Genomic DNA, 72089 nt, shown 5'->3' with positions numbered 1-72089 from the left:
CCGCTTATCCCGTTAATCATAATTAACGCTTCCCAATTCCTGCTAATCTCAATATCCTCAAATACCAATAATTCATATCCCGTTACCCTAAAATCCCCGGTAACGCTATAGTCATTAATATCACCCCGAGACTCACCCCGAGCCCCGAGCTCAAACCTGTTATGACCAAACCGATAAATCATGTTTAAAGATCGTCTCATGTCGAGATACTCGGACCAATCCACATTATAATGTGGTCTCACAATATACCACTAACACGCAAACAAATATCCATTTATACCCTCAACGGGCCAAATTACTGAAACACCCCTGTAAACAAATGTGGACTCACATGCATGCATTTAACATCATATTATAATATAATTCTCATAAACATGCATAAACACATTTAATGGCGTAATTAAACAGTTATGGCCCTCCCGGCCTACTAATCCAACCATTAACCATAATAGGGAATCCGGGGCATTACAATTCTACTATCTAAAGCAAACTTTGCATAACAGAAATGCATATCTAAAACCTGCAAACTGAGCAACACGTCTAGGATATTCACATAAGTCAAAGTGTTGCATAACATACTGAAATCATATAACTGAGCCATCTTGTTGTCTGTGGGGTTTTAATCCCAGTGTGGCCTCTGTGACGCCCCACATCACTATGGCTGCTTTCTGGAATGACGACTGGCCCTACAAACCAAGACAAGTCTTTCCAGCGTGTTTTGTCCTCACTCGCACACTTCCTAGGAAAACTTCCCAGGAGGTCACCCATCCCTAGATTACTCCAGGCCAAGCACGCTTAACTTTGGAGTTCTCAAGAAATGGGCTACCGATAAGAAGATGCATCTTCCTGATATAGGCAGTACCCATCAATCCATTTAAGCCCTCTTCAACTGTGTAGTCCTATACCTACACAGTCTTAGAATCATCACACTTGACTTCCCCAGGCAATGTGGGATTGCACAGCTTACCCGATCTTTCCCTTTACGGATCACAGGATTTTGACTGTCACAATCACCCTCCCTTATGGGCCCGACGTCCCCGTCGGCCACACTTCCGGCTGGGTCAAGGCTCTGATACCATTATGTGACGCTCCACATCACTATGGCTGCTTTCTGGAATGACGACTGACCCTACAAACCAAGACAAGTCTTTCCAGCGTGCTTTGTCCTCACTCGCACACTTCCTGGGAAAACTTCCCAAGAGGTCACCCATCCCTAGATTACTCCAGGCCAAGCACGCTTAACTTTGGAGTTCTCAAGAGATGGGCTACCGAAAAGAAGATGCATCTTCCTGATATAGGTAGTATCCATCAATCCATTTAAGCCCTCTTCAACTGTGTAGTCTCATACCTACACAGTCTTAGAATCATCAAACTTGACCTTCCCCAGGCGGTGTGGGATTGCACAGCTTACCCGATCTTTCCCCTTATGGATCACAGGATTCTGACTGTCATAGCCTCCACGACCAAGAGAATACTCACCTCCCGTACCAAAGGGGTACACTCCGCTAATTCACGATGACTTTACTAACTTGGCGAATAACCCCACTGTACGGCTGCATGGGGAACCCGCCCTCACAAGGCCTTATACTGAGCCATCGAGTTATCTATGGGGTCATGATCCCCGGGTGGCCTCCGCGACCCAGAGAATACTCACCTCCCGTGCCAAAGGGGTATACTCCGCTAAAACCCGATGACTTTACTGACTGGACGGCTAACCCCACTACACGGCTGCATGGGGTCCACCCCCACAAAGGTTTCCCTTGACAGTCACAAACATTGCACATGCATTCATGATAACTTTACTGCACTAAGTACATTCAAACCCAATAGATGGGTACTATCATGCGCATCCAGCCATATAATCACACATATATATAATACTAGAATTTACCTAACAGTATACAAACATGCAAACAATTCAGTAAGATCACAACAAGCTAAGTTACTCTTGGTGTATACTTCCTTACCTCTTGTGAATTATGTCTTTGTGAGTATTTCCAATCACGTTTAGACCCTATAATCATATTGGGACAATATGTCTTAGTTTATGCTTACTAAGATTCTAAAATATATAAGGGAATTTAAAGAAAAAATGAAACTGAAATTCCCGACCTTGGTCCAAACCCGAGCCCTTGGGGTAAAATGACCATGATACCCCTCTCAAAATCCCAAACTCAACTTAGAAAATTATTATTTCCAATAATAATTTTATCTTAGACCATGTCGGAAATTTCAAGTCAAAACTACAATTACTTCTTAAAATTCCACTTTCCGATGCCCGAGTCCAAAATACGAGCCGCGAGCCCACTTCTTGATTTTGAGACTTAAATTGGTAATATTGTACTTCCTAAAATATTCTCTAAGTCCTTAAAAATATTTCATAAGTTCTAAGTTATCAAATCTAAACTTTGAAACTAACTCCCAAACTTAAAATTTTTCTTGAAACTTACATAACAATTCTCGAGCCTAGCTTGTAAATTATTATACTTAGACAATTAACTAGAGAATTTTTATCCTTAATTCTCAATAATCAGATTTTGATTTTAGAATACCAAATCCCAAGCATTGCAGTAACTTCCTAAAGTTTCGGGACCAAATACCACTTTTTGTCCTTTAGGTTACAAATTTGTAACCATTTGTAACAAGCTGGGTCATGCACACATGCATGCACGTGAACACATTCTCATCAACCTCATCACATATTCAGCCATGGCCATCCGGTTTCTCACCATGGCAGCCACGATCTCACTCCCTAGACCACCGTGCTCATCACTTCGGTCACCACTAGCACCACCATCACCACCACCGGCCTCCACGGGTGACCACCCAAAGTAGTATCCCAACGCACGGCCAGCCATCACCACCCATCTTCAACCACCACCAAATTATCTCAAACTTCAAAAACACATATATTAAACTATTCCTAGCACCTTAAGGATGTTCAATAGTCCTAAAACGCTGATTAAAACCATACATATCAGCCCATAAATTCATCACCATCCTAAAAAACGAAAATGAAAAATCGGAAACTTAAAACTTCGAAGGAAATCTATGAATATATACCTCTTAATGTGGCCGGTTCTGGGTGTGTTATTTCTTCTCTTCAACTTAGTCCAAAACACTATGAACACAACAAAACCATTCGACATTAATTTGGTACTCGGAATCTAAGAGAAAAATCAACGGAAAGTAAGTTCGTACTTACGTTTTTCCTTCGAACTGTTCTTGTACCGAAACCTTCAAGAATACTTTCCTTTCCTTTGCTTTCTTCTACAATGGATTAAGAGGTTCTATGAACGTGTTGAGGGTCTGTAACTTCAATGAAAAACCCAAAGAAAATAACTCACCTTGTTCTTATCCCCTTGGACCCGAACGTACAACACCACAAGCATTGTGCACTTCTTCTTCTTCTTCCTCTCTCTCGGTCCTTCTTTCCAATATCGCCAATGGCTGATGCAAATGAGGGACAGTGTCTCTAACTTCCTCTCAACCTCTAATAACCACCCTTAGATTTTCAAAAATTTCCCACCCATTTAGAGTGCTTGGCCGAGACTTAATGAAGAATCACAATGCATATGTGCTGAAAGTTACATATATTTATCCAAAATAATGCATTAAACCATAGCTTAAAATAATTAAAATCAATTATGTTCTAAGCACTAAATAATACAATTTTGGTATAAATTTATGTCTGATTTTATGTGAATTCTTTCACCATAAAATCATAATTTTAATTTTATAAAATTTCTTGAATTATTCAGAGTCTTGGTGAATAAATCACAAAATCATAGTTTAAAATGATTCTAATATGATTTTACGTGGATTCCAAATATATAAAATCATATACTAAAGCTCTTTGAACAAGATGTCCATCTTAGATTTATTTCACATCTAAGTTCCCACACTACGATCTAAAACGATCAAGTCCAACTTCATTAATTAAAATAATATTCATCAAATATTATTTTAATTATTATTCCTACTCTTAATAAAAAAATAAATTCACATAACACAATAAATAAATAAATAATCCGAGTTATTACAACGTTAAAGATGATTAACATGTATAGTTTATACTCGGTAACGCAATTTTGAAATTTGAAACTTCAAACTAAATTTCAATCATTATTTTTCTTCACTTTCTAGAAAAAAGCATGGAATAGGAGAAAAGTGACTATTTGTTTCCTAGTTAGGTGAGACTGAATATTTCGTATATATAGAAAACGTTTATACATGTCACTGAATTTATATATTAACTGACACAGATGTGATGATTTGGAAGAGCCGTCTTTAAATTATATATATATATGGAAGACTTTTTAATACGAAACAGAGAGAGTGGAAAAATGTGGAAAGATTGAATATGGTAAAATGTAGCTCAACTAGAATTGTTGAGACTAAGGAGCTTATATAGAACAAGTGAGAACAAGTTTGTTACAACAGAAAAGAAACTAGATCGGTCAAGAACCGATATTACAAGACAAGTTAGTTAAATAACTAACTGTGTAACTAATTAAGCTCCAAGATAAGACTGTTAAGTAACAGCCGAGCTGAGGTGTTCAATACCCCCCCTCAAGTTAAACGGAGTCTGATGAAGTGCCAACTTGTTGCAAAAAACAGTAAACGGATGATGAGGCAGAGGCTTTGTCAAAATGTCTGCAATTTGAGAAGCTGATTCCACATATCGAACATCCAGCTGCTTAGACAACACTCTATCTCGGACAAAATGGAGATCTATCTCTATATGTTTTGTCCTTGCATGGAAAACAGGATTACTAGCTAAGGAACCAGCTCCCATATTATCACACCAAAGAACAGGACAATTATGCAGAGGAAAGCCAATTTCAGAGAGCAAGGATTGAATCCAGATGATTTCGGCAGTGGCAAGGGCCAATGATCGATACTCAGCTTCTGTGCTTGATCTAGCCACCACATTTTGCTTTATGGAAGACCAACTAAGAAGATTGGGGCCAAGGAAAACACAATATCCAGAAGTGGACTTTCTGTCATCGATGTTGCCGGCCCAGTCAGCATCTGAGTAAGCCTGGACAGTAAATGAAGAAGCAGGAGTGAAATGCAAGCCAGAAGTAGTAGTGCCAACTAAGTATCTCAGAACCCTCTTGCAAGCAGCCCAGTGGATCGAAGTAGGAGCCTTTAGATATTGACTAAGGCGATTGACAACAAACGAGATATCAGGTCGTGTCATTGTGAGGTATTGCAAAGCACCAACTACACTCCTGTACACCTTTGAATCAGCAAGAGGAATACCTGAATCAGAGGCCAACTTTACACTAGAACACATAGGAGTAGGTTGCGGTTTGGCACTTAACATGTTGGTTTTGTGTAGTAAGTCAAGAGTATACTTTCTCTGATTGAGATGAAGCCCAGTAGAATCTCGAATAACCTCAAAGCCTAAGAAGTAATTAACAGACCCGAGAGTTTTTAAAGCAAACTCTAAATGCAGATCAGTGATCACTTTGTGAATCAAAGCAGCATCTTCACCAGTAAGGAGTATGTCTTCGACATAGACAAGCAAAAGAACCAACTTGCCATTTTTCCTTGTATAAAATAGACTAGAATCTGCCTTGGAGTTAATGAAACCATACCTCAATAATGATCCTTTGAGTTTATCAAACCAGGCTCGAGGAGCCTGTCTCAAGCCATAAATTGCCTTGTTAAGCTTGCATACATGCTGTGGAAAATTGGGATCAACAAAACCTTTGGGCTGCTGCATAAAGACTGTCTCCTGGAGAATGCCATTCAAAAAGGCATTGTTTATATCTATTTGCTGTATATCCCATCCAAAAGTAACAGCTAATGTAAATATGAGTCGAATTGTACAAGGCTTTACAACTGGGCTATATGTTTCGAAAAAATCAAGGCCTGCAACTTGTTGAAACCCTCTGGCAACTAGACGGGCTTTATATCTGTCCACTGTGCCATCCTGCTTTGATTTTACTCTATAAACCCACTTGTTGCTTATTACTTTCATCTCAGGCTCAGCAGGCACCAAAGTCCAAGTTTGATTGTTTTGAAGAGCTTGTATTTCCTGCTTCATAGCGAGCTGCCAAGAGGGGTTAGTAATAGCATGTTTAAATGATATAGGCTCTAAATCATGCAATGCAGTACTTAAAAAAACTTTAAGTTGAGAATGGCCAGTTTTGGACCTGGTTAGCATCGAGTGAGTGTTTGTTGGCACAGGTGGAATGGGCAAATCGATTTGTATATCAGAAATGGGAATATATGGTGGTGAACTAGCAGAGGGTGACCGAGATGATTGTAATGATGTGTTTAACTGAGGTGAGCTATCAGCTGCGAACATATGAGAAGAAGTGGAAGTGTTGGACTGAGTTAATGATGCTGGAGAGGATCCTGGAACAGTTGGGGTAGGAGAACTATGCGGATCAACATGAGCAGAAGGAAATTTAGGCAAATGAGGTATCTGATGATCACTAATATTGATGTAAGTAGTATGAGGAACATGTTGTGAATCAGGTTGTGAAAAAAGAGATGTATAGGGGAATTCATTTTCATTGAATGTTACACTACGGGCAATGTAAATTCTACCAGATGGATGCATACATTTATACCCCTTATGCAGTAAGCTATAACCAAGAAACAGACATTTGGAACTTCTAAATGAGACTTTGTGACTCTGATATGGCCTTAATAAAGGAAAGTAAGAACAACCAAAAGACTTTAAAAGATTATAATCTGGTTCATGGTGAAACAATGCTTGATATGGTGAGATGAGTTTAAGGGTGGGAGTTGGGAGCCTATTAATGAGAAAGGTTGCTGATAAAAAAGCTTCCCACCAAAACTGTAATGGCATATTGGCTTGAGCTAATAATGTAAGGCCTACATCTACCACATGCCTATGTTTTCGTTCAACCCGACCCTGCTGTTGGTGGGTGTGAGGGCATGAATGCCTTCTAATGATGCCTAATTTGGTGAACAGATTATAAAGAGGTTTATACTCAGCACCTAAATCAGTTTGTACAGATTTGATTTTGACATCAAAGACTCTTTCAACATAAGAATTAAAATTTTGAAAGATGTTTGAAACTTCAAATTTTACTTGCATAGGAAATATCCATGTGTAATTAGTGTATGCATCTACAAAACTCACATAATACCTATAGCCATCCATTGAACTGTAAAATGAGGGACCCCATACATCAGAATATACAAGCTCAAAAGGAAATGATGTTTTATTTATTGTTGATTTAAAGGTAAATTGATGAAGCTTGCCAACTTGACATGCATCACAGAATGGTAACGATGTACATTTGGTATTGGCTGCACTATAGACAAGACCTTTTGCAAAATTGGTTTGGAAGGATGACCAAGTCGACAGTGCCAAATTTTGGCTACTTGTGACTTGTCATTTACAGGGTTAGAAGTAGTATTACAATTGTAAATGTGAACTACAGAATCTGGTGTATTGGTGGACTGGACAGGAGTGGAACAGGAACGAACAGGACGTGGAAGCTGGAGTTTGTAGAGACCATCAATGAGTGATCCCCGTAGAAGTACTTGGCCCATGGTCTTGTCCTTGATAAGACAACAAAGAGAGTCAAATTCTAACACAACATTATTATCCTTAGTAAATTGGGAGATGCTAAGCAGATTTTTCGTGGCATGTGGAACATGTAAAATGTCCCTAAGTTCTAAAGATTTTGAATTATGTAATGCATGAATGAAATTAGAGCCTATATGTGAAATAGACATGGAATTACCATTACAAACTAAGACTTTGGACTTTCCTTTATAGTCTATCTTCGAGGAGAGATTTTGAGCATCAGGGGTGATGTGATTGGTAGCACCCGAGTCCAAGAAGCAAGAACCAGCTGCATCATCACGAAGGAAAGACTCAGATAGATATGCCTGCGCACTGTCTATACCAGAACTTGAAGAGGAGGACTCAGAAGAAGGAGTGTTGGTTCCTGTGGTTCCTGTAAAGTTGACATCGAACCTGTGGTAACATTTCTGAACAATGTGACCTGTCCTCCCACAAAGTTGGCATACTGGCCTATTAGATCGACCACCTCTGTTGGAAAAAGAACCGCGATAGCTCGGACGACCACCCCTGTTGTTGAACCTGTTATTGCCTCTTAGGGAAAGATTGGCAAAATTAGCCTGAATGGTATCAAGAGAACCTGTGGACTGTTGATTCAACCTCATTTCCTGGGTATGCAAGCTAAACTGAAGATCTTGAACAGTAAGCGACTCAGTACGGTTGGTTAGATTCACAACAGTAGCCTCATATTTAGCACCAAGACCACCTAAAATATAGAGACATAAACTTTCATCAGAGAGAGGTTCACCAGCGGCTGAAAGAGCATCAGCGTACCCTTTCATCTTGAGGATGTATTCATCGATCGATGAGGATCCTTTCTTGGTCGACTGGAGGAGTCTTTTGACTTGGAGAAGACGAGCTTTTGACTTTGTAGCAAAGATGCGCGCCAAAACGGACCAGATTTCAGAGGAGGATCGACATTGAATGATGTGTCCGAGCATTGATTCCGATACCGAGTTGAGCAGCCCATGCATCAAAAATTGATCGGATCTGAGCCACGCCAGGTACGCCGGATTGTGATCATTGTTGAGGAGAAGAGGAGGTGGTGAGGGAGTAGTGCCGAGTAGATAACCATCAAGACTGTAAGCACGCGCCGCCGCCAATACAAGAACTCGCCAGTAGGAGTAGTTGGATCTGTCAAGACGTAATTGAAGCGGAAGGAGATGATTACTGGGAAGAGGAACTGGATCGACCGCCATGGGAGCTACGGGAGGGAGAACACCGGTGGAGGGAGACGAAGAGTTAGAATTGTTGTTGTTGTTTTCATTTGCCATGGCGATAATGGCTCTGGTACCATAACACGAAACAGAGAGAGTGGAAAAATGTGGAAAGATTGAACATGGTAAAATGTAGCTCAACTAGAATTGTTGAGACTAAGGAGCTTATATAGAATAAGTGAGAACAAGTTTGTTACAACAGAAAAGAAACTAGATCGGTCAAGAACCGATATTACAAGACAAGTTAGTTAAATAACTAACTGTGTAACTAATTAAGCTCTAAGATAAGACTGTTAAGTAACAGCCGAGCTGAGGTGTTCAATACTTTTCAATGGTTACTACCTATACATGGGTACTAACAATTATGATGATGTGACAACATAGTGACTTGGTATAGCAAGTTACCAACAAGTAAATATTTTTTTCTATATTAATTTCGAATTTAGTTATTTTTTTTGCCATAATTAATGGTGTTTTCAACCAATGAGAAACACTAGTTATATTTAGAAATTGACATACATTTGAAAAATAAAAAAGTTTACAATATTATATTTTCATAATAAATACACATTTTTCATCAGGTAACCCTTCTAAAAATTTGAAAAAAAATCAAAATTTATTATTAGAAATATTAATTAACAACTATAAATATGAACCATTGACCTTAATCTAATGGTTAATATTAAAGTAACTATCCATGGGTAGTAACCATTAAGAGTGCACTCATATATATATATATATATATATGTATGGGTGCACTCTTAATGGTTACTACCCATGGATGGCTACTTTAATATTAACCATTGAATTAATATCAATGGTCCATATTTATAGTTGTTTCTTAATATTTCTAAAATAAATTTTGATTTTTTAAAATTTTTTGAAGGGTTACCTGATGAAAAATGTGTACTTATTATGAAAATATAATATTGTAAACTTTTAATTTTTAAAATGCATGTCAATTTCTAAATATAGCTAGTGCCTCTCATTGGTTGAAAACAACATTAATTATGACAAAAAAATAATAACTAAATTCAAAATTAACGTGAAAAAAAATATTTACCTGTTGTTGACTTACTATACCAAGTCACTATGTTGTCACATCATCATAATTGTTAGTACCCATCTATGGGTAGTAACCATTGAGAAATCTTCCATATATGTATATATGTATATATGGATGGAAACTGAGTATTATTAGTATTCAAGCTGAGGGTATTGTGTCCCTGGCAATCTCTGTGGTCCAGCGGTTGGATGCAAGTGGTGCCCCACAACCATTGCCATTGCTACTACAACCATTCCTCTGAAACAAAAAAAAACTCAAAACCCATTTCCTCTGATTTCTCTCTCAAAAAACCCCCCACTCTCTCACTATAAAACCCATTTATCCCCAATTTAGATTAACATATTCCAAAACTTTATGAAAAAATAAATAATAATCAATGTAGAAATAACACCATCGAAATGCAATCTTTAGATAACGACTCAAATGTCATTTCTTTTGGAAGTAAGAAAATAAACGAAACATCTCTATTATCTAAACAAAATTTGAGTTTACAAACCCAAACATCTCGTACAAACTACTACTTATAACTATAACATGGCATATCATTAGCTATAATTGTACAAACTTGTTCGGTCCATCCAAAGAGGTTGTCAATATCACCAGACATCTTGTGTGGATATGATATCCATACAACTTGTTAGGATACCCAAACAATCAACTTCTTGAGATATCCATAAACATGTTTTGGAATGTATAAATTCCTTGTTGGGTTGACCAAACAGCATTTCTAGATCTTCAGACAGACCTTTCTAAATATCCCCACAAGTTGTCTGGTGAATTAAAAAGGTTGCCAGGTTATTCGATTATCATTTATTTTTACAGTAAAGATGTGAATTAGTTCAGAATTTTAAAATGACTGTTTAAAATGTAGGATGTACTTTGAATTGGATCCACAAGTCATCGGATGATTACCTTAACTACTCTCATAAGAGGTATAATTAGTTTTTTAAAGGATGTTTATATGAAATATCGAATAGTGACAGATCCATAAAGCAATACATAAAAAATTTGGGTCCTTTACTAAAATATTATTAAAATTAAAAGTAGGCTAAAATACTAAAGTTACCCCAAAAAGGGTCTACTTTAAATACAAATAAAGGTAACATTTAGTGACAATTTTTTAGTCACAACATATATTTTGTGTGACTAAATGTCATTTTTAGTAACAAAAAAACAATTACTTATGACTAAAAAATTACACTTAATCATAAGTTGTCACTGAAGTAGTTTTAGTCACAACCTATTATTTTTAGTGATAAAGTTTGTTGTGACTAAAAATACATTTAATAACAACAAATTGTGATTTTTGTAACTAATACTTTTAGTCACGGACTTTTTAGTAATAACATAGGTAAGATAATTTTTATTTAGTCACAAATTTTTTAATTTTAGTCACAAAATTTATTGTAACTAAAACTAAGATTTTTTGTATTGTATCACCACCAAGAGAGTACATCTCTATCTATATACACATGGAGATGAGCACTGATTGAATGAAGAAATAGTGGTAACTTTTTGACATATTATTTAATACAATGGAGGAGATAATTTTCTTGATATAACCACGCACTTGAAGAATATAAAATATGTTTGGTAACTCTATTTTTTTTTATTATTTTTTTAAATTTTAATTAAAATTTATTAAATTTTGAAAATAAACTTTTTTTCACTTTCAAAATTTTTTTAAACCGTTTTCGACTTTTTTTTTTCTTCTCTTCTTCAAATCAACACTTCATATTGTTAAACAAAAAATAAAAATAAAAGTTATCAAATGCATTTATTATTTTTTTGATTTTCAAAACAAAAAACAAAAATAATTACCAAACATATTTTTATTTTTTAAAAATAAAGAAACAAAAATAAAATTATATTTCTATTTTTGTGTTTAAAAAATTCAAAAACAAAAATTTTACCAAACACAACCTTAGCTTTTAAAGAGATGTTTAAGATTTACATAATACAATGTGAATTCACTAGCTACAAAAATTGTTATTTGCTTACAAAAATGTACAACTATACTCCACTACTAAGTTTATCCCATATTATTTATCAAGATTTTATTTTATATTTTTTACAAGGACACCCATCACTATTTACCAAATGTGGTCTTATTTGAAAAACAAGACATATCTAATTTTTTAAACACTTTAATTATCTTTGCATTAGATGTTTCTATCATTGATGAAATTTTAAATTGTTGCTCAATTGATGAATAATTTCTAGGGTTGAAATATGCTCAGTTTTAAGATTTTTTTTTTTAATTCATAAACATATTAGAGATTGGGTAAGTGGGGTATGTTTATAAAAGTTAAATTTCAAAAATAAATAACATATCTTTTATTGGAAATCAATCTAACAAAACATCATTAAGAAAAAGTGGCATTTACATAAGAAAGTAGTATTTCTGTAAATAAAAGTTGACATACTTCATCGGACTGAAGTACATGTAATAATTGAGTTGTGAACATCTTTAAATGCTTTCTCTATTTAAAAATATGATTAAATTAGGCTAAACTTGGGAGACTTGGGAGACTAATCTAACTATTTTCGTAACACAACAAGTAAGTCATGTAACTAAAACTCAATCTTAATTTAGATGATTAAAATATGTTAAACACTATTTAAAACAAAAAAAAAAGTTTTTAGACGTCTTAAAATTGACTTCATAAAGTTTTTTTTTTATGTTTAAATAGCATTACTTTTATTGTATGTCATTTTAGTTGACATGAATAAGAAAAAGTTGTATTTTTGTAACAAGAAAGTGTTATTTTTGTAAATCAAAATTATAATACTTTAGTAGATTGACCTTCATGAAAAGGCCAATCGACGTGCATTTTTCACTACTTATGTATTTAGAAATATGATTATTGGTACGAAGAATTTACATGAAATATGAGAAAATTTTCTAAACTTTGATAAATATGGCATTTGTGTGCATTTTTTAATGGTATTTTATGTTTTTTTTTTTTACTTTTTCATGAGATTTGTTTTCCCATATTTGTGTAATAATTTATTAGTTTTATCATATTTAATTATATAGAATTATTTTGGCTAATTTTGAATTTTTTTGAGGGTATTTTAGTAATTGTAGGTATTATTTTTAATTTATATTTTTGTTCAGACATTGAAAAACATTTTTGTTCCTTACCATGCTCTCTATTTCTAATTCTTCTTCTTTTCTTCAATTTTTTATCTTTTTTTTTTTGGTAAGTAAAACAATTTCATATCAACAAACACAACTTCTCAAAAAGGAACCAGTACAGGCAAAAAACAAACAACATATACAAGTAACTGGTCAAACCACTCTCTATCTACTGACTTAATTCTATCAGTGAGAAAAGTACTCACTCTCATTATAATATCATGTTTAATAAGCAAAATTGTACAATCAATATGCCTCACTTTGGAATCCCACAATGCCTCATTGCGCACCCTCCAAATATGATAAGTCACGGCATCCAAAGCACTGACAAACACACCACCCCTGACACCGTGGATCATGATGCTTGGTTTGTCGACAGTGGTGCTAGTAATCACCTCACTGCTGACATTGGAAATCTGACCCAACACTATTCGTATGGTGGTAAGGATAGGTTGACTATTGGGGATGGTAATACACTCTCCATTTCTAATATTGGATCTGGCTGTTTGTCTACTAAATTTGCTAACCCATTGGTGCTTAAAGATCTATTACATGTCCCTAAAATAGCAAAAAATCTCATTAGTTTATCAAGACTCACTGCCGATAATAATGTACTAATGGAATTTCATGTTGATTGTTGTTTTGTGAAGGACAAAATCACAAGGAAGGTGTTGCTACAAGGGACACTTAAGGATGGCTTTTATCAGCTAAACACAACTCCACTCTCATCGCCTACATCTGTCATCACTTCTTCCACTAGTGGTTGTTTTGAGTCAAAATGATATTCTGGAATTTCTCAGGTGTCTACATCAAATGTAAATCGATCTGTGATCGATGAGTCAGTAGATTCTAAATATTTTTCTTCCAAACCTAATGTATGGCATCGTCATTTAGGCCATCCGTCATCTAGAGTTTTAACGAAAATTTTAAACTCTGTCAATGTAAAACATTCTCTTAATGAAACTGAGCTTTTTTGTGATGCTTGTCAATTAGGCAAATCTCATGCTCTTCCATATACACTTTCACATAACAAAGCCAAATCGGTTCTTGTACTAATTCATACAAACCTCTGGGGTCCTGCTCCCATTCTGTCCAATACTGGATATCGGTTTTATATACACTTTATAGACGATTTCAGCAGATATACTTGGGTATATCCTCTCAAAACCAAATCTGAAGCACTAGGAGCTTTTCTCCAATTTAAATCTCTTGTTGAGAACGAATTTGACAAGAAAATCAAGATCCTTAGGTCTGATTGGGGGGGGGGGGGGGGTGAATAATTGTCATTTGCCAATACAGTCCACGAAAATGGGATTTCTTTTCAACACTCATGTCCCCATACCTCGGCTCAAAATGGGAGAGCTGAACGTAAACATCGACACATTGTCAAAATGGGCTTAACCCTCCTTACACAAGCATCTATGCCACTCAAATATTGGGTAGATGCTTTCCAAAGCTCTATTTATCTTATAAACAGATTGCCCACTGATGTTCTTAATCACAAGTCTCCCTTTGAAGTGTTGTTTCACAAAAAGCCAGCCTATGCCTCTCTTAAGACCTTTGGTGTAGCCTGCTTTCCATGCCTTCGATCATATCAATCACACAAGTTCATTTTTCGCTCTCTCAAGTGTGTGCATCTAGGCTTTAGTGACTCCTTCAAAGGTTATAAATGTCTTAGCTCTACTGGCCGTGTTTATATCTCACGAGATGTGACCTTTAATGAATTAGATTTTCCATTTCAGCATGGTGTTCTTAACATTTATGCCTCAGAAATATCAGAGTTTGCTCCCTCCACTTGGGTTCAATTCCCTCTAGTTTCCACTATTCCTGTTGTACCACTGACTCCAGCTACTGGCACCATAAACTCTGCACCTCCGAGCACTTCTCCATTGTCCTAAGTAGCAGCATCGACCACCTCTCCTTCACCAGCAGTCTGTACTTATGAGGTAACTCCTAGCACTCCTCTTTCCATTGCTACTGATCTGGTTGATTATGTCTCAGTTCCTGGTGCTAGTGCCTCTTATGTCAATCCTCCTACTATCTCAAAGTGCCCAGCTGCTCCCTCAAAGAAGCCCTCGGCTCAACCATCTCATCCAATGATTACCCGTGCCAAAGATGGCATTCACAAACCGAAAGTGTACCTTGGCCAATCTCAATAGCATCCTTCTCATGTTGAACCCACTTCGGTCTTGGATGCCCTTGCTATTGAGGGGTGGAAAAATGCTATGCAAGATGAAATTCAGGCTCTTCAAGCAAATGGTACTTGGTCACTTGTACCTGTTGCCAGTCACTATAATCTCGTTGGGAACAAGTGGGTGTTCAAAGTAAAAACCAACTCTGATGGATCTTTTCAACGATTCAAAGCACGTTTAGTTGCTAAAGGGTTTCACCAAAGACCCGGAATTGATTTCGGAGAGACTTTTAGCCCCGTTGTAAAGGCTTCCACAGTACGGATTGTCCTTACTATTGTTGTCTCAAAACAGTGGCAAGTACGTCAATTGGATGTGAACAATGTCTTTCTAAATGAGCACCTTGAAGAAGATGTTTACATGTCACAACCGGAGGGATTCATTGACAGAGACAAGCCAAACCATGTGTGTAAGTTACACAAGTCCTTATACGGCCTCAAACAAGCTCTAAGAGCATGGTTTGACAGATTAAAACACATATTACAGCAGTGGAAATTTCAAAACTCAAGGGCGGACAACTCGTTGTTTTTCTTTAATCAAGACAAGGTGATTATCTTGGTGCTCATCTATGTAAATGACATCATTTTTACGGGGAACAATGCAACACGGCTAAATCAGTTCATTGCAGCTCTAAACAAAAATTTCACCTTGAAAGACTTGGGTTCACTCAACTATTTCTTGGGGATAGAAGTCCATAGAGATGAGACAGGTATATACTTATCCCAATCTAAATATGATGAGGAATTGTGCAGCGTTTTAAAATGACTACTCTGAAGCCATGTCCTACACCTATGGCTGCGGGTAAACCTATTTCATCAATGAATGGTGAAAGACTCACTAATCCTACAGTGTTCAGAAGTTTTCTTGAGGCACTACAATACCTATGTCATACACGACTGGACATAGCATATACAATGAATAAACTAAGCCAATTTATTCAAGAGCCAACAACCAAGCACTGGAGCGGAGCAAAAAGAGTCCTAAGGTATCTAAAAGGTACCATCACTCATGGAATTCACATCGCCCTGAATGATAGATTGAGTATAGTTGGGTACTTTGATGCGGACTGGGCTTGTTGTCCAGGTGATAGAAAATCAGTGGCAGGGTATTGTGTGTTCCTAGGAGATGCTCTTGTGTCGTGGTCATCTAAGAAGCAAGCAGTGGTTACACGGTCCAGTACAGAGTCTGAGTATAGGGCTCTTGCACAAGTAGCAGCTGAGATATCATGGATTGAATCATTGCTCAAAGAACTGAAGTTCCCACTGTCATCAAAATCTGTGACCTGGTGTGATAATGTGAGTGCAGCTGCTCTTGCTTCAAACCCCGTTTACCATGCTTGAACAAAGCACATCGAACTGGATGTGCATTTTGTAAGAGACAAAGTACTTAAGAAAGAATAACTCGAAGTGAGGTACATACCTTCAGCAGATCATATAGCAGATTGTCTAACTAAAGGGCAGCCATTTGAGCGGTTTCAAGCTTTGGATTCCAAACTCAATGTGAGACCCTCTCCCTTTCGTTTGAGGGGTGGTGAAAAGATATCAATCAGCAATGTGAGCACTCCCACATCAGCATTCCTGACAGCTCATCATTGAGCAGTACACGGTGATGATTGCAGAATAATATCAGCCTCAATGTCTGTGCATTATGTTATAAGTTGTTAGAAGTTTCTCTCTCTATTTTGTTATTGCAGCAACGTGTAAAGCAATGTGTAGCTCATTTCAATCCTTTGTATATTCTGGAATGTTCATTCTTAATCTATATAAAGCAATTAAGATCTCAGCATCAATTTGAGCTGATTTTTCATCATTCTTTTACTGTCTATATTCTATATTTTATCTGCATAATAGGTACAATAAGAAATAAGAGTACTTGTGATTAATATGCTGATGAAGTTGAGACCATTTCTGCAGCTTCTAACGCCATTCCATTACCAGCGACACAATGTCCCACCACGCCATCGCAATGCAACCCATAGCAACAAGGCGCAACAGGGCAGGAAGAACATGCTTGACCAGCTTGGAAACACTGTGGATTATGGACACATCTTTTACTCTCACCTATAATAGGACCTTCACAATGCAGTCCAGGATAGCAATCCTTGAATTCGAAAGCACTACAATATTCACTAGGCACCATACACCAATTTTCAGCATTATTCAGATTCAGATCAATTTCATCAGGGTTTGTTCGACCAAAGCACCCCATAACCATCGCCATTGCTACTACAAACACTATTGTAGTTATAAACTTCTTCATTCTTCCTTCCTTTTTTAGAAATAAAAACCTTATATGTTTGTTCTATATTCTTATAATTTTCTCTTCTTGTCCACTACTGCTATTTATAGCCATCAGAAGACAAGCATTTATTTGTGTGATTAATTTGCATACTTTGGCGTACGTGTGAACTTTACAACCAATATTAATTGTAACAATCTTCTGGGTCCACATAAAGAGTCCAATTCAATGTGTGTTTATGTTGTTATTTTATAAAGGAAAATAATAATACAGTTGTTTGATTAAAAAAGTGTTACAAATTATTTGTTTCAAATATATGATTGACACATGTGATGATGGGAGAGAGGGAATAATAATGAGAAATCACCAATTTCTTTCAATTATATATGGAAACTGAGTATGATATTATTAAAGCAGAGGCAATGGTGTCCCCACATAATCTCTTCATGACCACTGCTATTTATATATAGTCGAGAAGCATTTATTCTTGTAATTAATTGCATATATATCCACCAATTTTAATTGTAACAATCTTGTGGGTCCACTCCAATTTAATGTATGCCTATGTTATGATATTTTGATAAATAATACAAATTTTATTAAAAAGAGAAATAATAATACTGTAGTGTGATTAAATAAGTGTTACAAGTTACTTTTTTCAATATGAGAAATTTAAATGTTTTCACTTTAGTTTGTACATGTTCATCTAAAAATTAATTAGTGATTAGTTGAGTTACTTATATTTTTATTAATGACTCAATATTTTTATATTTATTTTATGTGGGACATCATACTTTAATAAGATAGATTTACGTTTGTGTTATTCTTAATTTTAGATAATACGAAATGAAATAAAAATAAAGTTAACATATAAAAAACGATGAATATAATGGATTTAGTATTGCGTATGGAGTTTCAAGATATTATGAGTAGAAAATACAACATTAAATATATATTATTTTGTACATGTGTATATATATATTATTGATTTTTTTGTGTGTTCATCAATTTCAATGAAAGGAAAAACTTAGGTCTGTATTTACCGATTAAGATGTCTCTCTTTTCTTGTTAATTGCAAGAGGTATGTCTCTTATTTGTTGATTTAATATTATTATACAATACAATTGTTAGAGGAGTTTGAATATCCTAAATATTCATCCATAGAAAAGTAGGTTCTAAGATACATATTGTGTGTTGTAATAATAACAGAATTAGTGAAGTAGGGTTCTAGATAATTTTTGTGTGTTACGGAGATATAATGAATTCTTTTTTTTTAACTAGGTCATTAGTATATGGGAGATGCTGCCCAATTTTTTTTTGTAGATTTATGTATTAATTTAAAATATTTAAATTTTCGGGGGTCGGGGTCAGGGTCGTGGGTCGAGATAGGGTCACGGGTCGGATATAGGGTCATGGTTGGAATAGGTTTGGAATAGGGTCGAGAGTCGGAATAGGGTCAAGGGTCGAAATAGAGTCGGGATAGGGTCGAGGCTCGAAATAGGGTCAAGAAAGTTTTAACTTCGTAAATTATCATAAGAAATCATAAAACGACATAATATTAGACTTTTATATTTTTTTGTTTGGTACTAATCATATGTTTTTATATTTACCATAGATGACGATCGATCAGAGTTGTACGAAATTGAGAAATTGTGCCAGTGATGCTTATTAGATTGGTCTCTCTAAAACTGTAGGCACCAGAAGGGGACGATACATACATCGCTGCGGATTTGAGAGATTAGATGTTTATGAATATTAGTTGTGTAATCTGACAAATTATTGTTTTTATGAATATTTAGTTTGGATATTATTGTTTTTATGAATTAAAAAATATTTATATTTTATTTTAATAAATATTTTTTTTATTTATATAAAACTATTAGAGGTAACTTTCTTGTAATTTTTAATTTTAGTTTGTGCAGATTTATGTTTGTGTTATTCTTGTTTCTTGATACTATAAAGTAAAATGAGAAGAAATATGTCAAAAACGGTGAGTAGGATGGATTTAGTTTTGAATATGGAGTTTCAAGATAAGTAAAAAATACATCGTTAAAGATGATTACCACGTATAATAGTATAATACCACGTCAAATTCTCGGAACGCAAATTTGAAAATTCAAACCAAATTTCAATCATTATTTCTTCACTTTCTCGAAAAAAGCATGGAATATAGGAGAGACTGAATATTTGATATTGAAAACGATTATACATGTCACCGAATTTATATATTAACTGACACACACAGAAAGGGTATTAAAGCTGAGGCTGTGGTGTCCCTGGCAATCTCTGTGGTCCATTGCTACTGCAAACATTGCAATTGTTTTATATATAGTCGAGAAGTAGCTAGGGATTACTATTCCTTTCAGAAGAAAAAAACAAAGAATATAAGCATTTATTCTTGTATTTAATTGCATATATATATATATATATATTGACGTCAACCAGCAAATATAAGCAATATTAATTGTAATAAACTTTTTCATCAACATTATCCTTTAACACTCTTCTGGGTCATAGAAAGGGTCCAATTTAATCTGTTTATACATTTTTTTTTAAAGATAAATAGTAATACGGTGGTAGTTTGATTAAATAAGTGTGACAAATTATTTGTTTCAATATATGTGACAATTAGGTTGATTTTATATAGTAATTTAAGATGTTATTTACGTTTGTACACTACAAAAATCAGGGCCTATACCGAGAACAAATGTCCTCGGTATAAGCCGAAATGTCCTCGGTATATCTTCTACCGAGACAATGTCGTCGGTATAAAGTTGTCGGTACAGCCGCGTCGGTAAAACAAAACGTCTACCGACGACATTCAAAATTTTCTCGGTATACGTTTTACCGAGGATAATGTCCTCGGTAGAAAGTGACAAATGTCATCGGTACAACAAACCCCAATTTCTCATTGTACTGGTATATACCGACATCTTGGTGGTATATACCGAGGACAATGTCCTTGGTATAGACTTGTCCCCAATTTTTTTTTATATTTGTTATTCCCTTATTTATTTATTTATTTTGAATTAAATATAAGAAAATAGAATAAAATTAAAACACTTATATTAAAGATATAAATAAAAACATAAGAGTGTATTCGTTGAATTAAAATAAAGACTTGTCTTAAACATGATAATGTAATAGTCAATTGTAATAAAATTCATACATAAGTCCTACTGAGTCGGTGCTCCAACATCAGGATCATCGGGTGGTGGTGGTGGGGCAGATTGAGATCCCGGGGTGATACAATGAGTCCGGACATGCTCCTCTAACTGTCGAAGACGCTCTCTCATCTCAGACAACTCTTCATCTCTAGTTTGTGAAGGACGAAAATCAAATGGAGTTCGGTCCCTTATGTTAAGGATACGTCCATATCCTTTCTGGTGGCCCCGTCGTTTTCCGAAGACATTTTGTACCAAAGATATGTCTTCATCTTCAGGCGCACTCGAAACTGGTGTGGAACTCTCAGTATCAGTTGCCTGTGTGTGCTGTGTGTCGCGGTATGCACGCAATTCTAAGATTTGTTTAAAATTTATTTAACTACTTTAGGATTTAATTATTACTTAAATTATTTAATTAATGTTTATTTTTATTAAAATTTAGTTGCATAATGTTAATGTTAATTTTTTTAATCTTAATTTTAAAATATATTAGTTTACTTATCAATTCACTATTTATTAAATTAGAAATTTTATTGAGTACTTCTACTAATATTCACAATATCTCTAAATTTTACAATTCTAAAAAAATATTAAATATGTTTACTAATATGTTTAATACACATAAAATTCACCAAAACAACATAGAATTTATTTTTTAAAAAAATACTAATCAATCATATAACAATTTTCCAATTCCTAATATCATTTTTACTAATACATATTTTGAAAACCTAAAAATAAATACATTCTATCTAATATAATAATTTCATATTTTTATTAAAATTAATCTTATATTATTTATATAAAAAAACATAAATTATTCAAAAGTTGAAAAAAAAATTAAAAAAATACAGAAAAATTAAAAAAAAACTTACCAATGCCTTCAATATTTTGCTAGCAATCTCTTTAGTCCAACAAAAACCGAATACCCAACCTTCAAACAAAAATTACAAAATATCATTATACAATTTCATAAATATATATATATATAAAATGAATAAATCGTTAGAATTACTTTAAGATTTATTACTTATTTAAATAAAATTTCAGGATTAATGTTTATTTTTATTAAAATTTGGTTGCATAATGTTATTGCTAATTTGATTTAATCATGATTAAAAATATATTATACAACTTATCAATTCACTATTTCTTAAATTATAAATTTTATTGAGTATTTTTAATTCTAAAAAAAATTGGGCAGCATAACGGCTGTATTTTCATATATCCCAAAATTTAAAAACCTGCAAATAATACATAAAAAAATATCCAGTCGCAGAACATACACAAAGCAATACAAATACATTGTAAATGACTATATAATTTATAATTATTACTCTAAATTTTATTAATTATTCAATTTTCTATTTAAAATATCATAATTCTACTAAAAATTAACAACAAAAACAAAGCATCAATATTCATCAACACTAAGAATAAAAAAATTAACAACAACAACAAAATTCAAATTAAATAAACAAAACTCACTCTAATAATCAAAATTTATTAACCAAATGTAATAATCTAAAACTAAAATTATTTAACTCAATCTAAAAAACAAACAATCAAATATTAAATTTTCATATAAACATATATTTATAACTAAAAGTCAAATTATATACCTAAAAAATAAATTATTAAATTAATAAATTTTCATACTAATAAATTAATTATTTATCATAGGATTAAACTAACTAAATCTTAAAACTATATATGTATTTTACAAAAATACTACACAATATATTATTTCCTCTAAATTGGATATCACTAAATTTTTAACTAATTTTCATCACAAATTATTATTTTTACCTATTTTAATTACATAATCAGAAATTATATATATAATATAACAAATAAAAATATATTAACAATATTAAACAAATTATAAATAAAACCCTAAATATATTTATGCAAAAAATATAAATAAAACCAAAAAATTACAAAGAAAATGTGAAATACCTCTAAAACCGCTCGTATACAATGCAAAACCTGAAAAAAATACCACGAAAAACTCATTATAAAAAATCAAAACTGAAAAAAAATTTAACAATTTATACAAAAAAAAAAAAACTGAAATATTTGTAAATCATTACCTCAATAAGCCTTATAGCCACGTAAATCACCTTTGGAAGGGAAACTTTGACTAAAAACAAAGTTTGTGGGGGCCGAAATCCAGCAAAACAGAAATGGGGGGCGGAGAAAACGGGGTTTGGAGTTTTTCCGTTTCAGAGAAATGAGCTCTCTGTTTGGGGAAGATGAAGATTATAAAGACCCTATACCGAGAACATGTTCTCGGTATAGGGTCCTCGGTACACAAACTAAAATGAAATAACCGCGTAAAAAAGGCGGGAGTCTGAATTAACTATACCGAGTACACGTCCTCGGTAAAGACCTCGGTAAAGACCCTATACCGAGAATATGTTCTCGGTATAGGGTCATCGGTACACATACTAGAATGAAAAAAACCGCGTGAAGGAGGCAGGTGTGTAAAAGATCTATACCGAGAACTTGTACTCGGTACTATGTTCTCGGTATAGGACGTTTTTTTTGTAGTGGTATTTTTCTTTTTTTAGTTAGAATGGTCAAGTAGATAATATATACATATTAATTTACTTTATATCAATTTATTTTTAAATATACTTTATATATTTACAAGATACCCTTCTTTTTATTTAATGTATTATTTTCCTTTTTTTTTTAGAAATGTCATAAACTTTTTTCTCTACTTTGTTTTTACCAAACTACTTTTTTTTTGGTTTAAATACCTTTATATATTTGATCAATAATATTTTTAAAAAAGATATTCGTGGAATAAGTACATAAAGTTTTGTATTTTATGCGGTAGATCCAATCTTTTTTTTTTTTTGGGAAAGTATCCGTTCTTTATAAAATAGTAATTTCGTCAATGGTACAACGTTAATCTTTGTTAGGTGGTGATTAGGACAAAATGTGTCATCACCTAATTGGGTCATCTCATAAATATTTGAAAATAAATATATTTTAAATCTTTTTTAATAAAAATAATGCTTAAAAATGTATTTTAACATATTAAAAATTTATTTAAATTGATTTTAAATTTTCAAAATCAATTGAAATCTAAAAAAATTAAACAAATAAAAATCTTAAAAAAAAAACAAAACAACTTTTTTGATAAAACCGATTAACATCACTTCTTCAAAAAAAAAAAAAAATTTGTCTAAGAGAAGGGAGTGATCTCAAACAAAACCAAACCAGGAAACAAAAGCCCCCTAATATATGGAAACTTTTCTTCATTAAAAAAAACCACACGTACACAAACATAGATGGAGCCACCAAACAGTTTTAAGAAGCATAGAAAATAAGAAACAAACAGGGACTATTACTTATAGATAATGCATATCTATGCCCCTGCTAATTAATTAAATAGTTTCTCAAGTACAATAAGAGTAGTTGTGATTAATATGTTGATGAAGTTGCGACCATTTCTGCAGCTTCTAACGCCATTCCATTATTGGCGACACAGTTTCCGTAATGGCCATTGCAATGCAGCCCATAGCAACAAGGAAGCGCGAGAGGATGGGAGGAACATGGTAGACTAGCTTGGAGACACTGTGGATTATGGACACATTTCTTACTCTCACCTATAACAGGACCTTCACAACGCAGTCCAGGACAGCAACCCTTGAATTCGAAAGCACTACAGTATTCACCAGGCACCATACACCGATTTTCAGCATTATTCAGATTCAGATCAATCTCATCGGGGTTCACTCGACCAAAGCACCCCACAACCATCGCCATTGCTACTACAAACACTATTGCAGTTATAAACTTCTTCATTCTTCCTTCCTTTTTTAGAAATAAAAATCTTATATGTTTGTTCTATATTCCTATAATTTTCTCTTCATGGTCACTGCTATTTATAGACATTAGAAGACAAGCATTTATTCGTGTGATTAATTGCATATTTTACAACCAACCACCTTGCCTGGCTGTATCCACCAATATTAATTGTAATCTTCTGGGTCCACATAAAGAGTCCAATTCAATGTATATTTATGTTATGTTATTTTATAAAAGAAAATAATAATACAGGTGCTTGATTAAAAAAGTGTTACAAATTATTTGTTTCAAATAAATGACTGACACATGTGATGATGGGAGAGAGGGCAATAATAAAGAGAAATTTCAATTATATATGGAAAGTGAGTATGATATTATTAAAGCAGAGCAGAGGCTATGGTGTGCCTGGCAATCTGTGCGGCCTGAGACAACTTGTGTAGCATTGATCGATGCCTACCCCCACATGATATTCTGAGTGAATCAATAATAAAATCAAAGAAAATTTTATTGAATTTTTCTTGGAAAAGCTTGACATCAAGAAATATGTAATTATTACATGTTGTATTTCATTAATTAATTTCTCAAGTATTTTGAAATAACTTTTTCCTTTGTTAATTTCCAGATGTCCCTTCTAGAGAATGCTTCATCCTCAAAGTACTTATCTTTTTTTTTTTTTTGGGTAAATCAGAGAAGTTTATTAATCTCAAAACAAATTACAAACACCAATTAATTACAAATATAACTGTCCCACCCAAGCTAAATCAGTTTGATTCAGCTTCTTTTTGGTCAGATAACAGACCCTGTTACAGACATCTTTTTTAACCTTTTGAACTACACTGTTAACCATTGGCACCCAATGATTCCATAAAGCTTCATTCCTAGCTTTCCAAATGTGGTAAATGCAAGCCACTAACGCACAACAACACACCCTTCTACAACACGAAGACTGCCTATTCCTTCTTATCCAGTTCAAAATGCCGCCAACCTCATATTGATTAGAGCCTAACCATCTCAGAATCTCAGAGATACAGAGCTTGCTAAACTCACAAACAAAAAATAAGTGTTTATGAGTTTCCTCTGCCTTTCCACAAATGATACACCAGTTATCTTCAACACAACCAAATCTGAGAAGACGATCTTTAGTTGGTAAACGGTTTTTTAAAACCAGCCAGGTCACAAATTTGTGTTTCGGAATACCAAGTCTGTCCCAGATAAAAGAAAATTGCCACTTTACATCTGACTTGTCCTTCTGCAACTTATATAGCTGAGCAATGGAACAAACAGGCCAAACATGAAAATTATGCATCAGAATTTCCTTGAAATCATTCTTTATGCTAACTACCTTTTTCCAATACCAACTACTAGATGTAGGAGCTATATAGCCCCACCAGTCTGCCTCCTTAATATACACCGAGTGCACCCACTTCACCCAAAGGTTATCCTCCTTCTTAGCAATAGCCCAAACAAGTTTCCCAAAAGCACACCGGTTCCACAGACCAATGTCTGAAAAACCCAGACCTCCCACATTCTTACTCTTCTCAATCTCAGACCAAGAAACACGACCTGGCCCTACCATAAAATCAGAACATTTCCAAAGAAAAGCTCGGCAAATTTGCTTGATTCTTTTAATCACTACCTGGGGTAAAATAATCACTTGAGACCAGTACAAATTAATAGACAGGAAAACAGAATTGATAAGAGTACATCTCCCTGCAAAAGAGAGATTTCTTGAGCTCCAAGTCCTAACTCTTTTAACCATCTTCTCAACTAAACACTCACAATCAGCTGGAGTTATTCTAGCATTACTAATGGTCATCCCTAAGTATTTGAAAGGAAGCTGACCTCTGCTAAACCCAGTCATATCAGTGATTCTATTCCAATCTTCACCATTCAATCCAACACCATAAATGGCTGACTTAGCTTTGTTAGCTTTTAAACCAGAAGAATCTGAGAACAACTGAAATCCCCTGAGTAGAGTATGTATGGCTTTAAAGGTTCCTTTGCTAAACAAAAGCAAATCATCTGCAAAGCAGAGATGATTTAACTCCAGAGACTCACATCTTGGATGATATTTAAAATCCTTATGATTCCCTACTGCCACCATTAACCTCGACAGATACTCCATACCGATTACAAACAACAGAGGGGACAAAGGATTCCCTTGCCTTAAACCTCTCCTAGACGTCAAGCAACCTGTTTGAGCCCCATTGATCATGAAAGAGAATCTTGGAGTAGTAACACAGACCATAATCAAATTGATAAACTTAGATGGAAAATTTAGAGCAAACAGCATTTCTTGCAAAAAATTCCAATCCAAGGTGTCATAAGCTTTTTGGAGGTCTATTTTAATCATACAAGAAGAGCTAGTACTTTGCCTCCCATAACCCTTCACTAAGTCTTGGCAAATCATAATGTTATGAGCTATATTCCTGCCTTGTACGAAACCACTTTGACTATCAGAGATAATTGTAGGTAAAATCACTCTAAGTTTAGAACAAATCATTTTGGTGGCTACTTTATAGATCACATTGCAGCAAGAAATTGGTCTATAATCACTAACATTCTTGGGGCAACTAGACTTAGGAATAAGGGTGATATTGGTTGTATTAAGCTCCTTAATCAGCTTACCCGAATGAAGGAAAGACAGAACTGCTTTAATAACATCATGTCCAGTAATAAGCCAAGTGTGTTTAAAAAATGCACTACTATATCCATCAGGACCCGGTGCCTTCTCATCAGGAATGGAGAAAAGAGCATCTTTCACTTCCTCTTTGGTGTAATGTTTCATCAAAAAGTCTGCCTGTTCTTCAGAAACTAACTTCCCAGCTTTGACCACCCTGTCTAAAACAGCTTTCCTCCCGTTTGAAACAGAGCCAAATAACTCTGAATAATAGTCATTGAACACCTGAATCACTCCTTCCTGAGTATCAAACCAACGACCCTTCATATCCCTTATAGTATGAATAGAATTCTGAATCCTTCTATTCCTGATACTCCTGTGAAACAATTTTGTATTATCATCTCCATGCTTGATCCAATCTAATTTAGCTTTCTGCTTTAAAAAATTAATCATATTCTGGTGCGCATGATGATACTCAGCTCTACAACTAATTTCCTCATTCATCAATTGAGTATTACCAGGAGAGTCATTAATTTTTCCTTGAATCTCCAGCAGCTTCTGAAAAGTCTCAGCATCCTTAACAAAAACATCCCCCTTTCCCTCCTTATTAAGCTTAGTTAAGACTCCCCTAAGCTTTTTTAACTTGGAGATTAAACAGAACATAGGGGTTCCTGTAATTTCTTCATTCCAACATGAGGAGATCTTATTTAAGAAATCTTTATGACTACTCCAAAAATTGAAATATCTGAAGGGTTTCCGGATCTCACACTCTGAAGAAAACGTCACCAAACAAGGAATATGGTCAAAATCCCCTTCAGGAAAGAAAATGGCCTCAGCATTTGAGAATTGTTCCAGCCAGTGATCATTTACCAACACTCTGTCCAGCTTTGCATACACACGAGAGCTCCCCTCTTGCTTATTATTCCAAGTAAAAAAGTTCCTAGTAAATTTCATATCTACTAGTCCACACTTCTCCACACAGCTTTGGAAAGGGACCATTTCAGCTCCATTTCCTCTGTAGTGTAATCTATCGGAAGGAGACAAAATAGAGTTAAAATCCCCCATTATCATCCAAGGACAACTAGTGATACTGCCTATATGCTTCATATCCTCCCAAAGCCTTTCTCTACCATTCATATCATTTAGAGCATCCACCACAGTAACTGCAAACTGGATTCCATGCTTAATCTGAACTAGAAAGTGCATCCATTGACTTGAGCTACCCCGAATATCTACCATAAAACTGTTCGGGTTCCAAGCTACAACTATCCGACCATTAGGATGATTAGTTAAATTGCAAGTGAAACACCAACCTTGAAACATATTAAGGTATAAGGTTCCCATTTTAGAAACCTTAACCCTTGTTTCTAGGAGACTAACAAAACCAATTCGTTTATTGGATATCATTCTCATGACATCATTTTGCTTGTTAGTTTTTTTAAGTCCCCTAACATTCCAGCAAAACAGTCTATCCAATATTGAACCTCATTTCTTGAAGAACTACTCCCACATGCATTTCTGCATCAGAAAACTGATCTAAAGCCTTGAAAGGATTACTCACATTCACTTCTGTGTCTTTTGGTATCTTCATTTTTTAGCCTTTAACTTGGGAAAAACCATCTGGGTCCTTCTTTCGTTCAATCTGCTCCCGTGCTCGAGGAACCTTCCCTGTTATATCAGTTTGCGGCATACTAGAAATTTTCGGTTGCCAAATTTGAGATGTCCCTGGTTTGTCCATCCTCTTCCTGCATTCACTTTTGACATGGCCAACTCCATTACACTGAGAGCAAACATCAGGTTTCCACTCATAGTAAACTTCCACATAAACAAGTTCTCCTTTCTCATCTTCAAATTTGATTTCAGCTGGTAATTCTTTAGCTAAACTCACTTCAATAAGCACTCTAGCAAACTGAAGTTTATCTCTGTCCCCTGTTGCTCTGTCCTGTCGAATCATCTTCCCAATTGGGCTCACTATTTTAGCCATAGTTCTCTCCCCCCAATACTTCAGTACCAGGTTTCTCAATTGAACCCAAATTGGAACTGTCAGCACCGTGTCCTTGGTAAAATTAACATCTGGATCCCATCTTTTCATAATGATAGGCTTCCTGTCAAAAAAGAAGTATCCAGCATCCAAAATTCCATCTCTAACTTCTATTTTTTGAAAACGAATCAGGAAAATACCTTGAGCCAACAACCCTATTTTATCTATCCCTTTGTCTCTCCAAATTCTGCGAATGAAACCTTCCATCACCGAAAGTGGAGGATTGGCCCCCAAAACATAACAAACAATGGACGAATTCCAAAATTGAACTTCATCTTCTATGTCAGTAACCTCTATTTTGACAACATCAGTCTCCATCATCAAAATAGGTGTAGAATTACCTGTAGATCGAGCTTTTCCTTTTGAACCGGATATGTCACCCTTCAGAACTCCCAACTAGTCCGTAAGGGTTTTTTTAAACACCGATCGACGATTCACTTCTTCAACATCAACCTCTGATCCTCCCTTAGCATCTGTAACTTCGTGAGACTCATGATCCTCCCTTGCCAACTCTGTCCCCTTTTGACCGAAAACACCATCTTCTTCCAGATTAAGAGCCTCCACCCCCAGAATTTCATCAATGGATTTTAGTTTCTTGATCGGATCTATTGATGAAGGTCCTTTTTTCTTCTTCATCGGCGTCTTCTTCTTCAATTTTGGTCTCCCTGCCATGGCACCAGCTCAAGCTGAAGAGAGAGCAAAAAAAGGCGCGAAAAAAAATTCAAAACGAGTTTTAACGAAACAAGATATATTGACATCAACTAAAATAAAGTACTTATCTTTTCCCATATCTGTACTAATCAACAAAAAATAGGACATCAACAAAAAAAATATATCACAAAATAGGCCTTTTTATCACATTTTAGTACTTATTTTATAATAAAACTAAAATAAATCCTAAATAAAAATAAAAATCTAAAAATTATTAGTAGATTATTATTTCGAGTCTGCAAAAGATTTGCTAGAAACTTTCTCTACTAATATAACTCAACCTCAATTATAATTTTATACAAAATGAATTAACCAATTGCAGTAAAAATCATAAAAAATTGAATTAATGTATATTTTTAAAATTAAATAAGAATACAAAAAAATTAACAATTATAAAGATTTTAAAATACATACCTTAGTTTCATTATCAAAGAACAACTCCAAATCGTAAGTTTCTATGACGATTTCTATATAAATTTAAAACACGTTTACGACAAACTTAGAGGTTGTAAACATGTTTATATGGAAGAATTATTATTAAGAAATATAAGAAAACAAGAGGGGAAAAAAATAATTATTATTAGAAATAGGATTATAGATTTTTTTTTTTTTTTTTTAAAAGTTAAAGGAAAAAAAGACACTAAAAGAAAACACTCTACAACAATGTTCTCTTCATGGCCACTATTAGAAGCCATTATTAGAAGATAAGCATTTATTCGTGTGATTATAAACTTATTGCAATTATAAACTTCTTCATTCTTTCTTTCCTTATTAGTAATAAAAATCTTATTTGTTCTATATTCTTATAATTTTCTCTACATGGCCACTGCCATTTATAACCATTAGAAGACGAGCATTTATTTGTGTGATTAATTGCAGATGTAGATGTTGACATACGTGAACTATACAACCAACCACCGCGAAATTACATTAATAGAGTTTTACTGGCGTATTTCGCGAAATGTACCGAAAAAAGTATATTTTTAACGGCGCATTTCACAATGCCCCGACAAAAGTTGAGTGTCGCATTGCGTCGGCAAAAGTCTTATTAAATGAAACGATGTCGTTTTGAATTAGAGTTGTAGAGGCAACTTTTACCCGCGCAATTTTAGTGGTTATATATATATATATATGTTTATGTGTATATATATATATATTTATGTGTATATATATGTATATTAATAAATATGTAGTTTTGAATTAGGGTAGCGGGGTCGTGTACATGTGTGTATATATATATATATTAATAGATATGTCACCATGTGTATATATATATATATATGTGTGTTTGTGTATGTATGCTTATATATATATGTGCGTGTATATATATTATTTTGTACTTGTGTATATATAAATAAATATGTGTATATATACATATGTGTTTGTGTATGTACGATTATATATATATGTGTATATATATATTATTTTGTATATGTGTATATATATTGATTTTTTTGTGTGTCAATTTCAATTAGAGGAAAAATTTAGGTATGTATTTACTGATTAGGATGTCTCTCTTGTTTTGTTAATTGCAAGAGTTATGTCTCTTATTTGTTGATTTAATATTATTGTGCAATATAATTGTTAGAGAAGTTTGAATACCCTAAATATTCATCTATAGAAAAGCACGTTATGAGATACATATTATGTGTTGTAATGATAATTGAATTATTGAAGTAGTTTCTGGATAATTTTTGTGTTGCGGATAAATAAGGAATAAATTTATTGTGTGATATTTGAATTATTTTTTTTAACTATGTCAATGTATAAGGGACTGTTGCCAAATTTTTTTTGTAAATTTATGTATTAATTTAAAATATTTAAAATTTCGAAAGTCGGAACCGTGGGTTGAGATAGGATCAGAGGTCAGAATAAGGTCATGGTGGGATATAGGGTTATTTAAAAATATTATATTTTATTTTAATAAATATTTTTTTTATTTATATAAACTATTATGGGTGACTTTTTTTTTTTTTTTTTTAGTTTTTCAGTTTAGTTTGTGTAGATCTGTGAATATGGCAAAAACATTGAATAAGATAAATTTAGTATTGAGTATATATATGGAGTTCGAAGATATTATGCGTAAAAAATACAACGTTAAAGAAGATTAACACGTATAATTTATTATCGGCAACGCAAATTTGAAACTTCAAACCAAATTTCAATCATTATTTCTTCACTTTGTCGAAAAAAGCATGGAATATAGGAGAGGCTGAATATTTCACATTGAAAACGATTATACATGTCACCGAATTTATATATTAACTGACACACACACGTGATGTGATGATGGGAGAGAAACAACCAATTTCTTTCAGAAAGGGTATCGAAGCTGAGGCTGTGGTGTCCCTGGCAATCTCTGTGGTCCATTGCTACTACAAACATTGCAATTGTTTTTTATGGCCAATACTACTGATATTTATTTATATATACAGTCGAGAAGTAGCTAGGGATTACTATTCCTTTCAGAAGAAAAAAACAAAGAATATAAGCATTTATTCTTTTGATTAATTGCATATATATATATATATATTGACGTCTATCAACCAGCAATATTAATTGTAATAAACATTTTCATCAACATTATCCTTTAACACTCTTCTGGGACATAGAAAGGGTCCAATTTTACGTGTGTTTATGCTATATTATTTTATGAATAATACATCTTTTTTTAAAGAGAAATAGTAATACGGTAGTAGTTTGATTAAATAAGTGTGACAAATTATTTGTTTCAATATGTGACAATTATATTGATTTTATATAGTAATTTAAGATGTTATTTGAGTGTGTTTCACTTTAATTCGTGCATATTTACGGTTCTGTTCTTCTTTTTTTCAGTTATAATGGTGAAGTAGATTATATATACATATTAATTTACTTTATATTGATTTTTTAAAAATATACTCTATATATTTACTAGGTACCCTATTTTTAATGTATTTTTTTTCCTTTTTTTAGAAATGTCATAAACTTCTTTCTCTACTTTGTTTTTATCAGACTACTTTTTTTTTTGTTTAAATACATTTATATATTTGATTAATAATATTTTAAAAATAATATTTGTTGTATAAGTGCCTAAAGTTTTTGATTTGTAAGCAATAGACCCAATTTCTTTTCTGGGAAAGTATCCAATCTTTGTAAAATAGTAATTTCGTCAATGCTACGACGTTAATCTCTGTTAGGTGTCACCACCTAATTGGGTAATCTCATAAATATTTGAAAAAATAATATATTTTAAATCATTTTTAATAAAAATAATGCTTAAAAATGTATTTTAACATATTAAAAATTTATTTAAATTGATTTTAAATTTTCAAAATCAATTGAAACCTTAAAAAAAAAAAAACAAAAACACAACAACTTTTTTGACAAAACTGATTAACATCATATTACACCCAGATTTCGAGCCATGAGAATTGTGACCTCGAAAGCTGGATTCATAATGAACGAACTCGTAAAGTCTGGAATCTGTCCGAGATCTAAGCATCGAGCCTGCGAAGCAGAGACGACTTCGAAGATGATAGCCTCGAAATCCTCACAAGCTCGAAAGATAGAACCCGAAGTGCATCTATTCTCGGGATGGCCTCGGATCAGGACACTGAGCCTGACGCGCATATGAGCTCGAAGTCATACAGCCTCGGGAAGATGCTATAGCTCGAAACTCAATAAGAAACCTAAGTGAATGGGGCCTTGGGGATATAGGATAATAACTCTGAATATTCGAGTAAATGTGTGTGCATTTTGTTGCGCTGGCAAAAGTCTTATTAAATGAAACGATGTCGTTTTGAATTAGGGTAGCAGGGGCAACTTTTGCCGGTGCAACTTTTGTATTTATATATAGCCATATATGTGTATATATATATGTTTGTGTGTATATATATGTATATGAATAAATATGTGGTCGTGTATATGTGTGTGTATATATATATGTGTATTTATGTGTGTTGCCGTGTATGTATGTGTATATATATATATATTAATAGATATGTCACCTTGTGTATATATAAATAAATATGTGTATATATATGTGTTTGTGTATGTATACTTATATATATGTGTGCATATGTATGTATACTTATATATATATGTGTGCATATATATATATATTATTTTGTACATGTGTATATATATTGATTTTTTTTTGTGTTCATCAATTTTAATGAAAGGAAAAATTTAGGTATGTATTTACCGACTAGGATGTCTCTCTTGTCTTATTAATTGCAAGATGTCTCTTATTTGTTGATTTAATATTATTATACAATATAGTTGTTAGAGGAGTTTGAATATCTTAAATATTCATTCACAGAGAAGTAAGTTCTGAGATACATATTGTGTATTATAATGATAACGGAATTAGTGAAGTAGCTTCTGGATAATTTTTGTGTGTTGTAGAGATATAAGAAATAAATTTACTGTGTGATATTTGAATTATTTTTTTTAACTATGTCATTAGTATAAGGGAGATGCTGCCCAAATTATTTTGTAGATTTATGTATTAATTTAAAATATTTAAATTTTCGAGGGTCGGGGTCGTGGGTCGAAATAGGGTCAGATATAAGGTCATGGTCGAAATAGGGTTGGATATAGGGTTATTTAAAAATATTATATTTTATTTTAATAAATATTTTTTTTATTTATATAAATTATTATGGGTGGTTTCTTGTAGTTTTTCACTTTAGTTTATGCAAATTTATGTTTGTATTCTTTTTGTTTATAGGTAATATGGACTGAGATGGGAAGACACGTATCAAAAACATTTAATATGATAAATTTAGTAGTGAGGATATATATATATATATATATATATATGAAGTTCGAAGATATTATGCATAGAAGATTAACACGTATAATTTATTCTCCTCAACGCAAATTTGAAAATTCAAACCAAATTTCAATCATTATTTCTTCACTTTCTCGAAAAAAGCATGGAATATAGGTGAGACTGAATATTTGATATTGAAAACGATTATACAGGTCACCGAATTTATATATTAACTGACACACACATGTGATGTAATGATGTGAGAGAAACAACCAATTTCTTTCAGAAAGGGTATTAAAGCTGAGGCTGTGGTGTCCCTGGCAATCTCTGTGGTCCATTGCTGCTGCAAACATTGCAATTGTTACTACTGGTATTTATATACAGTCGAGAAGAAAAAAACAAAGGGATTACTATTCCTTTCAGAAGAAAAAAACAAAGAATATAATCATTTATTCTTGTGATTAATTGCATATATATATATATATATATGGAAAGTGAGTATGATATTTATAGAGCATCTTCTGGGTCCAACAGAAAGGGTCCAATTTAATGTGTGTTTATGTTATATTATTTTATGAATAATACATCTATTTTTTAAAGAGAAATAGTAATACGGTAGTAGTTTGATTAAATAAGTGTGACAAATTATTTGTTTCAATATATGACAATTAGGTTGATTTTAGATAGTAATTTAAGATGTTATAAAAGTGTTTTCACTTTAATTTGTACATATTTACGCTTGTGTTCTTCTTGTAGATTAAGTAGATTATATAGACATATTAATTTACTTTATATTAATTTTTTTTAATGTATTTTTTTTCCTTTTTTTGTAGAAATGTCATAAATTTCTTTCTCTACTTTGTTTTTATCAAATTACTTTTTTTTTTGTTTAAATACATTTATATATTTGATCAATAATATTTTAAAAAGTGATATTTGTGGTATAAGTACCTAAAATTTTGGGTTTGTAAGCGGTAGACCCAATCTTTTTTTCCTGAGGAAAGTGTCCAATCTTTGTAAAATAGTAATTTCGTCAATACAACGATGTTAATCTCCGCTAAGTGGTGATTATGACAATATGTGTCACCACCTAATTGGGTAATCTCATAAATATTTGAAAACAAAATATTTGAAATCATTTTTAATAAAATTGTTATCTAATAAATTAGTATTTGTGACGTGACGAATAATCTCTTGACACGTGGCTGATACCTGGAAGCGTCTGCCAGGGTATCGACCAGGAGGCACACCAGAAGCAGGACAAGCCTGTCTTACTCGCGACCAGTCTGGTCGGTAGTTCCGCAAACAAAGCAACATTTATGGGAAGATCTTTATGAATCCCGAATTTATCTCATGTAATCTTCGGAATATCCCAATATTCAGGGGATAATATCTGTAACAATCTTTTGTAACCCTCCTTGGGCCTATAAATAGCAAGAGATGGCTCAAGGAAAAGAATTTTGGCTTCTGAATCATAGGAATTATAGAATTTCTCTTAGCAAACTTGTATTGTTGGTCAGAAGGGTTGAAACTCATTGAACCCAAGTTCTCTGATCATACTTTTGATTATATATCAATATCATTCTAAGTGGACGTAGGTCATTACCAGATCCTGGGGCCGAACCACTATAAATCACTGTGTTTTCTTTACTTTTGTCATCACGTTATTCTCTTTGCATTCGTCTATTTCAATCATATTTTGACTTCGTGTCAGTTGGCCAAATCATGGGTCAACATTCTGGTGCTTTCATTGAGAGGGACAATTCATTGCTATAAAAAGAATTGATGGCAAAAGCAGGAAGAAAAACTGGCCAGACTGCCGCCGCCGCACCGTCTAATCCACCACCTCCTCCTCCACCTGCAAGCATGGCGGAAGATGAGCCGCAACTAGATTTTGAAGAGGAGGAAATGGATGATGCGACGCTGAAGAGCACTCTCGGCGCGTTGCAAGAAGAATTGGCTAGTCTGAGAGCCAATCAAGAGACTGCCGCAGAAGTTATGGCGCGACAGCAGCAGGAGCTTGATCGTCAGCGGGCGGAGTTGAGCGAGAGACAAGCAGAGGTGGACCGCCGCCAGACCGAGGCTATGGCAGCCCTCGAAGCAGCCTTGCTGTTGGCAAGAAATCAGGCCGCACCTGCCTCGCAGCCTAACCAACCTGAAAATGGGCCACCTCAGAAGGGTCCCAATCCTAGCCCACCAGTTCAGCCGTCAAGTCTGCGAAGGCCTGAACAGCCCCAGACGCCCCATGACGATGTCCCACTAAACCCCGAGGCAAATCCACCATCTCAAGCTGCTCGGGGTAATCCCCCGCAGCAAAGGCAGAATAGGGCCGAGCGACAGCCTCGTAGTCCTAGGCGCCATGAGAATGATGGACCAAACCAAGCAAACAGAGGTCACTACCCTCCTGGTAACAGGAGGGACTCGGAGCTAGGCTCTGCGGTCCGTGGACCCCCGCGATATAACGATGCACAGGGACATCGCGACCAGCGCAGGCCTCCCTCTAACGCTCGGGGCGTTTATGCCAGAGACGGCAACAGAGGGAACAGTCAGTCTCACCACAGCCATTCAAGGTTCAGAGATGGTCATGGGTACAATGAGGCCGTCTCAGGCAAGGGCAATGCTGATGGGAGGAACGGAAATAGAGGAAAAAGCAGGAGCCAAGTACCTCAAGGTGACCAACCGAATGGACAAGATGCTGGGGGGCAGCCCAGGCAAAATAATGTCTTCAACCGACTCGGAGGTAGCGAGCAACAAAGAAGAGAAGAAGACCTGAGAGATGTACTAAATGATCGTCGCGAGAAGCACGGCGAGAACATCCCCCCAGCCACAGAGGCCACCGCAATTCCTGCCGCAGTGCAAGCCCAGATAGACGCACTTAATCAGGCTGTGCAGCAGTTGGTCGGGGGAAGGACTTCTTACATCGACCACGACAGGAGGAAAGGTACTCCTTTCATCCAGAGGATAGCTAACGCCGAAACTCCCAGCAAGTTCAAAATGCCTACACTCCCGAACTTTGATGGATATGGGGACCCAGTCTCGCATGTGAAGAAATTTGAGATTCAGATGGACATTCAGAAAGTGTCCGAAGACGCTCGGTGCAGGATTTTCCCTGCAACACTTTCTGAAGCAACACAGGAGTGGTTCTTTAAGTTCCCCCCTGCAAGCATAGTTTCCTGGGAAATTTTCGTAAGGGAGTTCTACGGACAATTCTATGCGGGTCGTGTGCACCCAACCGAAGGAAACCAGCTGGTTGAAATCCGCCAGCAGGATGGAGAATCCCTGAAGGACTACATCCAGCGCTTTATGCGAGCAGCAGCTGGAGCAAAGACAGTCGGAGACGAAGGAAAAATGATGGCTATAACCGCAGGAGTGAGACGCCGTTCTCCTCTATGGAAGAGTCTCCGTAAAGACGGGGTTAGAACTACCCAGGAGTTCTTGGACCGAGCTGATCGGTATATCAGGCTCGAAGAGGCCATTGCTGATGATGAAAAACCCTCTAACAAGGGTAAGAAGGCTGCCGAACCCGCCAAAGCCGCCAACGGTTCCAAACCTGATGGCAACGGCAAAGGCGACAAGCGCAGCAACGCTAATGGCAAGAACGGTGGAAAACGGCCGCACAATGAGCCTTCAACCTCCGATAATAAGCGGGCCAAGGGTAATCGTTATGAACCTAGGTTCACTAATTATATCGCCCTCATCGAGTCTCGGGGAGAGGTTTACCAGGCCATAAGCTCTAGTGTGCCTTACAAGAAACCTGGACCCATTCGAAAAGACATTTCGAAAAGAGACACTACCAAGTTCTGTCGTTACCATAACGACTACGGGCATGACACTAATGAATGCAACCAGTTAAAAGACGAAATCGAGTTCCTTATTAGACAAGGACACTTGAGAAGGTAAGTACGGGCCTCGGGAACTGCCCAACGAGAAGCTCCAGGTGGCAATGAGCAGACGTCCACACGCCAACGCTCGCCACCATTACAGCCTGCCCCCGTAGCCGGAACACTCTTAACCATCTGTGGAGGCCCGCACCTCGCAGGAAATAGCGGAAAGGCTAGAGAACGATATGCTCGGACTCTACGTCATGACCAGGACATCGAGATGATGACTGTGGAGGACCGTGCTCCAAAGAAGGCTCCCTCAGAGGAATCTGGGATAACCTTCTCTGAAGGTGATGCCCAGCACGTCCGGTTCCCACATTTCGATCCGCTGGTCGTGGACATCCAAATGGCCAATATGATGGTAAAGAGGGTACTAGTCGATATAGGAAGTTCAGTGAACATCCTGTATAAGTAAACACTGGAACGCATGAAGTTGTCCGTAAAGGACTTGGAGCCCTACAATCAGACAATATATGGCTTCTCTGGAGAAGGACTCGCCCCAGCCGGAATGATCAAACTTCCGATAACGACGGGTACAGCGCCTGCAACAAGGACATTACTCGCCACTTTTGTAGTGGTCGATTGTCCTTCGGCGTACAACGCCGTTGTCGGAAGGCCCATACTGGTTGATCTAAGGGCCATTATCTCCATGTGGCACCTAGCCATGAAGTTCCCAACGGACGCAGGGGTAGGATGCGTCTTAGGAAACCAAAGGGAAGCCAGGGAGTGCTATAATGCCTCAATCACAAAGGCAAAAAGTGGAGCATCGAGGAGCGCTACTCCAGACCGATTGCAGAAGACAGACAAGCCCAATCAGGTGGTAACGTCACCAAATAGGGTGTTGCCCAAAGTGAGGATATAGATTTGGATCCTCGCTTTGGGGATTTAGAAGAAAATGTTGGACCCATCGAGGACCTAGAAGAGGTCCAACTCGATAAAAAAGACCCAACCAGAGTCGTGAGGGTTGGGAAGAATTTAGAGCCTACCACAAAGCAGGCACTGGTGAAATTCTTGCAAGAGAACCAGGAAGTTTTCGCCTGGTCGCACAAAGACATGGTTGGGATAGATCCTACAGTAATCAGCCATGTCCTGAACATAAACAAAGCCTTTCCACCGGTGCAACAAAAAAGAAGGCTGCTCGGTAAAGACAGATCAAAAGCCTTAAAAGAAGAAGTCGAAAGACTTAAAGAAAATGGGTTCATCAGGGTGGCGTTTTATCCATCGTGGGTCTCCAATCCGGTACTAGTCCCCAAGCCTAACGGCAAATGGCGGACCTGTGTGGATTTTACAGACCTCAATAAAGCCTGCCCAAAAGACTGTTTCCCACTCCCAAGGATCGACCAGTTGGTCGATGCTACTGCAGGACATGAGATCCTCTCGTTCATGGACGCGTATTCAGGCTACAACCAGATCAGCATGCATCCCCCTGATGAGGATCACACCAGCTTTCGGACCGATACGGGCTTATATTGTTACAAAGTAATGCCCTTCGGATTGAAAAACGCAGGCGCAACTTACCAGCGACTGGTCAACCACATGTTCAAGGAGCTGATCGGAGTAAGCATGGAGGTATATGTGGATGACATGCTGGTAAAGTCCAAGAAGGCAGAAGGACATGTGAGGGATTTGCGAGAATGCTTCGGCGTGCTGAACAAATACCAGATGAAGTTGAATCCCCTCAAATGTTCCTTTGGAGTCGGATCAGGAAAATTTCTGGGGTTTATAGTAAATTCGAGAGGAATCGAGGCCAACCCCGACAAGATAAAAGCCCTGATCGACATGAAGTCGCCAGAAAAGATCAAGGATGTACAAAGCCTGACCGGAAGGATCGCTGCCCTAAGCAGATTCATCTCAAAGTCAACTGACAAGTGTGTTCCATTCTTCAATCTACTCAGGGGAAATAAGAAGTTTTAATGGACGGATGACTGCGAGCAAGCATTTCAGGCCTTAAAGGCTCATATGTCGCAACCTCCCGTCTTGTCGAAACCAATCGAAGGAGAAACTTTGTATATTTATCTGGCGATTACCGAAGTTGCTGCTAGTGCGGTACTAATACGAGAGGAAGAAGGCGTACAGAAAGCTGTTTACTATGTCAGCAAAAGGCTTATCGGTGCAGAATTGAAATATCCACCAATCGAGAGATTAGCATATTGCTTAATTCTAGCCTCCAGAAAGTTGCGTCCATACTTCCAAGCCCATCCTATCACAGTTCTGACCGACCAGCCCCTTCGGCAAGTCCTCCAAAAACCTGAGGCGGCTGGACGACTGTTAAAATGGGCAGTTGAATTGGGACAGTTCGATGTAACTTATTCATCGCGAGCAGCAATAAAAGGACAAGTCTTGGCCGATTTTATTGCGGAGTTCACCGAACTCCCCAACAGCGAGCTAGGCAAACAGCCTGAAGCGCCCATGCATCAAGACAAAACTCCTTCGTGGAAACTATTCACGGATGGTTCATCCAATTAATCCCACGCTGGAGCGGGAGTGATATTGATAACGCCCGAAGGGCATCGATTTCACTGCGCAATCAGGTTTGACTTCGCAGCATCAAACCATGAAGCAGAATACGAAGCGCTCCTCGCTGGACTGAGAATGGCCAAAGATATGAGCATAAAAACGCTTGATATTTACAGTGACTCTCAGCTGGTCGTGAATCAAGTCCTGGGAGAATATCAAGCGCGAGGATTAAAGATGATGACCTACCTTAATAAAGCGAAAGATTTGCTAGCCCAGTTCACAAAGTACACCCTCCAGCAAATTCCGTGAGACCAAAATTCGAATGCAGACGCCTTAGCCAAACTTGCAAGTGCAAAGGATGCTGACACCTTGAACATAGTCCTGGTAAAAAAATTGGGTAAGCCAAGCATTGAAGCAGCCGAAGCCAACTTGGAGATTCGTGCAGAAGATACGTGGATGACGCCTTACCTGGAGTATCTGACAAGTGGAACATTGCCAGCAGATAGAAACAAGGCCAGAACTCTGCAAAGAAGGGCTGCTAGGTACATACTGCTCGACGGTGTTATGTACCGAAGAGGATATTCAATGCCACTACTCAGATGCATTACATCAGAAAAAGCTAAGGAACTCATGAAAGAGGTGCATGAAGGCTTCTGCGGAGATCACGCTGGAGGGCAGAGTTTGGCGAAAAAAGTTCTAAGACAAGGCTACTTCTGGCCAACAATGAACGAGGATTCAATGGAGTACGTACGAAGATGTGATAAATGTCAAAGGTTCTCCAAGATCCCACGAGCAGCTCCAAACGAGCTAAAGCAGATGCAGAGCCCGTGGCCTTTCGCAATATGGGGAATAGACTTGATTGGATCTCTGCCAACGGGAAAAGGAGGAGTAAAGTACGCTGTCGTGGCAGTCGATTATTTCACAAAATGGGCCGAAGCTGAACCACTCGCAACCATCACAACCAAAAAAGTTCTTGACTTCGTCATCAAGAACATTGTGTGTCGTTATGGATTGCCTAGGAAGATAGTTTCAGACAACGGGACCCAATTTGACAGCGACCTGTTCACCGATTTCTGCGAGAGGCATGGGGTTATTAAGAGCTTTTCTTCAGTCGCACACCCCCAAGCAAATGGGCAAGTCGAAGCTGTAAACAAAACTCTCAAGGACACCCTGAAAAAATGACTTGAAGAGGCTAAAGGAGCATGGCCAGAACAGCTGCCTGAAGTCCTCTGGTCGTATAGAACATCTCATCGAACAGCGACAGGGCATACCCCATTTTCTCTATCCTATGGATATGAGGCAATGTTACCTGTCGAGTTAGATCCCCCCTCACATCGGCGTTTGACCTACGAACAGGACATGAACAGCCAGTTGATGATGGAGTCCCTAGACTCGATCGATGAGATAAGAGAAAAATCTCAACTCCGAGTTGCTGCTTACCAGCAAAAAGTCGCTCGGTACTTTAACTCCAAAGTTAAAGAAAGAAAATTCAACGTCGGAGATTTGGTGCTACGATGAGTTTTCTTAAATACCCGCGACCCCACTGCTGGAGTGCTCGGACCTAACTGGGAAGGGCCTTACCAGATTGAAGAAGTCCTTTACCTGGGCACCTACAAACTTGCACGCTTAAACGGAGATCTCGTTCCGCGTTATTGGAATGGAGAACACCTGCGCAAGTATTATCAATGAACAACCCTTTTTAAAGGACTGGCTTGTTTAAATTTCTCTTTTAAATTTTACAAGTTTTGGAAAGAGGGTTAGCCACGATGTATGGCTGACTGCTCATATATGTAAGATTCTTTTTCAGAGTCACTCGTAAAGACATGTTTAGTCCATTTTTAATACGAGATTATAAGGGACTGTGCACAGCCAGTCATTCTTGCCAACCTTTGTGAATTTATATTTACAAGTATTTGTTCATTACGTGTGTTGTTTTGCTGTATTACAAGTATCAGTTTTACTACGAACAGGAACGTTCGAACAGGTTATGGTCAAGGCAAGTGACCAAGGACCTAAAGCTCCTGGATCACTTGGGGGGCATATAAGGCACATCGATAGCAAAGCATACTCGCAAGGTATGTAAACACATGAACAAAATAAGTGAAAGCATACTACAGTACTTAGAGTATTTTTCAAAATTTACGTTTTGTTAAAACTATGCCAAAGTACTATGCTAAGTTCGGTCATACGGACAAATGTTATAATAAGTAAAAATATTATAGCACCAAGAGTTAAGCTTTTACACCACAAGCATTGCTGCTTGGATGTAACTGTTCAAATAAAAAAGATTTACTGCTCGTGCAGCAAAGTTTAAAAAGAAAACTATTGTCTTTACATCACGACCCTTGGGTCGTTTGTTCAAAAAGAAAGAAAAATAGTTAATAAAGATTAAGAGGCATGAGGGGCAGGAGGGTCACTACAAGAAAAAACAGTATTCATAACACTTAAAAACTGCTATCCGGGACTATTGATAGCACTTCTGAAAATGCTAACATAGCCCCTGTTATTAAAAGTCCAGTCTTTTCTATAACAGTTTTTGAATGTTATGTTCGGTGTTATCTTAAACTATTCAATAACACATTTTTAGGTGCTATAATATTTAAATAATAACATTTAGATAGAGTTTTTGGTTATAAATTTGAAGTTTAATCTTGTACTTTTTTCATAACACTTTTCAACTGTTACATTTGATTATTTTGATAACATTTTTAATTTGTTATATTATATAAACCATAACGATTTTTTACGCTTATAATATGTTTTTAAATCATAACATTAGTAATAAAATTTTAAATTTTATTTTGATAAGTATACTTATATGGTTTTTTTTTAATTAAATGATTTTCATTATTGTATTTTGATAAAAAAAAATTCAAAATTAATCATAAAATGTAATTCTCAATATATTGATAAACCATAAGTATTACATTAAACAATAACTAATTCAAACCATGAATATGTCTACTTAATGAGATCTTAGTTCTAACTTAAGTTTGAAAACATAACATAATAAAGTTTCTTGAACATTTTTTACTTCAAAAATGAAAAACAAAAACATTACAAGATACACAAAAGTAAACCATGCATGAAACTTGCTCCATCCTTCAATTCATCATTCTTTGTGCACTTGTCCAGAAGACAAAATTCTCACATTCTATGATATCCCTTTGGGTCTGGTTGACAAGTCCTGGAAGTGATCTGAACCTAAAACAGCACATATGGACATTAGACACATATTATTTCCCTTAAAACCAAATAGATTATTACATAGATATGCATGAACATCAGATGAGATGAACCTCATACCACTAGCTATTTTGCACAGCTTAACAAAGACCTGTAAAAGATTTCATTAACCCACTTGGAATCCAAACTAACATGTATTTAGCCCAGGTAATGAATGAATGCTATACTATAATTTTTACAGACTTATAATGAAATATCACTGGAACATTGTGCCAAGAACTTAAACAACTCTGAATTGTAGTAAATGGCTGAATGTTATTTGGGGATTGAACAGGGTTAATTAAACAAAGAGAACAAGCACTTAATTAAACTTTAAAGCATGATTTTTAAACAATTTCATGAACAAATTAGATATTTTTGACATCTGAAAGTATTTGAATCATGGATTAATATTTTTGAGTTGAGAAAGAATGAGTCAAGTTTAACATAAAATGCAAAAATTGGAGTTTTGGTGAAGTGAAATACACAAGCGTTTGAACTAAAAGTTATCTTATAATTTGTAGTTGTTTCAAAGTATCATATCACTATGTATATCACTATGTAGTACCTTTGATGTCATCCACAGTGACGTAAGATTGATGTAAGAGGGCAGCAGCCTTAATAGAGTCGCACTTTGCGAGTTGAATTGCAGCCTTGGCTGAGAACAAAACAAATCTTGATCAGCTTAGCATAAGTAACAACTAGATATATGGTTTGAACTAACAAAGTCAGTCACTGCTCGTGATTGAATTTGTTCACAAGTTATTGTCGAATTTGCCAAAATGCCATCTAGATACCATAATGGAAAACAAAGAAGTATGTCAACAAACTTACCACCCCAACAAAAGCCTGCAGCACCTATTGTAGAATAGCCTCTATTTTTCAAATCCTGAATCACTACTTTGGCAAATTCAAATCCCTCATCCTATTGGAACAAGCAAAAGGTTTTAGAACAAGTCTAAGAGAGTTTTAATACTAGAGTACAACAAATGCTTCCAGAAGTTAAATTAACTTGACAGTTAGGAAAGATTAGGATGCTAAAATAGCAACTATTGGCCTAGCTGAATCTAGAATTAATTTTGCAGAGCCCACAACATGAAAACTTTCAACTAACTCACCAGAAACAATCTTAAGTATCTATTACTAATATTAAGGACTATCAAGTATGAATCAAAACACTAGAACCAACCGTGCTATGATCTTTAATCCAAACGCTCATAGGCCTTTTAGTATCTGCACGAACAAAAGGATCCCCCTTCAAGAAGTCAGGAACGGCCACAAAGAATCCAGCAACTGCGACTTTGTCGGCCACTTTCCTTTACAATAGGCAGAAGCTTGTATTAGTTTTCAAGAGGGCACACAACATCATTAATACAAATCACAACTTATTTTTCTCAAACAAAAAAGAAAAAAAAACTGTCATGCAAGTGCTTAATAGCGAGTCTTAACGAATCCATGAGAGGTAACTCAAATGGTTGGTTTGTGCTGCTAAGTACCTAAATAACAATTGTTATAGTTTTATGGTTCCCAAATATTATAGATAGATGGAGAGCTAGTAAGAAAAAAATAGTGAACTTGAATGGTCCTTTACGTAAAATTTTCCTTCTAATCAAATATTGTAAATTAACAAAGCATTATGATCCCATCAATTTAATCCAATACATCACACGATACAGTGATAACAATAAGAGTAGTGAAAAATTTATCAAACAAAATGAAAAATTTATCCAAAAGATCAGTAGTGACACATAATTTCAAGCCAGGGCAAGTGATCAAATTAGTAAGAACCCAATATAATATAAAGCTTAAATAAGAACAAAATAATGATAAAATTACCATATACATCAGAAATAAGAACAGCAGCATGCTTAGAGTAGGGAGAACCGATGACATAGGTGGGAAGGCCACCAAGTTTCTCGACATGGCCTGCTCCACTGTGTGGATCAAGGATTGGAGGGTCTGAGCAACACAAAGGTCCTACTCCACTGTATAGTTAATATATCAGTTTCAGAAGAAGAAGAAGAAGATAACAGATTTATTTTTTTCTTTAAGAGGAAGAACAAGCTTTGAACATTTTCCAAATAATCTGAAACCCAAAAACCCAGTCAGTCCTGGGTATAAGGGAGAATCACACTATCTAATAAATCAGTAAGGAACATAATCTTTCTTACACAAAAAAATGACAGCATTTGAACAATAAGAGTCCACCACAAAATTAGGGAGCCCATGCTCTGGGGCCAAATTTTATCAAATTTGAACTGACTTTTTTAAGCAATTATTTTTATATTTTTATAATCGAAATGCATAATTCATTCAGACAAAGTTGACCATATAGCAAGACTAACATCAAATGTCCTCAACCGATTTAGACATCAGCGCCCACTTGGCTTGGCCATATTATGGGCGCACTCTTCAAATTCTTACACAAAAATAGGACCATTAATACCACATATATCCACTATTACTAATATTACACTAATCCCTTTAGAATAGTACAACAACAAATATTTGTCTAATTTAGCTCAGCTTTCTCAACATATAAGTTGGGTGTCATTTTTTTTAACAAAAGGGAATCTTGACTGGTTCCAAATATAATAACAGGTGGAAAAAAGTGGAAGAAGTTTGGACTGGTTTCAAATATTAAGCTAGGGAACACTCTCATATAATAATAATAATAAGAAGAAAAAAAAGTAGTAATAATGCTAAAAGACATACTGAATTCATTTATAATTAACTCTTATTATTTACTAGTTTTGATGTTAAGCACAATCATTGCTCTTATGTATATGTATAGGACAGTGGTGATGAATGAGAGAGAAAGTACAAGTGCTGGGGCATTGTAACTAACTAATGGGGAAGTTTTGGTTTTATTTTGAAGCGGTGGATTACCAATCACTGCTCTAAATCCCCTCTATTATGAGAATAACGTATGGGGCAGGGGAATAAAAACTACTGCTCAAACGAAAAGTTTCCACATATTGCAGTAAAAAGAATCATCTAGTTGTTTTTTATGCCCTGTTTTCTTAATTTGTTTTCTATTTCTATTGTTGCTCTTTGCAACTACTTAGAAAATAATTCCCTTATATTGCTCTCTAAACAACTTCAGAATAAAGGAAAAGCTAGAAGGAATCAAATAACTCAAGAAAATAAACACACAATATGCAAACAAAAACAAATTATAAACACACAAAAGGCACCAGCAATTATGTTATTAAAATAATAAGTTACCATCAATTAGAAGCTGCATGAACAAGACAAACAAAATTCAAGAAACATATCATGTATAGCTAGATGCATATTACCATATAACATGCACCCAAATGCATATTACCATATATAATACTTGGCTTTTATTGATTTTGTTTTTCTCAGCAAAAGGAAAAGAAAACTGTGACTACACTTTGTTCATGGAAATTGTTACGTACATGGAAATTGAATAGAGTACTGCATAAAAATAATATATTACACTCAAAAAGCAACAAAACCAGAGATAAGAGAAAATTTCACTTCTTAATTAGCTAGCATATATGGAGTTAACAGTGTTCATAGAACAGCAAGTGGCCACAATACTCTAAATTTCAAACATATGGTTCCAATTCTATGCGAAGCAAAGAATTCAAGATGAAAAAATAAATATAAAAAGTAACAATCAATTTATAATAGCTAATACAATGCCACTGGAATATAACCATATGGAAAACAACTAAATTACTAGAATAATGCTATTGAAAATAACCATGAGGTGTAAACAAACTATTACGTGATGGATTGCAGCTTCTAAAATTCATAGAAATCTTACATATACTAAGGAAAAATTTAGCAATGAAATTAAGGGTTTAAGTTATTTCTCATACTAGTTCATCTTAAGGCTGCAAAAAGGGAACAAGGAGTTTAAGTTGGCTCAAGAAAAGATTATGTACTCTATATCCACCAGGTGAAGTTTTATGGAAGCTTTAATGGAATGAAGGCTACACTCAAGCAATTGAGTGGCAAAGAACTTACTGTTCCAGGATGGGTCAGAATATAGGCATATCCCTGTGCAAGCTTATCTCGTGGAAATGGTCAGTGACCTTGGAAGAAAATAGAAAGTCAATTTCCCTCAATTCAAGCTCATTAGATATAGATATCACTATATAAATAAGTTATAACTAAAATTTGTATAGTATTTGCTTATCAAGGATAAAAGTTTGGCTTCTTAACCAACATCAAGAAGTGCCAGTAGGAAAAAGCATAGAGAGTAGCATATAAGTAGTAGACAATCGCTCTAGCGAATCTTGCAAATTTGGCTATTCATACTACAGATCGTATTACCAATGTGCATGTTTATGCCTTTTTCTGAATAATTAAATGCATGTAAGAGAGAGACCTGTGTTGATCCTGTATCATGGTTCTCTAGAAATGTGACAGCACGCGAAGGCCACCATCCCATAACTCCAGTTGGTTTGCCTTGAGGATCTATCAATCTCCAGTATTGATTATGCAGAGCAGAGTGGAGGATTCCCTGCACGAGGGCAATACCTCAAGAGTTTACATCTTTCATTGAAAATAAGTAAAATAAGAAATGAAATATCTGGGAAATTAAAATACATATTATGAGAAACTTGAGAAAGCATAAACATCACCTTTGTTGTGACATCTTGTATTCTATGCCCCAATCTGGAAGATCAATGCAACAAGTTTGTAGGCACCTGAAAAAAAAAAAATGCCACCCTGAAAACAGTGAGGTAGCAGGTAAATAAACTGTACGTGAATGCACACAGATCTCTCAACATTGAGCAAACATAACAGCTAAAATCCTTAAGTGAAGACTTTCTTTCGGGCCTTAAGTTCTTACCTTGATTGTAACACAAGTCGCCATGCTCATAACCTAAACTATCCCAATATTCTCCAATAGCAAATGCAGGATTTGAAGCTTCAATATATTCTTTTACATAAGAACCTGAGAAGCCCCTGTGAACAACATATAAGACAAAAACTTCTACTAAAATATATGAATAGAAATATAATTATGAATTTATAGAACCATTCAAAACTTTCCCAAACATCCTATCATTCCAATTAGTGTAATCTGCAGTTGACAGAAGTCACTGTGATACCTCTTAAATTAGTCTCCTTTGAACGTCAAGGTGACACATGTTACATTTAGATGGCATGTTCAGTCAGAAAAGTTGAGTACAGTACTAAACAAATGAAATTGACTGGAGCATATAGAATATTAATGTCCTTAGCAGAGCCGTCTAAAGACATGACTTTATAAAGTTATGCTTCATTCATATCAATATCAACATCTTTGACTCAAAAAGACAAAAATGGGATAGATCTCAAAGATGGAAAGAATGATGTTCATTTATTGTAAAAGTCACTGATGACCTGTAAATGCACAAGCACACAGTGCTCTCAACAATACAAACAGAATTTTTATTTTTATTTTTATTTTTAAATGAATGGTGATGAGGATCTAATCTCATATACATTGCTTTCCATCCAGCTTTATCATTGTGATCTATGAATAAGCAATCCTAGCACAGAAATCAGCAGGAAGTGTTTCAAACACATGTAAAGCTGAAAAAGTTGAGAAATACATTACCTCACAAAGTCGAGGCGCCACCCATCATAACCAATGTAATTTCGAAGCCAATTTAACCACTCTTTTATATCTTTTCTTACAAACTCCTGGGAATGATCGATGTTTGGTGCAGCATGGAATATATCACCTATGCAAAAATTAAGAGCAACTAAGTAAGATAGAATGCTCTCTCATTTTCCAGCTTAATCATCAAAACTATTATAACATGTTAATCATTTCCAGCTTAATTATTAAAATTAATAATGACATATTGACATTTTCATCTATCGAACATTAACATTTAGACATATACACATGCATATGTATGCATGTAAATATCCACATGCATGCTACTGCAAGGCATTCTATGTCAAGCACTTATAATTACTACATCAATAAATAATTGAATGAAAAAGGTACCACTAGAAGGGTTTCCACGAACCTGAAAATTTGGATCATCGCAAACAATTGCCTCAAGACCCCAAGAAAGCTTGCCACCAAAAATGTTCCAAACATCATTTGGGCTCTGAAAACAGCAATACATATATATATATATATATATATTCTGTAATAGAGGCCTCAAAAACATTCTTAAATGGAACCTAAAATACTTCTGATTAAGTAACTATATTATCACTTGATCGTAACAATAGATATGATAAAAATGAATTTTTTATATTAGTTTACCACATATGACAAGCCACCATTCTCATAGGTTCTTAGAAATGATAAATATATTCGCACTCAGAATAATTTGAAAAAAAAGAAGAATTTGTATAACAATGTCTAACCTGTTTATGTGCACACCGATGATTCAGCACAACATCTCCCAAGGCCTATATTCATAGAAATACAGACATAGCACCAGGTTTTAAAACCAAATTTAACATCCAAAACTCAACTTCAAATAAAAAAAATCACAAACATACCAAAAGGTCTTGAGAATGCATTTCTTCAATGCAGTGTTTAAGTTCCTCCTCAGAACCATATGCTGAGTTTAAATTGTACAGATCTTAAGGCATATAACCTGCATGTCATTAGATAATCAATATCTACTGTCTGCTATAAAATATATATAAAAAAATTACGGTATATAGATATATCTAAAGAGTCTAAATCAGTGAAGATTAACAGATCAAAATACTACACAAAATAATAATAATAACAAAAATTAAAAAGTTCTATCTTGAAACGTACACCAATAGACTTTCCTTTTTGAGAGAAATAAATATTCATATATCCAAAACACATAAACAGGATGTGTGGGTCAAGTGGCCAACAATAACATACTAATGCTAAAATAAAAGAGATTGCAAATCCACAAGAAGAGGAAAATCACTAAACAATTTCATCTCCTTTAGATGTTCATGCAACAAGTTCATATATGTCAAAAAGGAAAGCACATTTCAACTACAATACACAAATTCTTAAAACTTCAGACTCACAGCAAGAAGAAGGGATTCTTTAGCGGTTAGCCTCTCCATTTCTTGGGCGTAAGCAGCTGGAGCTCCTCCCTGTACAGCCTGCTGGACCATTGCTCTGCAAGTCAATCTCCGTGGTAGACCCACGAGTCGAGCCACGCCACGCCGTAGACCCACCGCCGCAAGCACCGTCACACCCACGAGCCAGCCACGCCATAGACCCAAGAGTCGAGCCTCCCTGTCACACGACCGAAGCCGCAGGCCCCATCACCTTGTTACACACCTGCACAAACAGAGAGAAAGAAAGAAAGATTGAACGAGTGAGAGAGAGAGAGAGAGAGTTACTGAGTATGAGAGAGAAACAAAGGAGGCGTGTAGAGTAATTAGGGATTATTGCTTTTGTGTTTCATTTGGCGCCTGTGTATTTCATTTACCGCCCATTTTTCGTGTCTTTTTCTATTACCATGTGACAATAGCACTTGTTAAAATATGCTATATTTTAATGTAATATATGGGCATAATTGTTGTAGTGGGTCCTGGGCAGCATTCGGGTCGGTCGCTTCCTTGATGGTTTCCTCTTCCAAACCAACGGCGCTTGGAGTTGCAGGAGTCGCAGCTCTTGCCTCCTCTTCGGCCAGTTGGGCAGCGCATCGGGCCAACTCCGCAGCTCTGACTTCCTCTGAAAGGTAGCTAAAGTCAGCACCCTGATTGTGTTTCGAGAAGTTATAGAAACATCGGAGTGTCGTCCTTTTGTACTTTTCCAGATTCTTGGAGTTGTCGAGCTCCAACTGCTGCACCTTGCCCTCGAGAGTGGCAATAGTCTCGTCCTTGGTCTTGACTACCCCCTCCAGATGCTTGATTTCGTGGAGATGAGTTTTGTTGTACGACCGGTACTCTTCCCTCACTTAACCGCTGCATCTTTTGCAGCTTCAGCCGTGGACAGTTTGGTCACCGCTGCATCCCTCTCTCGGACCACTGCTTCCAACTCCTTGGCATGCCTGGCCTCAGTAGCCGAAAGCTCCTCGGCCGCCTTCACCTGATATTTCTCGATTGCTTTTGCCTAGACCTGCTCGACGAGAGCCTCGGCTCAGGTACGAGCAGTAGTGGCAGAAAGTAAGGCCTGTGCACAAAGAAAAAGGAGTTAGGACTTATCACAAGGTCTAAAAAACTACAAGAATTGAAGAATAAAGAAACACTTACGCTGGAGATTTCGTTCAGAGCCCTGTTCAGGATCTGATCGACTGGTAGCTCTTAAGCTTGGATCATGGCGGTCCCAACATGCTCGCCTTTGCCTATGCGATCAAGACGGTCCTTGGCAGATCGGATGGCATGGCTCACGAGTCTGGCCCCATGGGCCTCTTCACGAGAAAGCTGCTCCCTAGCAGGCGCAGCTGGAGGATTGGGCCGAACAGGAGTATTTTGCTGTTCAGAAGGAGCTGGAGGAGGAGTAGGAGTTCGCCCAGTTGGCGCAGGACTTTGCCCAGTTGGTGTGCCCTGAGGAAGGTCTTCTGGTCGACTCTTTTTGGCAGAAGGGCCCCGACTGGATTCACCAACTCTCTTTTTCGATATCCGTGTGAGTTGGGGGACTTCTTCTTCTTCCTCGGCCTGGTACATGTCGAAAATGTTGGGAGTCGACATATCTGCATGGAAGTGAACACAAGAGGTTAACAAGGAAAACGAAAGGTAAAAGTATGTAATACAACAGAAGGAAGATAACAAAGTAAATACCTGAGCTACAACTACTGGTCGCTACACTATTGACTCTATTAATCATATACTCATTTTCTGGCATGAAGAAGTCTGACCCTAGATTTGGAACATATGTAAAGTTACCGTCCCCGTCAAACATATGACAGGGAATTGGCAAACCATTTAAAAGCGAAATAACGTTACCATTGTCATCAGAAGACTCTCCCAAGTCAACAAAAGGCTCTGTGGCCTTTTCTTTCCCCTTGCCTTGGGGAGCAGAAGGCCTTTCTGCAGAAGGGCTACCCGTGGGTTCCCTGATCGTAACTCCTGTAGGCCTCCTCCTGGGAGAAGGCACAGGAGGTTGCTGCTCGGGAACCCCCTCAGCAGTGGCTTCGTCCACTGCGGACCCTCTGTTTTCATGGCGAGGAGCCAGGAGGCCAAATGACCTCAGGTTGTTTTCAATGATCAAGGCCTTGACGCTTTTCGCTGCATCAGACATCCTGGCCAGAGCATTGGACCTCAACACCATGTCTGGTGTTGGAGTCGGACGTAACCAAGGGCCTGAAAAACAGGTCAGGTTTGAGAAAAAGGGAAAGAGTATATTCTGGGGAAAGGTATCGACCAGCGAAAAGATAAGCTCTTACCTCCTCTCGCGAAGGCCAAGTTGTTACTGGCTATGTCCGGAGTAAAGAAGTACTCCTTATTGTAATGCCCCACGTTCGAGATATGGGTAGCGCCACTCAAGAACGTCCGGCCGGTTTCCTGGTGGCAGAAGTGAAAAAAGCCCGTCCCGTTGTGCTGAGGGTTGGACTTGAGATCAAAGAGGTAGTTGACCTCATGATGTGAAGGTTCTGGCCATTTGTTAAGTTTGTATAGGATATAGAGCGCGTCCAGCATCCTATATCCATTGGGAGTTATTTGAAAAGGGGCGACACCAAAGTAATTGGCCACCCCCACAAAAAATGGATGAAGAGGGAGATATGCTCCCGCCTCAATGTGGTATCGGGACCAGCGCTGTTCGCCCCTCCTGGGCGGTTAGCCCTCTGGTCCGCAGTGGGACGCGTAATGGTTACCCCCGTAAGGGGGAATTTTCTGAAGCAGTTGGCAACCATTCGAGGGGTCACCGAACTAGCTGGGGAGGTATACCACTCGACATCAGGCGGATTCCGATGACAAGGACGAGCCCTAGTTTGAATATTAGGGTCAGGAACAAGATTTTCTCGACCACTGGTCAAAGGAACCCCAGCCTGCGAGCCAGGCTGGGCAGGAGAAGTAGGGTTACTTTCAGACTCGGGCCTTTTCTTGCCAGAAGACTTTGAATGAGCCATCGGAGGAGAAGGATGTGGTCTGGAAGAGGCTCGCGAGAAAGGTATCTGGTGAATGCGATCGGTTGGTTGTTCTTCTCCCTCGAGCAGCTGGGCGAGGAGGTCGTTGTCGATGGGTCTCTCACCTCCCCACAAATCTGGCATTAAAATATGCAAACAGAAGAATGGGGAGGTGAGGTTAGAGAACTCTAGAAGGCTTTTAGAATAACGCTGGTCGAGTATAAAAGTTAAGCCTTTATACAACAGCATTCTAACAAGAAACTAAATCTTTCTATGCGAACAGTTTGAAAAACGGATTAAAGGGTGAAAGTGAAAAGTTTTCCTGAAAAGCTTTTTCAACTCCCCTTAGGGCGGGAAAAATTATTTTTTTCAACTGGCTTAAAAATCGAAATGTTACTTCGGTTTTACGTCCTAAAAAGCATGATCCTGGGTTTTAAACTAACTCATAAGCCTACTCTGCCTACAAAAACATTCTACCTACAGGCGCCTAAAAACCAGAAGCCAAGAGACTTAAACAGTACACCATTAAAAAGCATGCACCACGAGAAATTAGAAGCATGGGGTTTCAGTAACTTACCAGGGAAAATGGTCGTGAAGGTGGAAGAGAGAACTTCGGAAATCAATGAGCCCACCGTCTGAGTCTTGAAAGCACAAGGGAACGTTCGCCGGAGAAGGTAAAGCTCTGGTTTTTAGGGTTTTTGGCAGAATAATGGCGTGCGTGAAAAGAAAAGAAATGGCTCTGGTGATCTTATATAAGTCTGTCTCTGATATTAAAAAGGCGTAATCATTAGTTTTCCTTTTTCGAAGTATGGGGGAACGTGATGGTCGTCGAAATTGTTTCTGGGGAACTGAAAAGTCATGATTAGACAGGAGTGGGTTGCTTTTTTCAAGAACACACGAAGGGTTCTGACACGTCAGGAGGGGTTACCGAAGAGTCGTTCGTTCAAAGTTTATTTACTGTTCGTAGTAAATAAACTTTGGGGGGCAAATGTTATCCAATAAATTAGCATTTGTGACGTGGCGAATAATCTCTTGACACGTGGCTGATACCTGGAAGCGTCTGCCAGGGTATCTACCAGGAGGCACACCAGAAGCAGGACAAGCCTGTCTTACTCGCGACCAGTCTGGTCGGTAGTTCCACAAACAAGGCAACATTTATGGGAAGATCTTTATGAATCCCGAATTTATCTCATGTAATCTTCGGAATATCCTAATATTCAGGGGATATTATCTATAACAATATTTTGTAACCCTCCTTGGGCCTATAAATAGCAAGAGATGGCTCAAGGAAAAGGACTTTTGGCTTCTGAATCATAGGAATTATAGAATTTCTCTTAGCAAACTTGTATTGTTGGTCAGAAGTGTTGAAACTCATTGAACCCAAGTTCTCTGATCATACTTTTGATTATATATCAATATCATTCTAAGTGGACGTAGGTCATTACCAGATCCTGGGGCCGAACTACTATAAATCACTGTGTTTTCTTTACTTTTGTCATCACGTTATTCTCTTTACATTCGTCTATTTCAATCATATTTTGACTCCGTGTCAATTGGCCAAATCGTGGGTCAACAAAAAATAATGCTTAAAAATGTATTTTAACATATTAAAAATTTATTTAAATTGATTTTAAATTTTCAAAATCAATTGAAATCTAAAAAAAAATATTAAACAAAAAAAATCTAAAAAAAAAATACAAAACAAATTTTTTGATAAAATCGATTAACATCACTTCTTCAAAAAAAAAAACCTCTCAGCCCTCTTACCGAGAGCCACGGATGGGGATTAGGCGTTTTAGAAGACAGAAGGGGTTGTATGTTTATTAATTAGCTAGTTAAACATAATCTTAATAATTATTAAAATTAATTTAATTGTAAAAGATTAACCATTAATTGTAATTGTAATTAAAATTAATATTTGAAGTTAGAAAAAAATATATGTGAAATTTAAATAATTTTAATAATATTTACACTCAAATATATTACAGTTAGATTATCATAAAATAATATAATTAACTTCAAAGAGAATAAGTCATTATAAAAACAATATTTAATAAAATTTGTTTTTCTTTGGTAATAAGAAATTATTACCAAAGATATAATAGTGTGTTATTATCACCTAGTGATAATTTTTTATTTTATTCTCTTGGTGTCATAATTACACATAATTGAATTTCCTAGTGAAGTTGATGCATTTCAAAGTAGTTGGCAAAATTCCCAACAAAATATTTGATGGAATACTGGAGTTTTTACATGATGCATTTCCAGCCTCAAATAAGCTTCCAAAATTGTGGTGGAGTAAATACCAAGGAAAATTCTCGAAATTTATTATTTAGAATTATTAGCAGTGATAATTAATATTATTAAAGGCGTACTATCCATCGCTAATAATACTATTAGCAGAGGGAGAATAATAATAGCGGAGGGTCCTGCCGCTAATACTTATGTATATATAGAAAAAAAATTTGCACAACTTTTCATTTGTTCCGCCTCTCTTCTCTTCTTTGAAATATGTTTATGCACTTCTCTTCTCCGAATCAACATTAACGAGACTCATTCAGTGAACGCCTTGGCGAGGGCTCAAGGCTTACAACAGGGGCTTAGGACGCTAGGTACGTACTCTCTCTTAATCTCTCTTTCTATCTCTATGTGTTGTGAGGTCGGGGAGTCATGGGGCTCAGGGTATGGGTTTGGGCTATGAGGACAGGGGGCTCGGGGTTTGTAGAGTCTCAGAATGATTACTTAGCTAGTTAGTGTAACACCCCGGTTACCCCGGGATCGTGACGGTGAACTGGAAATTTAACTCGTTACCGGAGTCATTTGGTTAAAAACGTACTTCTAAGTGTCATTAATAGGTTAAGGTGTAAAACCAATTAAAAAGAATAGATATATTTTATTAAAATCTGTTCATGGGACCACCAGAACATTTACAAGTTATTTACAAATCAAAATGGTCATTACTGTTTGAAATTTACAATTCGCCGACCTAAGCGGCAAAAATTAGGGTAAACCCCCTAGTTCTTCTGAGAACTCCTTGGCCGTGGTGGTCAAGCGACTGCATATGTACACAACGCCACCTAAGCTCTCCACTCAAGGCTGGGTGAGCTTTTCTTTCCCTTTACTTGCACCACATTGCACCCATGAGCCAAAGCCCAGCAAGAAAACACAATATTGCATGTAAATAATATCAGATGATGATCATTACAATCACACAGAGCTTATAGCTCTGAACAGATAAGTGATTTAACACTTAAAGTTCTGTTAATCATACTGAGGCTTATAGCCTTAATCCAATGAGTGACTGATGAGTAAGTCACTAGCTTAAACAAGCGCTTTCTAGCTCTGGCTCTAAATGACTAGCGTTTGGCTAGACAAGCGCTTTTTAATATTCATCGAACTTGAGGTCGTTTCGACATTGATGCTCATTTGAGTCATTCAATGCAGATGTCGATTAGATCTAATCTTTGTAGGCTTGCATTAAATATGCTAAAACCGTCCTTGACTTATGAGTCAATGCCATGTGATCAGTGCTCAGTACTACTGTCGAACTTGACTAATGAGTCACAGCTTCACAGTTAATATTGACAATATTGCCAATCCCTGACTAATGAGTCAGTGCCATTCATAGATGAGCATGTATGCTAAGCATTTAATATGCAATCAAAGTCCACATTTAAACATTCAACATGCCTCAATTATAATCACGCATGTCACATATGGGGTGCAGTTTTCTTACCTTTGATTCGAGCTAGAATGAATAAAAGAATGACCCTTGAGAACGATCTGACTTTAAGTCTTTTAACGGTCACCTAATCATAACCAAATAAGGGACACCATCAATAAAATGAACAACATAGGTTCCCAAACCAATATCTAGCCTCCGGGACATCAATCCACACTAATCTAGGTAGTATGAACAATTCGGAGGCCTAAAACTATGTTTCTGGGGCCAAAACACTCAAACGGGCTCAAACCTGTCCAAGGGCTGCGGTCCTAACACCTTGGGCCGCGTCCCCTAGCCATTCCAGGAGCAAGGGCCATGGCGCCCTACACCTAGGGCCGCGGCGCCCAGCAAAGGCAAAATCGCTCCACCTGCTTCTTCGAGCTAGGGCCGCGGCACTCCAAGAACAAGGCCGCGACCCCCAACCTAGAGCATGCCCAAACTCGGTTTTCAACTTCCCAAATCGTCCAAAAACATGCCTAAACATTTCCAAATCCCAAAATTAAGGTTCCCAAGCTTCCCAATGGTCCAAAAGCGTCAAAACCCAAGGCTCAATCGAACCAAAAACTCAACGATTCACAAAATCCAATTCGAAGCTTAGAAACTCTAAAAACTTAAAAATTAGATTACCTTCAATTGGGTTGTTTTCCGTCAAATCCTTCGGTTAAGAAGCTTCTAATCTTTCCTAGGATCGCTATGCTTCGATCCTCACTTGATTCCGACTCCTAGAACTAGAGATTTCTTCGAAAAAGCTTCGAACGGTAAAATGAACTAACGAAGGAGAGAGAAAGTAATTTCTAACGTACGTTCTATCTGACAAGCTACTTCAAGCTTAAGTAACCTCAAATAAAACCTAGTGCTCGAGGTCCCGAAAACACCCCCGAGGATATTATAATCAAAACCTCCGGAATTTCCTCCTGATCTCAAATATTCCCAATTTATCATCAAATAAACTTTCTCATTACCCAATAATTGACCCCATTATGAAAAAACCGCTAATCCATTATATAAGACCGTCTCATGCCAAATAGCTCGAATATATCTCCATAATGATGGGATCTCATTCGTAAATCATAATATGCACCCAAATACACAAATATGCCCTAAACGGGCCAAATTGCCAAAACAGTTTAATAAAAAAATGTGAACCCACATGCATGTATATAACATCATATTATAATATAATTCACATAACACATGCATATATTCATTTAATGGCATAATTAAACAGTTATGGCCCTCCCCGCCTACTAATCCAGCCATTAAACCGCGTTAGGGATTTCGGGGCATTACTACTACTACTACTACTACTACTACTACTGCTACTGCTACTACTGCTACTACTGCTACTACTACTGCTACTACTACTACTACTGCTACTACTGCTACTAGTACTACTACTGCTACTACTACTACTACTACTACTACTACTACTACTGCTACTACTGCTACTGCTACTGCTGCTACTACTGCTAGCAGTAGTAGCAGTAGTAGCAGCAGTAGTAGCAGTAGTAGTAGTTATAGTATGTTTACTACTGTGGATTTTGTTTCAAACTGGGACTTAGTTGGACACTCGTAGCAATACTTATAGATTTTATAAGTTTAACCTATAGTTTAAGAATATTAATTATAACCTAAGGTTCGATTAATATATCAGATTATATTTATGATATTTATTATACTATAAGGTTTAGATAGGATTAATAAGAGCATGACACTTGCCATGTGCATGTTTATTTAAAGATTTAGCTATAGTTTAATAAAAAGAAAGTTCAAGAAAATGCTAGAATCTTTCAAGACCAATAAGAGCATGACATGTGTCATCACCATGATTATTTGAGGATTTAAGCATTTTTTTCAAAAACAAAGGTTTCCAGAAGCTCTAGCCTCTTCCAGAACCTGCTGGAATCTCGTATTATTCAGCCAATCTATTTTATCATTTCAAATTAAGCTAAGAATGTGCAATTACGTGTTTAATATATTCACGTATGCCGATATATTGCAGTGTAGAAGCCGATATATCGCCACACGGGGAATACGAAAAACACGTGAACTTCGCACAAACGAATCGACGAACAATCAAAGCATAGGCCCAGGCGATATATCACCTACAATGGGCGATATATCGGCCCTAGGGTTGTATTTTTAAATAATTTTGAAACCGAGCTCAATTTAATCCTTAACCTCTTAGCTAGCCTCTGAACGTTTTCACCGAGTCTTAAACCTCTGCTGAACGAATTTTCAAATGTTTTTCAATTAAATACTCATTATTTTTATTCAAGCTAAAAGAAGATCTTTTCATTCTTGAACTTTATAAATAGGACCTAGTACCCAGCTATTTTTCTCATTCTTCAAGCTGTGTTCAGAGCCTTCGAGCTGCTAGAATTACTATAGAGTGTTAAACACTTGGGTTGGGTTATAAGCTTTATCATTTTAAGCTTTCAAAACACTTGGGAAGTAAGGTTTTTCGATATCGAGGTGTAGTTCGGTTCTATACATTCAAAGCTAATCCAAATCTTAAGTGCATTTCAGTTTAATCCTTTAGTTTCATTCAGTTTTCATTCATATCCTAACTTATTATTTTCAAATCTTGGTTAGGTATTTAATTTCTTTGAACTTAAGATTTCCTTTCGGTAAGCTTTCCTTCTCGGTGGTGTAGTTCTTTCTTTATCATCTTTTTCTTTTAGAAATACTCACCATTCTTCTTGTTGGTTTTAGGAGTGTTCCAAAATCCCGCCTTTGTTCTCACATCCCGGTATTAGTAAGGAAAATATGATAGTTTCTATATGTTATATGTTATGTGTATGAATAATATGTTATGATAATTTTATGTTATGTTTTTTAGAGTTATGATTTACCCTACCTCAGATATTAGATAGATGACTTAGATGGGTTATCATATACTATCATGTGATCTAACCTACCTCAGATATTAGACAGGGGACATAGATGGTTTATCACATGTCATAATGGCCATTAATGTTGTAGTCTTGTATGGTATACATTTTTATAGTCATATGTTTATGCTTATGTTTTATGCTTTTAGTAGATTTTCCTTGCTGGGCATTAGTCTCATTTCTTTATTTTTATGTATTTAGGAAAATAGTTATGGCGGCGGAAAGATTCTTGGCAGCTTGGGATTGTGTATTGAGGAAGAATGGATTCAGTGGACTGCGTGAACGATTCGAGGATGACGTCATTTTCAGTCTTTTTAATTATGTTTTCTATGTATTTTCCGCTCTTGATTTTGTAAGAAATTTTAATTATGTCAAAGCTATGTTTTATTTTTCAAACAATGGGATCACATACCCCGCATTTAAGTATTTTCAACATTTACTTTGTTGTTTTAATAAAGTTATGCATGTTTCGTATGTATGTTTTCTTAAGAGTAGCATCTATGTATATTAGTTTTAATGGTCCTAAGTCTTAGAATTAGTAGGGTCATCACAGGGTTGGGGTTGGGTGATGGGGCTCGGGGTTGGGGTCAAGTGATGGGTTTCGGGGGTTTGGGTGATGAGGCTGGGGGGCTATTTTTCTTCTTTTTTTTTTCAATCAAATTTTTTTTTGTACCTCATTATTACATTTTGTATAATGAATAGTATCATCAAATCTAAAAAAAAATTGTACATATGAAAATTTGTGTGAATTTGTCACTTTGGGATAAATTTGTATGCTTACATATAAATAGTGAATGCCATTGATTCTAACTCTCTTTTCACGTGAAAATATTAATATTTGATTCTTTTAATAGATTAATCTATATTTTATTCTATTCAGTTATGAAAATATTATTTGAAATAACTTTTATAAATTTGTGGGAAATTTTTGTCAAAACCAATTAATAAACCAGCTGTAAATTTGTATTTCTAGCAAATGTCTTATTTTTATGCAATGTAATGTTATATCTTAGTCTTGGTGTGCTCATAATAAAATCAAGATTATGGACTTATTTTCTTTTGAATGAGATTATGTATGGATTGAATCTGACATATATATGGATAAGTTGAATATGATGAGCTCACATGCATTTCAAGAATCATTTTTTACTTGTTTTATTCTTTTATTGAAAGATAAATGGAAAAAAAAAATCCATAATCTTATCTTCTTATCTGCACATATGCACATCCTTATTACATTAATTAATTTCTCTAGTATTTTGATCAATAGGTGCATAATCGGGTCCATATGTTGCCCTTTTTTTATTTTCTTTTCCCATAGCTGTACAAACTAATCAATTTCGAAATTGGATATCAAGAAAAAATTTAATGTAACATCAAAGCAAAAAAAAAATTATAATATAAATAGACCCTTTCATATCATTTTAATACTTATTTTATAATAATTAAACCTAAAATAAAATATTTTAATATATGTCCAAGGGAAGGGAGGTGTGATCTCAAGCAAAACCAAACCAAGAAACAAAAGCCCCCTAACATATGGATACTTTTCTTCATTAAAACAAACCACACATACACATACATAGATGGAGCCACCAAACAGTTTTAAGAAGCATAGAATATAAGAAACAAACAGGGACTATTATTTATAGATAATGCATATCTATGCCCCTGCTAATTAATTAAATAGTTTCTCAAGTACATTAAGAGTACTTGTGATTAATATGTTGATGAAGTTGAGACGATTTCTGCAGCTTCTAACGCCATTCCATTTTTGGCAACACAAGTTCCGATCAAGTCACTGCAATGCAACCCATAGCAACACGGTTTAGGCGGAGAGCCAGGCACGAAATAACATTGTTGACCAGCTTGGGAACACTGTGGATCTTGGACACATCTTTTACTCTCACCTATAATAGGACCTTCACAATACAGTCCGAGACAGCAATCTTTGAATTCGAAAGCACTACAGTATTCACCAGGCACCCTACACCGATTTTCAGCATTATTCAGATTCAGATCAATCTCATCGGGGATTACTCGACCAAAGCACCCCACAACCATCGCCATTGCTACTACAAACACTATTGCAGTTATAAACTTCTTCATTCTTCCTTCCTTTTTTAGAAATAAAAATCTTAGTTTGTTCTATATTCTTATAATTTTCTCTTCATGGCCACTGCTATTTATAGCCATTAGAAGACAAGCATTTAATTGTGTGATTAATTTGCATACTTTGGCGTGTACGTGTGAACTATACAACCAACCACCGTTGCCTGGCCGCATCCACCAATATTAATTGTAACAATCTTCTGGGTCCACACAAAGGTTCAATTCAATGTGTGTTTATGTTATGTTATTTTATAAATAAAACAATTTTTTTTAAAGGAAAATAATAATACAGGTGTTTAATTAAAAAAGTGTTACAAATTATTTGTTTCAAATAAATGACTGACACATGTGATGATGGGAGAGAGGGCAATAGTGAAGAGAAATTTCTTTCAATTATATATGGAAAGTGAGTATGATATTATTAAAGCAGGGCAGAGGCTATGGTGTCCCTGGCAATCTCTGCGGCCTCAGACAACTTGTGTAGCATTGATTGATGCTTACCCCACATAATATTCTGAGTGAATCAATAATAAAATCAAAGAAAATTTTATTGAATTTTTCATGTGTGTGCTTTTTCTTGGAAAATTAGGCTTAACATCAAGAAATATGTAATTATTACATGTTGTATTTCATTAATTAATTTCTCTAGTATTTTGATCAATAGGATAAAATCAAGGTCTATATATATGTTGCCTCTCTTTTTTCTCCTTTTTTCTTTGTTAATTTCCAGATGTCCCTTCTAGAGAATGCTTCATCGTCAAAGTACTTATCTTTTCCCACATCTGTACTAATCAACAAAAAATTTAATGTAACATCAAGAAAAAATATATCATAAAATAGGCCTTTTTATAACATTTTAATACTTATTTTATAATAAAACTAAAATAAATCCTAAATAAAAATAAAAATCTAAAAATTATTAGTAGATTATTATTTCGAGTCTGCAAAATATTTGCTAGAAACTTTCTCTACTAATATAACTCAGCCTCAATTATAATTTTAGACAAAATGAATTAACCAATAGCAGTAAAAATCATAAAAAGTTGAATTAATGTATATTTTTGAAATTAAATAAAAAACAAAAAAATTAACAATTATAATAAAGATTTTAAAATACATACCTTAGTTTCATTATCAAAGAACAACTCCAAATCGTAAGTTTCTATGACGATTTCTATATAAAATAAAAACACGTTTACGACAAACTTAGAGGTTGTAAACATGTTTATATGGAAGAATTATTATTAAGAAATATAAGAAAACAAGAGGGGAAAAAATAATTATTAATAGAAATAGGATTATAGATTTTTTTTTTTTTTAAAAAAAATTAAAGGAAAAAAAGATACTAAAAGAAAACACTCTACAACAATGTTCTCTTCATGGCCACCATTAGAAGCCATTATTAGAAGATAAGCATTTATTCGTGTGATTATAAACTTATTGCAATTATAAACTTCTTCATTCTTCCTTCCCTTGTTCCCTTTTTAGAAATAAAAATCTTATTTGTTCTATATTCTTATAATTTTCTCTACATGGCCACTGCCATTTATAACCATTAGAAGACGAGCATTTATTTGTGTGATTAATTGCAGATGTAGATGTTGACATACGTGAACTATACAACCAACCACCGCGAAATTACATTAATAGAGTTTTACTGGCGTATTTCGCGAAATGTACCGAAAAAAGTATATTTTTAGCGGCGCATTTTGTAATGCGCCGGCAAAAGTTGAGTGGGAAAATTCTTGCCTTGTCCATTTCGAAACTTATGTGAGAAATACTTTTGCTAGCGCATTTTACCTAATGCGCTGCCTTTCGTCAATATAATATTAAACTTATGTTTAATATTATATTATTCTTATATTGACGCCGCCTTTCGTCAACTTAAAATGTAGAGCGAGTAAACAATAGAAACTATGACGCAGATGAATAATATTAGCAAAACAACAGGAATTTTACGTGGTTCAGCAATTAACAACAGGAATTTTACGTGGTTCAGCAATTTTATTAAGACTTTGGAAATTTGAGGAAATCCTTGAGGGATAAATTCTCCAGAAATTTCCTCAAGATATCCCCTATCCCCTCCTTCCAAATGTTCATGACCTCTCTATTTATAGAAGGTTCTTAAAATTCATTCCCACATGTTTCGGGAAGATACTCCAATTTAGTAATGGAAATAATGATATTAAATTCTCTAACTCCTATATACAAGGAAGTGTCCCCTGAAGACCAGGGGGCTTATAATAGACTAGTTAATATCCCTTTAATGTAGGGAAGTTATAACAATAAATATCTTTTGAATGCATGGACTGCGTCTCATCAGATGACTCACTAAGTTGTTCGAGGTCGGCAATCAGCATCATACCGGTCAAAGTCTATAGATAAGCTATGAGTTAGGTACATTTCCCCAAGACCAGCTCGGAGCGGGTGGATACAACCGAGGCTGTCACACTCCGAGGTTATACTCGTGCCAGGCTCGGACTGCTTGATCCGTAGACACCCGTCATCGGGCATATTTCGAAGCTAACTCTTTCGAGCTCAGAAAGAACGTCGAGGTTAAAAAATGTCTTCGAGCTCAGAAAGAACGACACCTGAGTCATGCACATGCGGTTCTGATATTTCGAGCTCGCAATTGACGAGTCCAGCTTTTGAGATCACAATCTCGGGTCTCGAAATCTGGGTGTAACATCTTATCAGTGAGTTTAAGTTTAATTAAATTTGATTTAAGTTATAAAACCTATGATTTTATTATTTTTAAATAATTATCATTATAAAACCATTGCCATTGCTACTACAAACTACTGGTATTTATATATAATCGAGAAGTAGCTAGGGATTACTATTCCTTTCCGAAGAAAAAAACAAAGAATATAAGCATTTATTCTTGTGATTAATTGCATATATATCTATATATTGACGTCTACCAACCAGCAATATTAATTGTAATAAACGTTTTCATCAACATTATCCTTTGACAATCTTCTGGGTCCACAGAAAGGGTCCAATTTAATGTGCGTTTATGTTATATTATTTTATGAATAATACACCTTTTTTTAAAGAGAAATAGTAATACGGTAGCCGAGAAGCCATTAATAGAAGATAAGCATTTATTCGTGTGATTATAAACTACTTCATTCTTCCTTCCTTTATTAGTAATAAAAATCTTATTTGTTCTATACTCTTATAATTTTCTCTACATGGCCACTGCCACTTATAGCCATTAGAAGACAAGCATTTATTTGTGTGATTAATAGTAGATGTAGATGTTGACGTACGTGAACTATACAACCAACCACCGCTACAAGAAAAATGACTTTTCTCGACGCTATTCATGAAACGCACTGCCAAAACTCTAAATAATTGCCGGCTTTTTTATATGCCGGTAAAAGTCAATTTTGCCGGCTCTTTTCCGTAATGTGCCGGTAAAAGTCGCTTTTTCCGTAATGCGCTGGCAAAAGTCATCACCTTTTGGTGATCAGACTTTTCTTTACTTTTGTCGGTATATGTGTTTAGACTTTTAGTGCCGCATTTCGCGAAAAGTGACGGAAAAAGTACTTATTAGTGGCGCATTTCGTGAAATGTGCCGGAAAAACACTTTCAGTGGCGCATCGCCGGCAAAAGTGTTTGAAAGTTTTATAAATTCGATTTGTAATCATCACCGATCTTATCCCGAGGTAGTAGGTTCCGACAACCTTGACTAATTATGAGATATTTCATATCTAATTAACGATTTGATTATGCCCGAAATATTCCAAGATATACAATTTACTAATAAAGACCATTCAAGTTGACTGTTGATGGTTAAAATTTTGCTATCGATGTGAATCATAGTCAATATCACTCCAGCAATAGTTTCTTGCAACGAAAGCTCAAATTATGGGGTATTTAAGACCTAATCAACAATCTGATTGCCCGCATGATGTTCCATGATTAACAATTTTACTAACCAATACTGTTCTTCTTGACTGTTAGTGATCAAAGTTCTGCTATCAGTATGAATCATAGTCGATCTCACCCTAGGGTAGTAGTTTTTTTGCAACCCCTGGCTAATTATTGAGTATTTCAAACCTAATTAATGGTTTGTTTATGGTCGATGAGACTCAAGAATAACAAATATACACTAATTAAACAAACTACATTACTAGAATTTTAGTGGTGCATTTCGTGAAAAGCGTCGGGAAAAATACTTATAGTGGTGCATTTCGTGAAATGCGCTGGGAAAAACACTTTCAGCGGCACATTTCGTGAAATTCGCCAGCAAAAGTGCTTGAAAATTTTATAAACTCGATGTGCAATCATTGCCGATCTAATCCCAAGGTAGTAGTTTTTGATAACCTTGGCTAGTTATGAGATATTTCAGATCTAATCAACGGTTTGATTACGTCCGGGATGTTCCAAGACACAATTTGACTAATAAAGATCGTTCCAGTTGACTGTTGATAGTTAAAGTTCTGCTATCGATGTGAATCATAGTCGATTTCACCTTCGGGCATTTTCTTGCAACCAAAGCACAAATTATGAGGTATTTCAGACTTAATTAACAGTCTAGTTGCCCGAGGGATGTTCCTAGAAAAAAAATTTCATTAACAAGTATATATGTGTGTAAGCATGTATGTATGTGTATATATATATTAATACATATGTGACTTTGTGTATATATAAATATATATATATATATGTTTGTGTATGTACCTTTATATATATATATTATTTTTCACATGTGTATATATATTGATTGTTTTTTGTGTTCATCAGTTTCATTGAAAGGAAAAACTTAGGTATGTGTTTACCGATTAAGATCTCTCTTGGTTTGTTAATTGTAAGAGGTATGTCTCTTATTTGTTGATTTAATATTATTATACAATACAATTGTAGGAATTTGAATATCCTAAATATTCATTTATAGTGAAGTAGATTTTGAGATACATAGTGTATGTGGTAGTGATAACGAAAGGTTATGAACTTGCCTATATTAGTGAAGTAGTTTCTGGATAATTTTTGTGTGTTGCGAAGATATAAGGAATAAATTTATTGTGTGATATTTGAATTGTTTTTTTTAACTAGGTCATTAATATAAGGGAGATGCTACCTAATTTTTGTTTTTTTAAATTTATGTAACAATTTAACATATTTAAATTTTCGGGGGTCGGGGTCGTGAGTCAAGAGAGGGTCAGGCATCGAAATAGGGTCGGATATAGGGTCATAGTCGGAATAGGTTTGGGATAGAGTCGAGAATCAGAATAGGGTAGGGGTCGAAAGCTGAGGCAGTGGTGTCCCTGGCAATCTCTGTGGTCCATTTGCTACTACAAACATTGCAATTGTTTTATATATAGTCGAGAAGTAGCTAGGGATTACTATTCCTTTCAGAAGAAAAAAACAAAGAATATAAGCATTTATTCTGGTGATTAATTGCATATATATATTGACGTCAACCAAACACCAATATTGAACATTATCCTTTAACAATCTTCTGGGTCCACAAAAAGGTCCAATTTAATGTGTGTTTATGTTATATTATTATATGAATTATACATCTACACACTTATTATATATAGAAGATATATATATATATTTATATGTACACAAGGTCATATGTATATTAATATATATATACACATACATACACGGCTACACACATATACACGACCACCCACATTTATTAATATATATATATATATATATACACAAACTTATACAGGTGAGACTGAATATTTCATATTGAAAACGATTATACATGTCACCAAATTTATATGGGTAATTTACAAAAATACACTAAGAGTTAAAAAAAATATGAAAAATACGGTACATTACAAAAATACGAAATTTTTTGATAAAAACACGGAGTGGCAAAAGCGTAAATACGGAGTGGAAAAATTGTAAATAAAAGTGGTAAAATACAATTTTTTGTGATCAACGTTTACAAACTTGTAAATATCTGTTACAAAATTGTAAACATCTGTTACATGTTTGTAAATAATATTTACAAAAATCAGTTTTAGAATTGTATTTTTTTTTTACATAAAACTTACGAACAAATTCGTAACTAAATTTTTTATTTTTGTACCAATAGTTTACAAATTTAGTTTCATAACTTTGAAAGATATTTTTTGTAACTAACATTTACGAAAATAATTTATTGTTAAGAGATCGTAACCAAAATTTACATAAAAATAATATATTTTTTCATATTGTTATAATATTATACCAAAAAATTACAGGAACCATCTTATTTATACTATACAACTCAAAAATATAAATTTAAGATATTCATTATTTATAAAACACTTTATTAAGGGAAATCTACAAAAATACATTAAAATATAAAAAATATATGAAAATCTATTACAAATTTGTAAATACATGTTACAATTGTAAATATTTGTTACAAATTTGTAAACATCTATTATTAAATGGTAAACAATTTTTACATTTTTGTAATTAATATTTAAAAAATTAGTTTAAAAAGAGATTAAATTGTAACTAAAAAATTTATTTTTGTAACAAAAGTTTCTTAAACTAGTTTTATAATTAGAAAATATATTTTGTAACTAATATTTACAAAAACATTATATAATTTTTATTAGCATAATTGTAACAAAGATTTATAATTCTAATTTAAAAATATTAAAATAATAATATTGTGACGATCATTAACTATATTGTAATATATAATTATTAAACCAATAACTAATGTAACTCATAGATATTGATTTTTTTTAGTAATCATGGATATTGAATTCGAAAGCAATAAATAAAACATAAATTTATTTAGTTTGATCAATTTTTTTTAATTATTTATCCTTTGTTATTTTTATAACATCTCTCAACATATATATTACTAATTTATTGATTGACTTAATTAAAATAAGTTTATTTTTAATAGTAATATTATATGTTTTCTTAAAGCAATATTATAATTGTTTTGTCTATATAATGCTTTGTTAACCTATTTAAATATCAAGTAAAAAGTAAAATATTAAAAAAAACAAAAAAAAGAGATATAGGAAAAAAAATGTAGACTACAAAGACAAAAAAAATGGAAAATATTAGCAAAAAGACAAAATAAATTTAGTTGATATATATTTATATATAAAAGTAGCATATTATAAAAAAAACATTTATACTACTGTTGGAATCATTGGATGGGTGATTCAGCAAAAACAAAGAATTAATTTGTAGATGGAGACTAAAGCAGAAGTTACAAATAGGAGAAATAACAATTATACCGTAAATTTGTAATAAACTTATATAATCGTATATTTAGACTTTTTTTCTCAAATACCGTACCATTTGTAATTTTCCCAATTTATATATTAACTGACACGCACATGTGATGTGATGATGGGAGAGAAACAACCAATTTCTTTCAGAAAGGGTAATAAAGCTGAGGCTGTGGTGTCCCTGGCAATCTCTGTGGTCCATTTCTACTACAAAAATTGCAATTGCTTTTTATGGCAAATAATATAACAATTTATTCTTGTGATTAATTATATATATATATATATATATATGCAAACCAAGCAGAGGCTATGGTGTCCCTGGCAATCTCTGCGGCCTACCCCACATAATATTCTGAATGAATCTGACATATATATGGATAAGTTGAATATGCTTTTTTCAAGTTGACATATATATGGATAAGTTGAATAAGTTGACATATAAGTTGAATATCTGACATATAAAATCAAAGAAAATTTTATTGAATTCTTCATGTGTGTGCTTTTTCTTGGCAAAGCTTAACATCAAGAAATATGTAATTATTACATGTTGTATTTCATTAATTAGTTTCTCTAGTATTTTGATCAATAGGGTAAAATCAAGGCCTATATATATGTTGCCCCTTTTTTTTTCGTTTTTTCTTTTTTAATTTCTAGAGAATGCTTCATCCTCAAAGTACTTTTCTTATCCCATATCCGTACTTATAATCAACAAAAAATAGGACATCAACAAAAAAATTAATGTAATATCAAGAAAAAATATATTATAAAATAGGCCTTTTTACACATTTTAATACTTATTTTATAATAAAACTAAAATAAATCCTAAATAAAAATAAAAATCTATAAATTATTAATAGATTATTATTTCGAGTCAAAAAGATTTGCTAGAAACTTTCTCTACTAATATAACTCAACCTCAATTATAATATTATACAACAAATGAATTAATCAGTAGCAGTAAAAATCAAATAATTTGAATTAATGTATATTTTTAAAATTAAATAAGAAAATAAAAAAATTAGCAATTATAAAGATTTTAAAATACATACCTTAGTTTTATTGTCAAAGAACAACTCCAAATCGTAGGTTTCTATGACGTTTTCTATATAAGCATTTATTCTTGTGCTTCATTGCATATATATATATATATATATTGATGTCAACCAACCAGCAATATTAATTGTCATAAACTTTTTCATCAACATTATCCTTTAACAATCTTCTGGGTCCAACAGAAAGGGTCCAATATTAATATTTGATTCATTTAATAGATTAATCTATATTTTATTCTATTCAGTTATGAAAATATTATTTGAAATAACTTTTATAAATTTGTGGGCAATTTTTTTAAAAACCAATTAATAAACCAGCTGTAAATTTGTATTTGTAATGTCTTGTTTTTATGCAATGTAAGGTTATATCTTAGTCTTGGTGTGCTCATAATAAAATCAAGATTATGGACTTATTGTCTTTTGAATAAGATTATGTATGGATTGAATCTGACATATATATGGATAAGTTGAATATGATGAGCTCACATGCATTTCAAGAATCATTTTTTACTTGTTTTATTATTGTATTGAAAGATAAATGGAAAAAAAAAATCCATAATCTTATCTTCTTGTCTGCACATATGCACATTATATCAATCAAAACACAACATACTTCTATTAACAAAATTACATTACAATTATAATAAATGAAAAAGATGGCATACATATTACAAAATCCTTGTAGCATATATAGCAATAAGGACAATAAATCATACTTATATGAAAAGTGATTCAATTATGATACTAACCAATATATATATATATATACTAGGTATAAAATAGGTGCAATGCACGTTATATTTCGGTGAAGCAAAATATAGAACATGATGCCTCCATTTGGTGCCTTGTCATGTGCACGTACAAGGCACGTGCTATAGCATTATAAAATCATCATCATTATAAAATTATCATAATCATATATAAAATCCAACGAAATCTTCAATAATTTTGGGCACGATCGAAATTCTACTG

General features: G+C 35.1%; 2 long non-coding RNA genes across 3 annotated transcripts; both read right to left on the bottom strand.

Moving 5' to 3' along the window:
* Positions 1–43860: 43860 nt before the first annotated feature.
* On the bottom strand, positions 43861–45036 carry LOC133784522 (uncharacterized). The gene is made up of 3 exons (XR_009871385.1): positions 44949–45036; positions 44683–44772; positions 43861–44093 (listed from the first exon to the last, which is right to left on the bottom strand). It is a non-coding gene; the product is annotated as an uncharacterized LOC133784522 (long non-coding RNA).
* A 3775-nt stretch (positions 45037–48811) lies between these two features.
* On the bottom strand, positions 48812–50747 carry LOC133784521 (uncharacterized). Of its 2 annotated transcripts, XR_009871383.1 has the most exons (4): positions 50610–50747; positions 50472–50516; positions 49702–49828; positions 48812–49064 (listed from the first exon to the last, which is right to left on the bottom strand). It is a non-coding gene; the product is annotated as an uncharacterized LOC133784521 (long non-coding RNA). The 2 variants fall into 2 exon arrangements; XR_009871384.1 differs by lacking the exons at positions 50472–50516; positions 50610–50747 and adding an exon at positions 50101–50161.
* Positions 50748–72089: the final 21342 nt, after the last annotated feature.

This window comes from Humulus lupulus, chromosome 6, assembly GCF_963169125.1.
Source record: "Humulus lupulus chromosome 6, drHumLupu1.1, whole genome shotgun sequence".
NCBI lineage: Eukaryota > Viridiplantae > Streptophyta > Magnoliopsida > Rosales > Cannabaceae > Humulus > Humulus lupulus.
The sequence above is the reverse complement of the archived record's forward strand: the minus strand, read 5'-3'. Positions and strand labels throughout refer to the sequence as shown.